This window comes from Ornithodoros turicata, chromosome 1, assembly GCF_037126465.1.
Source record: "Ornithodoros turicata isolate Travis chromosome 1, ASM3712646v1, whole genome shotgun sequence".
NCBI classification, from domain to species: Eukaryota; Metazoa; Arthropoda; class Arachnida; order Ixodida; family Argasidae; genus Ornithodoros; species Ornithodoros turicata.
Window position 1 is genome coordinate 159,969,853 of NC_088201.1, and position 72,089 is coordinate 160,041,941.

The 72,089-nt window shown below is 45.2% G+C and overlaps 3 protein-coding genes and 1 long non-coding RNA gene across 4 annotated transcripts; 3 read left to right on the top strand and 1 right to left on the bottom strand.

The window, feature by feature from the left end:
- Positions 1 to 6,619: 6,619 nt before the first annotated feature.
- Positions 6,620 to 27,093, bottom strand: LOC135378712 (uncharacterized). The gene is made up of 3 exons (XM_064611802.1): positions 26,989 to 27,093; positions 8,651 to 9,055; positions 6,620 to 6,934 (listed from the first exon to the last, which is right to left on the bottom strand). The coding sequence occupies exons 1-3, from the start codon at positions 27,080 to 27,082 to the stop codon at positions 6,729 to 6,731; spliced, it is 705 nt and encodes a 234-aa protein (XP_064467872.1). The 5' UTR covers positions 27,083 to 27,093; the 3' UTR covers positions 6,620 to 6,728.
- A 9,389-nt stretch (positions 27,094 to 36,482) lies between these two features.
- LOC135378714 (uncharacterized) lies at positions 36,483 to 39,309 on the top strand. The gene is made up of 3 exons (XR_010418550.1): positions 36,483 to 38,060; positions 38,130 to 38,302; positions 39,285 to 39,309. It is a non-coding gene; the product is annotated as an uncharacterized LOC135378714 (long non-coding RNA).
- Positions 39,310 to 51,573: 12,264 nt separating this feature from the next.
- On the top strand, positions 51,574 to 55,511 carry LOC135378713 (kunitz-type serine protease inhibitor 2-like). Its single transcript, XM_064611803.1, has 3 exons — positions 51,574 to 51,738; positions 52,762 to 52,950; positions 55,420 to 55,511. Exons 1-3 carry the CDS (start codon positions 51,693 to 51,695, stop codon positions 55,431 to 55,433), a joined length of 249 nt encoding a protein of 82 aa, XP_064467873.1. The 5' UTR covers positions 51,574 to 51,692; the 3' UTR covers positions 55,434 to 55,511.
- A 3,633-nt stretch (positions 55,512 to 59,144) lies between these two features.
- LOC135371941 (PI-actitoxin-Aeq3b-like) lies at positions 59,145 to 63,183 on the top strand. Its single transcript, XM_064605760.1, has 3 exons — positions 59,145 to 59,304; positions 60,305 to 60,493; positions 62,990 to 63,183. Exons 1-3 carry the CDS (start codon positions 59,259 to 59,261, stop codon positions 63,001 to 63,003), a joined length of 249 nt encoding a protein of 82 aa, XP_064461830.1. The 5' UTR covers positions 59,145 to 59,258; the 3' UTR covers positions 63,004 to 63,183.
- The last annotated feature ends 8,906 nt before the right edge of the window (positions 63,184 to 72,089 follow it).

Consider the following 72,089-nt stretch of genomic DNA (forward strand, 5'->3'; position numbering starts at 1 on the left):
TATTACGCAATTCCTTGAAAGCCTTAAAACTATCAGGATTTCTATGATTCAGAAATTTCCTAAATCACCTATCACGCTTTCGCATAGATTTTAGGATGCCCCGCGTTATCCATGGTTTCCTGGCTGACCTAGGTCTCACTTTGTGTACAAAAGGGAAACATTCCCTGTAGATGTCATGTATCGTGCTAAAGAAAATATCATAGGCTGCATCTGCGTTTTGGCACTGCAAAACATGGTTCCAATCTGTGGTACGTACTCTTTCCCTAAACTTCCGCAGATTGGCTTCATTTATAACGTGTTGTTTGAATGTCAAATTAGATCTACTTCCACGGGAATGACAGATAAAAAAATTTGACCGGCAATACTCGTTTCATGGTTTCGGCATGGCTCGTTTGTGGGTGCCGGATGAAACGCAATATCGCAGCGTGCTCACAGAATATTACTGGAGGTGCTTCAGGCAGAAGTTTTGGCATATTGCCTGACCCTGTATCTAACATACTGCCTGAGTATAATGAGCAAAAAAAAAATAAAAAATTAAAGTAAATAAAGAAATACACGAACAGACGGGAAGAGAGTGAAGTTCGTTCGTCCTATTCGTGTGTTCCCTGAACTCTCAGTGGAATTTAAAGCGGGTTGAATTCAGGTGTTGTAGAGGTAATAGTACCTCCCCTCGTTTCCAAGTCTTCTTTTCTTTGTGACGAAGACAATTTGAAAAGTAAGACTAATTTGTCAATATTTCACGAAACCAATACCCAGGTAGTTCAAACTCCCCGCGCTGGGAAGATTCACTTTCTTAGAGAACATTTTGACACTGTGCAATTGTTGGTGGGGTGCGTTTAATCGGAAGGGCAGCGTATAAGAAATGGGAGTGCCCTTAGTTGTTTGCATCGTAGAGCAGCAGCGAGGTGTCATGAGATTTTTTTTTGTCGGATAGTTTACAGACCTCGCAAAAGACATAATGGAATGCTGCAACATAATTGACGTGCCTGCATTGGGAACGAAACCTGGGTGCGTCATTATGAGCTTGAAAATAAGAGGCGAAGACGTATACGAAGACGTTGCAAAAGGATCTGAAGGCCTTCTTCACCTTCATCATAACACACGCCCTCTCACGGCTGCCGCCACGGCTGACACCATTCAGAGATTGAGATTTGAGACCTTACGCATCCTGTCCCCCTGTATTCAGGTACGGCCTTGCTCCTTCTGATTATCATGTGTTTCGATTCCTGAGGACGAAGACGTCAATCACATAGAAGTGGTACAATTGCAGGCTGGACGCACAACTAAAAACATTTTTAAATGTGATAGGGTATTTTAAATGCACTTTTGGGCCTTTGACACTTTTGGGAAAGTGTTTCAGACAGCAGTTGCTAAAACACGAGAAGCGAAACCCCCGATTCCTTTGAAGTGGCCGACATCATGTTGTGGATCTTTCGCTTGACAGTTTCCTTTATTGTTGGAACGTAATTCTTCTGAGGCAGGAACGCACAAACACACAAACACGAAACCAAAATATTTGTCGGTTTTTGTTCCCCAGTCTCGGGTTGTTAAGTTATGGATCTTTCATCTGTTCATTTATTGTATCGTTTTCGTAGAGCGCTTGGGATCTACTGAACCTCTAGTGTTCTTATGGGATATGCACGCATGCCCGCAAAAGGCTCCCGCACCGAGTGACGCGTACCCTAGCGACGCCACTGACTCAAATACACTAAATTTCGAAATACTACCGTATACTACTCGTTACCCACCTACTCGTATACTGCCAAACCGAGCCGCGGAACGCACACTCCACGTTGTCGAACATAAACGACTGCGCGCAGAAACTCAGTATGAGCGCCGAGCGGCGCAGGAGACGTTCAAATTGGACATTGTAGGTAGGGTGGCCCGGTCCAAATCCTGAAACGTCACCAACTTGCCCTGAGAAAGTAGCTAAAAGTAGCCAATATACTGTGTATGTAGCCAACTGTGCAACTGGTGTCGTGTAGGCATCATATCACATGGAATCAGCACAACCGCTCTGTTGTAATTGTACTGCGAAATATGTAAGTAGAACACTTGTGCGGTACACATTGATCAGTTATCAATTCGGGTCGATATCTTGAGGCACACGATATTTTGAGAATGAAAAAAAATTACCATGGCCGTGTCGACATGATTTATGTAATGTATGAAACATGACCAGGAGAACGAAACATAACTGGCGACTGCCTAATCAAGAAGAAAGCTTATCGTAATTCGCATAATCATAACTGGTGGCCTTACATTCGCGAGAGAACTATGATCATGAGAGACACCAAAGCGAAAAGACGGTTCCAAACCGGGCTGTTTGGTAATAGGTCATAAAAGCGATAAAATACCCCAGTTTTTCTGGTGTACTTTATCGTTTTTGTCGTCGACGTCACAGCGCACAGTTAGTGAACGGTGATGGTGATGTGATCAAGAAAAAAAATGGGTACGTGAGTTCCGACAAAGTCGAACTGGCTACCACAGCACGGTTACACACATAAAGTAGAAACAGATATGATGAACAGAGATGATGATGAAGTTCAACATGTAGCGAATAAAGTTCACCCAACCGACGATTCTTTAAGTACGTCTAAGACCCCAGCTCAGAAAGAAAGTAGCCTGAAGGGCATCGTGCCGGCGAAGAGACGGCCTATAATTATGAACGTACTTGGACATTGATGCGTTGCCAAGGTGCAACCTGTATTAGGTACACATAAGTCACAAATATAAGCGCCAAGGTGTATTCCCAGGTATTCGCAGTGTAGCCAGAAAAAGTCGTCATTGGCCAAAATATGATGCCACGGCTGCTAGAAAGTAGTCAATCTGGTAACTCTGGCCGTGGGTGATGTGAATGTGCCGATCACACGCCACGGCACAACGTTAGACATGCAGTGTGTTCAGGAGGAGTGTTTATGTGCGGTACATGAGCTGCATCTCCTACTACAGTGTTCACAAACCCATTCTCCGCGTCGCAAAAACTGAAGGTCAACAAGACGAAGAGGAATCGTACGAGCGATCGTGTACGGTGACACACAGGCGTTCAGGTTCTCGCAGCCGCTTATAGAAGAAATGTGTTTTGTCATTCGTACCTCCGAAAGTCGGCATCATCAGTGCATCGTAACAACATCATGTGGAACATTGAGAACGTAGCTGCTCCCATTTGCAACCTGGAAGTGCTCCGACATCGGCAGCTGCGGCTCCGGCGTGTCGTACTTTCGATTTTAGACGTGTAGATGCCGGCCTAAGTTGTGCCAGTCTGTCAGAACGCAGACGCAAGAAAGAAGGAAGCACACGAAGCTGAATGAAAGTTTCGGTGAGTGAAGTCCCTCCAACTACACAGCGTGTCCCAGCTAAATGCGAACTGCTTTTTAAAAGTATATATATCTATCACTTTTTTCAAGATGAAATCAATGGCAATATACCTAAGGCTGAAGGGCACTCCTTAACAGGGCACCAGCAAGCTCCTTAGGCATTGTCCAAATTAACTTTCAATAATTAACTTTTTAATTATAAAATCTACGAAGTTTTCGCAATGAGAACATCTGTCCCTTCGGTCACCCGATACCGTTGCCGTTTTCAGAACAAAAATTCATTCGATAGATCGTCCGCAAAAGAAATTGTGAAGGAACACCATTTCTTTTTTATTTTGTTCATTGGACATCTTCGGAGACGCGTCTTTTCGTCACCCCAAATGTGAGAGGCTGAAAGAGCACACTATCGCCTCATGTGTCCTGGAAAAAGATTAAAAGAAAACAAAAAAACGCAACCCAAGATAAGGGCAGCTCTGATAGCGTAACCCGTTACATTTGTTTTTTGTTTTGTTTCCGCAAGATAGAGCTCATCGTCGACACATGAGGCGGCGCTGTGCTCCTTCACCCTCTCACATTGGGAGTGAAGGGAAGACGTGTCTCTGCAGATACCGTCTAGTGACGCCCAAGAAGGCAAGTGTTAAGACTTGGATGGGGAGTTGGAAGTTCATCTGAGCTATAGTGACTAAGAAGATACAACGGCAAAAAAAAAAAAAGGGCGTTGTCAACTTGCCGTCGGTGAGTAAATCGAAGGGTGATATTAAACGATAGGCGCAACTTGTTTCCTTACACATGGTAAACAAGACTTTCGTGCACGAGACTGCACTTCTTCAGGTTACAAAAATACAAACATGGTGCAGGCACTCGTATACACTGTTGACGGGGAGTTTTGACATGAGAGAGAGAAAGAAAGAGAGAGAGAGAGAGGGTAACAGGGTGACGGAAAGGATGCAAGTACTGGAAATATCGAAAACATACATACAAAAGCACCGGTATCAGAAGCACGACATAACGCGAGCCCAAGGGGTTACACAGGAAGCGAGAACGCCCCTGTGTCCTCATTCCGTCGCCATAACCCCCTTTTTATCCTTAATTCCTCGAACGTCACCTACGCGCGTTCTCGCTTCCTGTGTAATCCCTTGGGCTCGCGTTATGTTGAGCTTCTGATACCCCTGCTTTTGTATTTATGTTCCTTTGATTTTTACCTGTAATTGCATCCTTTCCATCACCTAATTGTTACCCCCTCATGCCAAAACTCTTCCGCCAACTGTATAGAGGCTGTTTCACGAAAATCCCCGGGCTGAATAATTCGTGAACAGGTGGCACTATCGAAGAAATGCCTTTTTGGTAAAGATTCTTGGGACATCGGCCATGAATTGAGTAGTGAGTGGCGCATTTGCATACGCTCACTAATTAGCGAAGCATCTTAACTTTTAACTTTTGCTTCGCACGCTTATGGAACCTCTGTTTTATGCATCGGGATCTCCAGCGAAAAATATTGCAAGAAAAAAACTGCATCGGCACTTAGTGATTTTTTTCGAGTAATTAATCGGTTTCGGTATACATATTTCTTGCGCCGAGCAGTGCACCAATGCACTCTTTGGATCAGCTATCCGGTTGTCAATTTCATGTTCACCCGCCTGGTTGACACACGGGGTTGACGAAAGATTAGGAGCAGCCGCAAGAGACGCTTTGATATTCCTTCTCAAAGCGACTGGTAAACAGCACTTCCGGTTCTGTCGTTCCGTAGGTGAGATAGCGTGCTGTTATCATGAATGATGACGAACGCGCCGCGAGCTCTGTGAACTAGTGGGCACACTCTTAAAAATTAACTGCACGAAATAAGCACGCTCCTTGCCAACCGTCATCCCGAATGACAGCGTTCTCGTCCGATTTGTTGAAGACGGGAGGCGGAGCCTTCTTTCTGTCCTTATGTACGGCATCATCAGTACAAAAAAAGAAAAAAAGAAACAAACGAAAGAACGCGTACGCCACCCATACTTATCCAATCCAAGGAGAGAAACGTTGTCGTCCGGGGTGATGGTTGGCTAGGATAGCGACGTATGGTGAAGTTCATTTTAAGAGTGTAGGTAAGGAGACGGAACCCCAAAGCGTCTCCTGCGGTCTTGCGGCTGTTCCTTATCTTCCGTCACCCCCGTGTGTCAACCAGGCGGATGAACGCGAAATTGACAACCGGATAGCTGATCCAAAGAGCGCATTGGTGCACTGCTCTGCGCAAGAAATATGTAAACGAAACCGGTATTTTTCGCTGAAGGTCCCGATGTGTAAAACAGTGGTTCCGTAAGCGTGCGAAGTAAAAGTTAAAATGTTTATCTAATTAGTGAACGTATGCAAATGAGCCGCTCACTACTCAGTTCATGGTCGATGTCCCAAGGATATTTAGCGAAGAGAAATTTCTTCGATGGCGCCACCTGTTCACGAATTACTCAGCTGGGAGATTTTCGTGAAACAGCCAGTATACTATGTGCCTGAACCATGTTCATATTTTTGTAATCCGAAGAAGTCTCGTGCGGGAAAGCCTTGCTCAGCAGGTGTAAATAAATAAGTTGCTCCTACAGTTGAATATCACTCTTCAATAGCGACTAGTTCATTTTTCATATGAACATGCTATATAAAAGTGCGTTGCACTTGCAGATGACGTGTTAGCGTCATAATCGAGGCGCATCTTTTCATTTTTTGTATTTCTTTTTTGCAATTTAAATCATATCCTGAGGGAGGGATGTCGTGGGCATTGGAGCGGCCTGCCTGCCTAGATTGACGGCAGTTGCTCGGGGAAGGGATGAAAGAAGGTGCTGTCGTTTGAAAAACAGAAACAAAAGCATAAAAAAAGTAACAAAGAGATCTTGTATCATTTTTTCTGGCAACCCCTAATTTTCTGGCATATTAGACCTCCAACCGGTTCCGAACCTGTTTACAGCCTCTGAACCGGTTAATAGAACCGATATATGTGAACTCCGAAACTGAACCGGAACCGAACCTTTATGGCCGAACCCGAAAAAAAAAACGAAAAAAACGTTTCGGTTTGACGCTCTGGCCAGAACACTTACTACTTTCTCTGTGTTAGTAGCTAAAGAATGCTTAGCATTAAAAAAAAAAAAAAACTCCCTCAGTAACATAATCGTTACGTTTCTAAAATGCAACATTTCAAATACTGCACCAACATTGAAATAGAAACATCGCGGTAACATTATATTTGAGCATGAAACGTTGCCGCAACGTCTGAACATTTGATCATCAAGTGGCCTCATAGCAATTGGTGTCATTAATGCGCGTGGACATCAGGGGAAGGTCCAAAAATTTCATTTTAGAATGGACATTGTGTCCCATCCCTCCATCAAGACATGGGCGCTCGATTTTATTGAAAATACAACACCCTTTCCGGACCGATCCCTGTCAAGCAACAGGCATGAGCACACTTTGTAATGCTTCCTCCAGGGTCTTCCGGAATTTTCGAAACAGTACAGAAGAGAGCTTGCTTTGTAAGCTTCCTCTCAGTGTCTGCCTCACGTTGTCTGTCTGGGCGAAGTCGCTGAACCCTGTATCTTTGAGCTTCAGGTTCACCTTTGGAATCCTAAAGTTATTCAGCACTGGTGTGCCATCTGAAACAGCACAATTTAGAACAATTATGAAATTAAAACACTCAGAAAAGATGGGACTCGACATAGAAGGTGCTTACGGCAGAGTTATCATCTCTGCCAGATTTTGATGCTCGAGTCTGTCAAAGGGACGAGTAACGTAGAGTGCTGGACAACAGCTTACGGAACAAGCTCCGGCACATGCCTTCTTCAGAGTGACGCGCTATAGCAGCACATAGCACCGTACTGACTTGCAAACAGGTAACTGGGTTACCTAGGGACGTGTCCGTATGTCCGTACGGTCCCATTCGCTGCTAGCCCGTCACTCTGAGGAAGGCATGTGCCAGGGCGTGTTCCGCAAACTTTTGTCCAGCCCCGTACATGTGTGTAGGGTGCGCCTAACTGCGGTCTGTATTTTGTAGAGTAGGTACTTAAGTTGACCAACTTGTGACCGTACGCGCAACCTTCTAGGACGTTGTCCACAAACAAGTTTGTGCAATGGCAAATGAAAGCGGAAGTAGTATTGATGATGGAACGGCTTGCCGAAGTTAACTACGCTGAGGCGCGCAACGTGACGACTATTGCGGATGGAATATCGTGCGTCCTGGGCCCACTTCACGGGTAATGTACCGACATGACTTTAGACGTCGAAGGAAAACCCACGGGAAACACCCAGTACAGGAACCAGAACGACATCACGCCACATCAAGTGAGACTGAAGAATTTTTGAGCGATGACTCGCGTGCCTGAGGCTGGTAATGCCCCTTATAAAATTATAGCAAAAGCCACATCCTAGGTGCAGCCTGTGCGCAAAGGAGTGCAAAGAGGCTTGTGCAAAGCAGCTGCGCAATGTGTGCATTGTTCCACTCTCAGTGTAGTGGCCTGATCTCCACTCAAAGGGGCCTGAAGTGGGTCGTGGGACAGTCCCTGTCCCATTTCATTCCATAGGGCAAGTTAGTCCCACTTTTTTCTCGGCTGCAAAAAAGTTTCTCAGCGTTGGGCTTTGGTTTTTTTAGTATAAAAAGGCACCAGTAAAACAATGGGAGTCTTCCTGATGATGTGGAGTGGCACACTTTCTCGTGTCCAGCAAAGAGTAAGGATTGACGTAAACGCCACTGGAGCAACACCTCCTAGGTAGAGAAAGCCTGCTTACTCGTCGACGTGGCGCAACACCTAAGAGTCAGCTAATCAGGGCGAGCCCTATCACCATCACCACCACCACCAGCAGCTAATCAGGATCGCTTTTTCAACGGCGATAGCCAATCACGAACGCGCTTCCGGCGGTGGTAGCCATGGAGACGAACAGCCGTCTTTCTGCGACCACTGACTGAATGTCCCCGCGTGCTAAGTGGGAAATCTTCAAAAATAAAGCGCAAAACGGTCCCATATCTTTCTCAAGACTGATTTTCTGGAAAGCGTGTTGAACTTCTTGTCTACAAGTTCCAAGTTAATAATTTAATAATTTGCAAATTCTTGTATTCGTAGAACGGCGACACGCAGTACACACCGATTTTGACTTTTTATGTCAACGTAGCGAAGGGGGGAGGGGAGGAATTAAGCAGGCCTTCTATATCTAGGTGGCGTTGGCTGGAGGCTCTCCGGCAGCAGAGCTGATTTTTAAAAAAGTATCGTTTATGTAACATATGAGCACAGTTAGTCGTAGGCATCGGACGGTCGTATCTGTTTCACAGATGGATTTCTGGATACCACCGTCCCATTAATGGGTCCTCCAACACTTACCTTCTTTGCTGGTGACTTGTACGACAGCGTAAGTGTTCAGCACAATCAACTCCACGGAAATATTCTGCATCTTCCCGTCCTTCCCGGGAGCTCTGTAAGACCCGTTGTAGGTGACGGTGACGCCGTCTAAAGTCAGTTCGCACTTCAGAGTGACTCTCTCAGCTAGCAGCCTTGGACGTGTGCAGTGTCCATGTCGGCGAACCTTGGAGGCCAACCCGATAAGTCGTCCACCAGAGAATTCAACTGTGGTTCTGTGGGTGGGGACGTAATAGTTGACAACGTCAAAACGAATATCGGCAAGCGGGAGAGGATCTTGGGAGGCGTTTCTCACAAGGTCAGGAAGGAAAGCCTCCAGAACGATGTCCAGAAACAAGTTGGAGTCTTCGGTACTGCCGGCAGATACTCCTAATAACCGAAATATATTATGTTAACCTTTGCAACACAACGAGACATTTTTTACATAATTCGAAGCATTTATTGGCTGACGAACCAAGAGAAGTTAATAAGCATCAGGACAAACGCAAAAAAAAGTTATATGCAGCGGAATCAATAGCGTAAGGTAGTAATAGACGCCGCAGCATATATAATATTGTGTCCAGTCGTCTAGCGTCCACGAGCCGTCCTCATTCTCATCTTCGTGGTATCGACGCGGAAGTTTACCGCATGCACCGCTCTGGGTCTCAGGATGAGTGTGATGTGACGGCCCGTGGACGACGGCGACGCGTCTGTGCTGCCGCGCGCTATTGCGCCTGGCAGCCAGTTCTACCGGCTCCGTCCTAGATGTGCGTGAGGCCACGCACATCTGCCCGTTGGGACATTCCATCACCGCCGGTCAGGACTGAGGTAGAGGAACATCACCTTCTCTACATTTGGAAACAGTTGGTGCGAAAAGGAGGTACATGTGCACTTAATAGAAGTGTCTGGAGGTGCTGACAATATATCTTCTCAACTATTCAGTGAAATGATTGTTGTGCATCAGTTCAAAAGGCAGATAGTTCCAAAGCTTAGCACCGTAACAAACAATTAATCGTGTACCATATATGCTTTTTGGTCCATATAGCTTAAAATAATGAAAAGTGCCACTCCTAGTAAAATTATTACACTGTTGAAAGAGTGAGCTATCAAATGGTAGATTTTTTGTGACAATTGAGATTATAAGTAGGATACAACAACGCACGAACAATATCAGGGAAGGGTAGCTCATTCAATAGGCCACCGGTAATTTCGTGCGGAAATGACGTCGGTGTCCTCGCTTCCGTGACGAGCGCCTCGCAGGTTGCGATAGGCAAGGCGCTTTGTGATCGCTGCGTGTTTAAAATTGGTTTTCGATGCGCTTCTGTGGCAGTATGGGTGGCTGTTGTGCTGCTGTGAAGGGCTGACTATTCCTTTCAGGACTACAAGGCCAGGTATTCGCACAGCGACGGTAATGCTGCGTTCATCTCTTACGTATGAATGTATCGAAGAAAATGAAAGCCAGACCATCAAAAACCAATTTTTGAGATTTCGATTTTAAAAATCGGTTTGTCAGCTGCAGCTGAAAATCGCTGCTTACACTCCTGACGCTCGCTTGAAATTTGCTTGTTGTAGCCGTTACACTCAATGTTACATTACGTGCGTGCTTACCGTCGTTAAATTCGCTTATGTACACACACACAAAAACACAGACTATTAGACACAGACTTTCCGCTTTCTAAAGATGTTTTAGAGCCAGGCACATGCACATCCAGCACTGATAGTGTGCGTCATCTGCTAGCGTAAACACGGAAGTCGACCCTTTTCCCATTATTCTTAGAAAGTAGCGGTCACCTATTGGGTGAAGAGTTCGACAGAGGATGACCGGTGACTCGAAAAACTTGAACTTGAAACTCGAACTCGAGTCTCAGTGACTTTTCCGTAGTTTATAGACATTGTAAGTAGGAGGGATACGTACTGCTCCACGCTGCAACACAATAAATTAGATGTGACTGAATCAGTGAAAAACACAGCTGTCGTAAAATATATAGAGGAAAACATCGCCGGGCGAGGAACATTGCATGGCATGATCGCGATATCTTTTTACAAATGTATCGATGTGCGGCTTCAAAGATAAAGACGGATCGAGAGTTACACCTAAATACTTGATTTCTTATGTCTGTTTAAAAATATGACCGTTAAATGTGAACGCTGTGTCGCTCATAGATGGTTTGTCACAAACAACACATTTTGTTTGTTTTGGTCATATTCACCGACAGGTGTTTAACTGTAAACCAAAGTGCGAGTTTTTGAGTTTCACTACACATTATGTGCGCTGCCTCTGAAGGACTTTCTGAACCAATAAATAAACAAGTGGCATCGACATACATGTATGTTGCTATTTTATCAGAAACCAGTGGGAGGTCGTTAACGTAAAGTGAAAACAGTATTGGACCTAATACAGATACCTGAGGCACGCTAATACTTAACGAAAACTTCAGAGAAGGCACACCGTCAACACTTGTGTCAAAAATCGTGACGTCAACAAAACTTCGGAAAAACGCTAGGGACACCACAGCAAAACAATTTTTTTGCAGCAATACACCATAGCCAACTTTATAGAATGCTTTTCATAGGTCGAGAAAAAGTCTGATGGAGACGTGAGGTTTATCTAAAGTTAGATTAGTTTTATCAGTAAGAGGCACAGCGGCGGACGCTGTCGAGCAACTGGCTCGGAAACCGTGCTGGGCGCTACTGATAACATTATATTTCTGTAAGAATGATGAAAGTTGGTCGCAAATTATTTAATAATAATAATTGGGTGTTTACGTCGCGAGACAACTGAGATCCGCAAATTATTCTTAATAAGCTATTTATAACATTAAGCACTGATATTGCTCTATAGTTTTCTACGTTATGCAGGTCACCTGCATTAAAAATAGAGACTACACGCGCAACTTCCTTTTGATCAGGGTACAGCCCTGCAGAGCAAGTATGGTTGAAAATGCGATGCGAGGGCACAGCCATGATATCAATGCCGGATTTGATTACACGAATTGAGGTGGCATCTGGTCCAGCGGCTAAATTGTTGCTTATTTTATTAGCCGTTGAAACAACATATTGCATAGAAATTGGAGCCATCAAAATAATTTGGTAAAGGTGTCTTAGTAAACCTTTAGGGATCGACAGAACATCCATCTGTGAAACGAGAAGCAAGATTTTGACCAAATGAGGTGAAGTATCTAGTGAAGTCGTCGCATATGTGTTTAGTTGATGCCTTGACCGCAGGCACTATATTTTTCTGCTTGTTAGATCTAACAACATAATTTATGGCATCCCACAACTTACGTGGGTCTCCTTGGGATTGCAAAAGAAGATTAGAATAGTAGTTATGTTTCAACTGGCCTGTAAGTTTCGTCGTTCGTTTTCGTAACTGGCCTGGTTACGAAAACATCGAAAATTCGCCTCAAAGATAATACTGAAGGACGACGCTTGCGCCTTCTACACGAATACGTTTTCAATCTCAACCAGTCTAGTAGTTGTTTATTCATCCGTGGCCAAAGGGGCTGGTCGTATTGTCGACGAAAGGTGATATAAATTGAACTGCGAATAGACTTCTGAATAATTTCAATAGAACTGTCGTATTCACGATTTACCTCTCGATCCTAAACATGGGCCCTATCGATCGAGTTTAGAAGAAAGCGGAGAGTTGAGTAAATAACTCTGGTTACAACATCGCTTACAGTAGCGGAGACACCGGTTCGTCCTACGTGGACAGCAGAATAACAATGATGATCACTACTAATAGGAAAGTCGAAAACACGGCAGGTAGGTGCGGTATTCTCTCGTGTAAGAACATGATCAATGATTGATGAAGAATTCCTAGATGTTCTTGTTGGTGTTTTTATCATATCGCACAACCCAAAATGTTCCAGGAGGGAGGTATAATCACGGTTCGTAGACTTCATTAGATCTATATTAAAATCGCCCACGTTCATGAATACATCACGGAATTCATGCGCGAAAGGACATCCTCAAAGTATTCCTAGCTATTCAAAGCTATTGAGTGCAACAATCGATTACAACTCCGACTGGGTGCCACCTTCGAAAGCAGCGATTTGATCTGTTCATTTGGCTCATACGAATGTTATGGAAGCAATGCACAACTTGTTTCACACGCAGCCGAAGATGTCTTGTCCGGGATGCTGTGCCAACCTTATCTGCGGCAGGAGATTGCAGGGGCAGGACTAGGCAGCAGATAAAGGTAAGACGCGTAATGTTAGATAAGTCAGTCATGCGGTGCCATCACATAGAAAAGAAAAATATGACCTGTCAGTTAATGCTTCATCCTTTAGAGATCAGGCCCCAGCGGGTGTATTCTCAGTACAGATTTGGAATTGACTTATTTGTTAAATGATTTCGCAGGCACTCCCCAGGCAAAAATCTGGAGTGGGACCACTTCGAAGTGGATTATCGGACAGGAACCACTTGGAATGTGGAACCATTCACTGGCTGGGACCAGTTAAAAGTGGAACCAGTTTCACGGTGGTGCCACTTGAAGTGGAACCAATTGAATTTATCCAGTGGTCCCCTCTGCTAAGTGGTCTCGGATCCGACCACTTAGCAGATGGGACCACTAAATGCATGACCGAAAGTAATGCGTAGAAAAGCACATACAGTTCAAGTAACTATTGTTTATTCTGCTATGAGCATACACTAAGGATAAAGAAATAATCGATACATCTCTCACGTACTTTTTCGCACACGGGTAATCACTCACTGCGTTCAGACGAGGCATGTGTTGAATTTGCGATGCACTCACGGACAACATGAACAACAGGGAACATGGCGTTTTGTTGACCACCTCACACCTGTATTTTCTCAGAGAAGACGACACCTCCGTCCATGTAGGTCGCGGCATGTACCATTTTCCACTTCACCAAACGATCCTAATCTTTATACTCGTCTTAACCATGTTTCTCAGGTTCCTCTAGCTCCTGAAATAAAACATATAATCAGTAGTAATCGAAGCACCACGGTAAGCACTTATACCTCTTAACATCGGAAGAAGCATTCTGTGCAGTCCGTTTGGCGTTTCATCGTCCGGTTCTTCTGCGGACGCCGTGTCTTCCTAGCGTCGAAACTTCTCCGAGATATCGCCAATATGTTTCACATGACTCATTGTCATCACGTTGTCTTAGAAAACGCACTAAAACCACGTAAATAGTGCACAGGAGATGCCCGATCTCTGCCACGGCAACCGAAGAGAAAAAACGACCTCACAACGACGCATTCAAGTTCAAACTGCTGACGCCTGCGCGCGCTCTCCAGTCTCCACGCTCTCTCTGCTCCCTCTCGCCTCTCGCGGCCCGCCGTTAGAATTTGAATTGAAAGCCTCCCGCCGCACCGGAGCCGGAGCGCCCTGCTTTGGGTCAGGCCGTGCAATTACCTCTTTGTTTTTAGTTTTTCTAATTATTTGGCGGAGTGTGTCATCTTTTGATTGTGCCTTTTGGCATTTTGCTGGTACATCTTATGACATTTGCCTTTAGATGAGAATATGAGCACGAATTGAAGTTACAGCATATATTTTATCGAAGACGTAAACGGATAAAAAACAAGAAATATAGATCATACGTTTGCTAAAATACATCAAAATAATGGCTAAAAAAGCAAAAAACAAAAAAACAAAAAAAAAAACCACAGAAGGGTATATGGCAAGAGTGGGCTCTTCTTCCCCTAACGGATCTCAAAGGGGGAAGCTGCCCAGCTTGGAAACTGAAGTGGTTCAATTGACCATTGTGGGAACAAAATGGTACCTGTGAGGCTCCCACTGTAAGTTCTGGAACCATTTGAGGCCAGAGTGGCACCACTGATTTCACCAATGTGGAACCAGCCACCCCACTTGCGAATCCAGCTGGGACCATCAAGATTCAACTGGAACCATTCCGGGACCATCCACATTCAAATGGAACCATTCTGGAACCAGTCCAGATTTTTGCCTGGGTCTGGCACCACCGAAAAGCTTGCACTCCACGTCTCAACTATCACAGTCGGGGTTTCAAGCTGAAGGCTGTCACCAGTGCCAACCAGGGGCCCCTTCAAAGTTCATCTGTTTTTGTTGACGGAACAGTGACGCCTGGTACTGAGACGTTTCATTTTCTCATGAATCAAGTGCATTGCATCACTTGTGCTTGACTTCTTTTATTCGTGTACCCTTGCTGTTGCTCGCTAGCTTAGAGCAACCATGCCTGAGGTGTTTGTGTTCTTACTCCAGCGCTTTCAGAGTAAATTTAAGCAGTATCATCGCATCTTATTCACGGCAGCACGTCTTGTGTGTTTTGAGTAAGGTATGAATTAAAATGTTGGCTCAGCTGTTGTATTTTGGTCACAAATAAGGTGTTCTTCCAGAGCGCTCAAAGGCAGTTCAAGCAGTTTCATGCGTGCAACAGCACATACCTTTTCTCAGTTTTGAGTAAGGTAAATTGAAATATTTCAGTTGATGTGTTTCGGTCATAAATTATGTTTTTCGAGACGTTTCAGGATTACATTCAAACAGCATCATGTGTGCAACAGTACATTCTTTTTCTCAGGTGAAGTAAGGTAAATCTGTCCGCTGTTATGTTCTGGCAATGCAGCAGAAGCTTGTGTTGCATTCAAGTGGTATCATGTATACAAAAACTTGTTTTATGCATTTCTGTAGCTGCTGTACTAATATTACGAGCACAGAGACATTCCTGCAGAACATATCGGAGCATCGTGTGTGCTATTGTTGATATGATCTGCAGCAGTATATTGATAATGTTAATTACTCAATGACTTTAGCTAACATTTACATTCTTACTTCCAGGTAAACCTGTCACGCAGGTGCCCTACCCTTTGGTATGGTTAGTTCAAGATTGTACCGAAACAATCAACCTGGAGCATCATTTTTCAATAGGCAGTGGCATTACTATCACAACACACTACACACTGCATGTCTGAGGTGCGTGTACAATGCATCAAACCTATTCTCAAGTACAGGCGAGCTGGTACGCAATTACAACATGAAACAACTGACACAGAGATCGTAAAGCCATGCCTTTTCCTCCGCGCTTCGGGTTTCATGTTGTTATCATCAGTTGCAGCTCATTTCGCATGTGCTGTGCAGCATGAGCTGAAGCACATATTGTTTTGGTCACATGACACGGGACATAAATAGCAGAGTTCGAGGTAACTCGTTACTGTAACTAAGTTCCTTTTTTTGGTAACTTGTAACGTAACTCGGTACTTTTGCGCCGTGGTAACCTTCAGAGGAACTCGTTCCTTTTTTTGGTAACTTTGCCAAAGTAACTTAAGTTCCAAGTTACTTTTAACTCGCTTTTCACTCGCTTTTCACTCACGTTCACACATTTTCTTGCTTTCTCTCCGGTTCCTTCATGGCATATTTTGCCATAAAACGTGATATTCAATGAGTGACAGTATTTTATTCAGGAAATAAGAATTGATGCCATTGAAATAAAGCTGAACCATTGTGCGCCCACAGGGGGTAAGATGCAAAGTGTTCGAATAAACCTCTACCAGAGAAACGTCATCATGACATATTGGGTAGACAGACTGAAACCGAAACAAAGCGGAAGGACGGCTGGGTTCCACGAATGGACACTTGTTCGCTGTCTCCCATTGAAAGAAAAGTAGGACCGAGGGTCTCGTCCATTCAAGGGGTCATGTCGTAATCCCCTCAAGACTGTGGCTTTCGGGCGCGACCTTGTTCACCTCTAGCTTCGAGCGTAGTTCTACCAAATTTTGGCGCTGTGGAACACTATGACGTCATTTATTTACAAACAGTGAGAGGTCTATTGTTGGGCATAAAGGAAAACGATCTAAGCGTGTTGCACTCCTCCGCAGGCAACTCAAGGTCTAACTCTGCGTAATGCTATTTTGTGTCCGGAGTAACTTGGAAGTAACTCGTTCTTTTCGTTAAGTAAATCAGTAACTGCGAGTTAGATTTCATGCTGAAGAACTTCGTTATTAACTTAGTTACATTAGCACGCGGTAACTTAACTTGTAACGAGTTATTTTTGACGGGTAACTTCTCAATCTATGATAAATAGTACTATACAGCATTCTACATCATGTAATCTAACAGTTGTTCACGTTAGAATATCTTAACCATGAAATTTACCCTCCATGAACCATACTATGTCCAAATACAAACAACTGCTAGACAGCAGCTGTACTGTTGCCGTATAGCATTTATGGCTGCGTCCTGTGATCGGAAACAGCGGTGTCTTTTTCTTTTACTACCGGTAAACTACAGTAAAGATTTAGAAATACTGTGTCATACCATAAAGCACTGTGGGAAATGGCAGTTTGAACAACTGGAGAAGACTGTCATTAGAACGGGGGACATGTTCTACGGTGAAATTTTTTACAGTGTGTGCTGTACCATGTAATGCACTGCAGGCCCACCACAGTATGGTAACGCTTTGAATACTGATTTGCTCAAAAAAGGAATGGGTACGTTTCTTCTGCTAACTTCACCTTATGCAATGTAGTAGAAAAATGTTTTGAGCCAATGGGGAGGAGGACATCATTCTGGAGGGACATCATTCTACAGTCTCGTTGACCTACAATGTGTCATGTGTGAAGGTAATTTTGAAGAGTGTAGGCGGTACAAGACTGTGTTCCCACATTCTTGGCAGTGTTGACTAATAATCATAATAAAGTAGAGAGTACATTTGTTGCTTGATATATTTGTGTCACGGCAAAGTATGTAGAGATACATCTGTCTCAACATGCAGGTGCCAAAACTGCTTTTTTGTGCCTAAAATATGACAAATAGTTGTCTGTTCAACAAAACTAATCATGTGCCGGCCTCCATGACATGTCTGTGACATTCCAAAGTGATTAACATGTCCCATAGATGTGTGCAATGCTGAAGATGACTGTGTACCTTCTATGGATTTTGTTTCAAGAAAAGTACAGTGTGATTTGCTAACAGCGCCTGGTTGTACCTTCATAATTTTACATAAAAATATGTAAAGTTTCCGGAAGGAAACATCATGAAGGTCCATAGCGAAAAACCCTGAGACGAGGTAGAGGAAGGGACATACAGAATGTCTCAGCATAGTCTGTGTATGTCCCTTCTTGTATCTCCTCTTCAGGTATCGCCATCATGGACACTATCATCAGCTCGCTTACTGCTGAACCGTTCTTTCAACGATAAAGGTCACTTTCATGATCTGGATGGCAGCCGACATGCTGTCAATAAAAAGAATAATGGAAGGAGTTCAATATGATCCTTAGGCTGTGTGTGGTCATTGCCTTCTGAAAAACGGTGACTTGGAATTTCAGGACAGTGCCCGCAGTGGTAGTATTCTTGTGTTCTCACCCTTGACGCCCATTGTGTGTCATCGGTCACCTGTAATCTGGTAACATGCACATAGCTAAAACAAAGTATATTTGTATTTCTTTGAATACAGTTGGTACAGCACATTGTTTTTTACGTGTTCTTTGGAAAATATCAATAAAAAAATTCTCTACTCTGCAAGTCTCCTGTCAGCTCAACAGAGCAGCTTCGAATTTCACTAGAAGCCACGTGTGAAACATAGAGCAAACTAGTGTTGAAGGTCCATATAGGTCATAGATAGATACTATTATTATTATTAGATCATAGGTCAGGCTTAGGCCCTGGTTGGTAGCAACGCAATTGAACCTTATTAAAAACTGGTGCAGGAGGTGGCCAACATAACTAAATACACCAACTGACTCTCACAAATTTTGTGGTATTATACTTTTGAAACAACATTAATACGCCGCAGTGGTCTTTTCTCCTTTGTTCCTTTTAACCTAGAAATATTAGGTCTTCGGCATCACCAGCCTTAGTTGCTCAGCATGCAGTTATTTACGTTGAACGCTGCAGTTTCATTTTTGTTTCTCTGGACAAGCAAGCCCGGGCTTCCCCATTTTGATAAGGGTCTTTCAACTTTGACAGGGCATTTGTGGACAAGGAAAACATTTGGACTCTGTGTATTTTGCTACGAAGTGCACCGTAAAAGGCAGAGGACAGCATCAACCATTTCCACCAAGATTATTAAATTTGTGATAAAGTACATATACCGTTTGTCACTGACTAATTTGGTGGCAAAGTTACTGGAGTAGCAGTTGTGCAATTTAAACACATGTTAAAAAAAATTCGGGTATGGGAAGTGCTGCCTAATTGAATATATGGAGTACACAATATAATAAATGGTGGGTTTACATCGCGAGACAACTGAGTGTGGAATACACAGCACAGCGTAATGTTCCTTGTTCTGGCAATGTTAGCATGGTTCAAGAAGTGGGAAATGCTGCACTACCCTTAATTGCATCTGTTCGGCCCAGCAAACAGGATACATATATCCTGATTTGAAGACACTATGCCTAACTCAAAAGCACTATGAGATCGACCCGTACGTGTTTATTTGCGAAACTATTATGAATGAAATATGGCCTGTGTGGTATATAGCAATGCGCACACTCAAGTAAACATGCAAAAAATACGTATAAGGGCTCTCGATCTACATCCCGCGATGCGCTCTACGAGATAAACAACACACTACAAAACTACATCCTACGAGTTGCGTGGGGCAACTCTAATGACCACTTTCATATAACCGACGAATGGTTGAACGAATGCAGTTCGAATCTTTGTTTGTTTGATTATTCAAATTCAAATTCAAAATACAAATGCAAGTAAAAAACAGACACCACAATAGGGATTCCATAGCATAGCTAGTTAAGAACACCCATTATATGTAGTGTGCTAAGAATCGGCAATTAAAGAACGAAACATAGAATATTCAGGTGCCCTGATATCAACCGAGATACAACGATGTGGAAACAATATAACGTCTCAAGTCTTTAACTCAATATTTGGGTGTTTACGTCGTGAGACAACTGAGATCCAAGTCTTTAACAAAAAATCTACTATTTTTGAGCTCAATTGGCAGTTGATTCCAAATCCTAGGACCAAAAGACGCAATTAATCTCGTATCGTACACATTATTTGGACGAAATAGCGTATATTGAATCAATACCACACTTCTATTGTTTCTAGTGGAAACACGGAACATATCATTTTGGAATGGTGTTTCCCTAGTTATGACTGAATGGATTAAAAGAGCGCATCGTTCACGCACAAGGTCCGGAAGTGGCACAATGCTAAGCTGAGAGAAGAGCCCAGCAGAGTGTGTCCGAAGGTCAGAATAAGTTATTATTCTCAAGACCCGCTTCTGTAATTTGAATGAACAATCAAGGTAGGTCACCCAGGTGTTGCTGCAGGTCGTAATAGAGTATAGTAAATGGGACTGGAAAAGGGCAAAATATAACTGTCTCAGGATATACAAGGGAAAGCACTGTCTTGCCAAGAACAGCGCATGGCAGGACTTTCTCAATTTTCGAGCCACACTGTCGATTTGTAACCTCCACGACAAACTACAATCGAGGATAACACCGAGATAACTTATGTGGTCAGATCACTCGATTTTCTGACCAGAGATGTGGTCAGAATGGTCGCGAAACATTCCTACGTCGTTCATTGCGGTCACGCTATGATGCTGCACAATATATGTATCTCGTGTAACAAGCCTGCCAAACGCACGATGTGCACACGGGAAGAAATACGGTCGTCTTTCTTTGAAGACCAGTCCTCTGCAAGTATATGCTCAAACGACCACCAAGTCTCACGTTGTTGCAGGGCTTATGCAAGAAGAAGCGCAACGAAGACGTGGATAAACATACCCCCCCCCCCCCTGACAAAGGCAGATCGGCGAGCACTCCTGAAAGGCCGTACTTCATATTTATTTGCGCTGCATTATAAAAAAGGAAAAGCTCGCGTTTCCGCATCCATTAATTATATTATTATCCCCTTAATTACAATTATGATGTCTTTCTTCCTTTCTTTCTTCAATATTGTCATTTTTAGCGTGTATCTTTCCTGCTCCATTCGTCGTTCTTGGTGACAGTGAATCACGGCGGGCAACATTGTTTGCTTTCAAATCCAAGCCGAGCCACTCCTTCCTCGCCTGTTCTTTGCCATATTTACTTGATAGCGTCGTGGCGCCATTTACAGGTTCTCTGGTAAGTTAGTTTTTTTTTTTAGCGTTTCAAGTGGATTTTTGTTTGTGTGAAGTGGCAGGATGTGGGCATGCTGGACGTCTATCTGATCGAAAACCTCCGGCACGTTGATGAGAGTTTACGAATACTGCAAAGCGTAGCTGATTTTTGAGGACAGAAATTCGTCGTCAAGTGGATTTCCGACAAGGTGCATTGACGCTTATATTGTTGCTACATGTGAGTCTTCTAATGTTTTATTTATTTCAACATATAAAAGTATAAAAACTATAAGATAAAAAAAGTATTTGTAGCTGCTGCATGCAGGGAGCTGCAGTGCACGTAGTTCTGAGTTAGCGCTCAGCTCAACATTTTATTTTCCGAGCATGTACAAAGGATTTCAATCGCGCACTTAATGGTTGACACCGGCCGTATTTTTAGAGAGGACGCATAATACAGTTGGAGGACTTGTTTATTCCACTATTTGTCACAATGATGGAGTAGCATAACTGGTGCATAATTAATTTATGGAAGTGTTTGTAAGTGTCAAGTATTTAGCACTGTAATGGTCATCTTTGTCCCCATACGGGGGTAGGAACAGACTTGAATATACTCAGGGATTATATTCTATGTTTTCAAACAAATTGTGAAAATTGTGCTTTCCTTGTAGGAACACGGTGAAGGTAGACAAGCACCAGCCTACGGGAGACCAAAGAAAGCCTCGCGTCAATGCTTGCGAAAATGCAGTGACTCAATACAGTACACCTGTTCACATGTTATTTTACGTTCCTGACCCTCAATACTTCACAGCGAATTGAATTAAATTTGTGGCCAAGTCAAGCAGAGACAACGTAGTATGTGCATGGGGGAGGAAGTAGTCAAAAGAAAAGTAAATGACTTTCAATAGCTGTTCAAAGCAAAGCACGCTGACTTTCAAAATGAAGTCTAAAGGAAGTCCAGAGCAGAAATGTCCTTTGAAATGTTTTGGAGAAATGTCAAAAGGAAGTCTGTCGCAAATGACAATTAGTTGTCCAAAGCAGTTCCAAAGAATTTTTCATATAAAATCTGTAGAAATTCCAGTATAATCTCTATTGACTCTTTTGACATATTTCTACAGAAATGGAATAGAATTTCTATAGCATGAACAAATATTTTGTCATAAGGACTATCTGTGGGGCTGTATAGTAAATGAAAGTCATGAGCATTCTAGATTATACATTTATTTGGTTTCGTTATTATGTGCTGCAGATTCGACAGATATACAGGGAGTTTAACGAAAATTTCCCGGCTGAATAATTCAAAAACTGTAATTATATCGGGAAATTTATTTGTCTGTTAGCATCCTTTATGCGTCGGCCACAAATTGACCACTCAGCCTTTGGGTTTCATGCGCTCGTGAATTGAATAAATTTCCAGCTTTATTTTGCTTCGCTGGGCTTTCGCGCCCGAGCCGTAGCGATGGGAACCCCGAGAAAGTGCCAAACCCGTAAAAAAATGCATCGACTTTCAATTATCTTTGGAGTAATTAACTAGTTTCAAATTTTACAAACAGTTTACAAATTTGCGCGAAGCAGTGCAAGGATGCGCTCTGTCGCCCAACTTCCTTGCGCTCAAATTCCTGTTCATCCGCTTGCATTGGTCGCGGGGGTGCCACAAGATAAGGAACAGCCACGAGCGAGAGTGTCTACCGAATTCGTAATCAGGATCACAGTCGTGTCATTGGAAGGGCAAGATTGTGCGCGTTTATCGCCATAATGACAAGCACTTGTCAGTCGCGATAAAAATAGTTATCACGGGACAAAAGTGGGTTGCTGTTAACGTGAGAAGCATTGTCGTTGAATGAGACCTTGTGCACAATTTGTGGGGAAATAGCATGGAAATACATGGATTAGACTTTATAGTGCGACTTACTTCGCCCCCTTTCCTCCTTCCGCGGAACCCAAGAGCCCCCAAGGAGGAAGTTCTGAGTAAACTACTGAGCGAATGCATGGCCATTCTACCGAGATGGGGAAGATACATGTGACGTGAACGTTTGAGGCACTGCTTTGTCTCGCTGTAACGACGCTGTGCAGAAAGCGCTGAACCGTTAAAAGTTATTCACCCATGACATTGTCGAAATATTTCATTATTTCTCCCTGGTTTTCTTTTAAATAATCAATCAGTCAATCAATCGAAATATTTCACTCATTCTTTCTTGGAAGCGTACGCGCGGTACTAGGAAACACCGCGAGTAATGGGTGGTGATAGGAGTACGAGATGCAGTAACTGAATCCGAATCATTCAAAATGTCTAAGCAAACCATGTGCGTGCAGGATCCGCCGAGAGTAATTGGTGCTTTGGATAATGCGACTTGTAACCGATACAAATCTTTCAAGAGGTTTATGAATTAAGAGTGGAGTGAAAGTTGGGTAAAAGTCATTTACCGTGGAGTCCAAGTTGAAATTCCCCATTAGAACGATAGCAGTATCACGTTATCCCGCACTAGCTAGGTACGGATTAAACTGGGCAATGCTCCGAATATGTACAGTGGGGTAATCGGAGGCAAAGCACTGTGTCCTTGGGAGCGGTGAGCCCGTATTTTACAAGACTGCAATGAGAAGATACCTCATGTAGCCAATGGTAATCTAATCCGCACAGACCATCTAAATGTCCAAACATATATGTTCCAGATTTCTGTACTAAAGAAGTTTTGACTCCCATATTCGTAGCTTCGGAAACCATCATGGATATGTGACGGGTGGCCATAGTGCTGGCTCCACTTATTACATAAATCGCTACTCCACCGACTCCGATACCCTCCCGATTAAACTGAGTGATCTATTTGAAACCGGAAATATCGTACCCATCACTTTCGGGAACTAAAGGGACAACTAAACATATATTGAGTGTGTTATACGGCGAAGTTCTGTTGACTGCTCATCGGATGCCGCATTGCTTAAAAGTCGCAGTTCTGTCTGGGAATTCTTGTAGAAAAATATGCGTTGCTAGTGCTAAGGCTCCACGTTTAACCCACTGACTTCCCAGACTGAACTGCGACTTTTAAGCAATGCGGCATCCGATGAGCAGTCAACAGAACTTCGCCGTATCACACACTCAATATATGTTGCAGCGCGCGGCATCCATCTTTCTGGTAACGCGAGCGCGCAGAGTGAGCATGATTTTTAATCTAATGCTTTGGCGAGGTTGAACCAACCCTGTTTTTCTCAATCCTCCGCTGGTTACACGCGGAACAATCGACCGGTCGCGTTGCTACAACGCTGTAGTAGCCGACACTATTGGGCCAATAAAGGTGCTTGAATGATCTAACGTCACGACATCCCAGAGGACGCCGGGAGGTTTTACTGCGGATGAGCACAATCTGATAAACAAACTTTGCCAGAAAATGCGCGCCTTTTCAACACTGAGCCCTTGTGTATCGCTTGTGTGCTACCCAACATCACCCAACATGCATAATCTGACCTCTAAGGGGTCTGCGTGCGAATATCAGCACTTGAGGTGGAACACGTGAGGCATTTGGCCGCCCGTTTCGTTCATAACGACACTCTCTCTATTGTGAAGAAGAACAGCTACGGAAGTCTGGGGGGGGGGGGGAGAGGCAGACGAAACGACCTCTTTTCATTATCTCGAGGCTCTCAAGTAACAATTACTTTGCTGGCTGAAGCTGTAGCAGCTTCCTTACAGTTGCGTGCTAGCACAATTTCTTATTCGGTCAGAGGATCCCAGAGCACGAGGGTAGAATCTGAACAAATCGGCTGTTATCTCTCAGTCACGAATACCACGATACGCCACATAGTTGAGTTAAACCTGTCGATGGCACTACCCAAATAACCAAATGTGTTTCATTTTCGCATTTGGAATAATGGCTTTTAAGATAGTAGCTTCCCATTTTCATACAGCCAGGGGCTGATTAGAGGGAAGGGAGGGGGGCACCCCCCCCCCTCCCATGAAACCAAGGCCGCTCTCGCCACATCAAAATGCAATGGTTTTCACGACCCATGTCGTCTGGGCTTTGTACACGTTAGGTTCAGCGGAAAAATAGAGGTTCAATTGCTCCTGTGCAACAGTGAAATGTGTCATCTTCAGTAGACATTTTTCTTTCATTTTATTTGAAGTTAATTCAATTCCTTCAATTCAGATTCGAAATTTCGCTAGTCAACCCCGCATCTTCTCGACAGAAATGAACAATCGATGTCAAACTGGCCAGGGACATCGCTCGTAATGAAGTAATGCAGTCGTTTTTGTATGAAGTCCAAATGACATGATGCGTAAAACCCACTGTAGTGTGACTATTTCGCAATATGCTCGGGAACTTAGCGTTCTACGAATCAGGTCCCCCCTCAGTCAGGTCCCCCCAGGTCCCCCTGGGAGATCAGGTCCCCCCTCAAGTCCTCCGAGCCCATTTTCATGCTCTGGTAGACGAGAAGTTTTCTACGTTTACGGCAGCATATACTGATGGCGCATCCCGAAACAACAAGTCCGCCTCAGCCTTCGTCATTCCATCCGAAGGCGTCGTGCACGGAAGACGCCTTTCACATCCAACCTCCTCCACAGCTGCGGAACTCTATGCCATCCTTTTCTTTCTACAACACATCGCTGATTTTCCGCCCCGCGAATGGGCAGTCTTTACAGACTCCAAATCTGCACTTCAAGCAATTGAAACTTCCGGCATACGAGGCCCATCCGCACCCCTAGTCACAGACGTGTTAATGGCTTACCACACTATCTACGCCGCAGGCCACAGGCTAGTTCTCCAGTGGGTTCCAGCCCATTGTGGTGTCGTGGGGAACGAGCAGGCCGACAGCGCCGCAGAAGCAGCACTCTCGTCTCGGAACCGGACCCGTATTGTTCTGCTTAGAGGAGACCGCCGTTCAATTCTGCGACGTCTAGTGACACCCCTGGCTTCCCGCCAACGGACAACCGACATTCTTCCCCCCTCTATGTTGAACAGAGTTGATCCCACGCTCGCTTTCCGCATGCCACGAAACACATCTCGTCAGGATGCTGCATTAATCCACCGCATGCGCCTCGATGTGGCCTTTACAGCTCAGTGGCGTTACCGCTTGAGACAAATTGATTCTACCACCTGCTGCCACTGTGGTGCTCTTGAGGATCTGGAGCACATTCTTCTTCATTGCCCTCACTACGAACCTTCCCGAACCACACTCTCCGAGTCTCTTCGTCAGCTGGACTCTCGCCCTTTCTCCCTACCGAAATTGCTTGGTCCCTGGCCCAATCCAGCCCAGCAACGCTCTGCGCTCAAAGGTCTTCTGACATTTCTGGACACCATCGGACTTCGATCGTTATTGTAAAGGGGCACGTTATTTTATTCCCCCCATTCCACCAAGCACTGGGGTAGAGTATCGCCTGTTGCGATGAAACTCCCCACTCTCCAAGGCCGAAAATAAAGTTGTTGTTGTTGTTAGCGTTCTACCAGTCGATGTGCTTGGCGACTCACCAAGACTTCTCCTCGCTTTGCGAGCACTAACCGACCAGTGAGTGCTCTCGAGGCTGCTTCTTCAGGTTATGAAAACGGATTGTGCATATGCGCGTAAATCGCATCTCTGCTGGCTATGTTTTTGTGGGTTCCACGATTTCTTGAACCATTGTGAATGCGACGCACCTAACTGTCCGCACAAGACCTGTCACTAGTCGGCACCCAAAGAACCGAGAATCGCAATCGCACGACACAACACGAGAAGGTCATTTGCGGGGTACCGAATGTACGCTTAGCAGGGCCACCAGGTAATAACACACAACTGAAGCGTCCATTCGAAAAGAGCGAACACCTGACAAGAGGCACCATTCAATTTTATTTGGTTCATCCCTGCGGCTAATACCCTCTGCAGCCTGCTTATTCAGCCGTTTGGTCATAGCTGCACTTCTCTCGGGCTGGGGTGTCTAAACGAGCAAAAGTTTTGAAGGCACACGAAGGAGACATGCCACCACGCTGCTTTGATCGGCCTTTAGTTTCTAGTCGCATGCGCCATCTGTCCTAGTGACGCGGAACAAACAATTTGTATTTTTAATTTAAATTTTCTCTTTTGTAACGTCATTTCTACATTTTCTCTTGTCTGCTAAGAGTTACGAAATGCAAATAAAAATGTTCGCGCTGAAAGGCGTTACCAAGCAGTCCTGTTGCATAGTATACCCTCTTGCCTGTGGTTGCTGGTCCCGCCTGATATGAATTATGCGTATATATGGTCAGTCCGAACATTGAGTGTCCCCCCCCCCCACACACACGGAAGTGTTAAATCCGCTCCTGCTTACCGCCGGCATAATATTCGAACAATATGATTTGTATGAAATGCACTAGCCTGTAAGGAGCAGCGCCGCGATGACCAGTCGGATAGAATCCATGAAATCCTTCCTTCCTGATGCAGTTTTGATCCCTTCTAGCCGAAACCGCATTCCTAAACGACATCGATAAAAGAATCATAATCATAGGGTGTGGGAACGACAAGGGTTGAATTGGCTCTCTGGAGATTACACTGTTTTCTGCGAACCAGGTCTGCGTTATCAGGAACAGAGGTATATCTATAGGTATATTGCCGAGAGGGAACCTGACTGGCTAATTTAATGCCACATATATCTCACAGACAATTGTCCCATTATCCCAACGTCCATTTCATAAGCATATCGGTATCAAGGCGACAAATAAAAGATAACAAAATTCGTTGGAAGGTGTTTTAGCCTTTCATCGATTGATTACCACATAGAGGCGTACACCAGCGTGATTTCTTCAGTTGCTTGGGAAGTCTAGTACACGTGATGCATCCTGGTATTGTGCATTTACAGGTGGCACTCAACGAGCTGCTGCATCGCTTCAGGAAAAATGTTTGGAGTACTGACCTTCGGTTCCGTCACATTGCCATCCACCAGAAGTACACACTAAGAAAAAAGAAGTAAATGGGGAGTAACTGCGGCTTTTTCTCCTCTAGACTGCAGTTACTCCCCATTTATTCCCCTAACCCCGACATGTATTCCCCAGTACTGCAAATTGTCACTAAACTTCGCGAATGGTCTTCGGCATGCAACGACAACAAAAACAACGACATGAATGTTTATGGGATGAGGTCAACAGTCGCATGCAACAGTCTACGTAAGTATGTGCTCTTGGTCAATTTGATGTCATAAGGCTCTATAACTCAGCCAACATAGAATTTAATGTTTCCGCCCATACAAAGTAAGAAAGAGTTAGAGTTTCTTTCTTCGCAAATGGTTCCCTATTTATGTCGCAAGGTTCTGATATCACTCGATATATCACTGTTGTCGGTTTGATTCAAAGTATTTTCATGCATGCACACGAATTTTGCACGTGGGACTCTTAGAACAGAACGTGAAATGCAGTCTCAACTCTGTAACATTCATTTACTCCCGTGGATTTACTTCTGAAACGGACTATTTTCAGTGGCAACGCACTTAGTCCCCAAGAGGAGTAAAATCACTCTTTTTTTTTAGAATGTACCTTTTCTCTGAAAGAGCTGATGCCGATGCACATCAATATGATTATGGCTGACAGCTGCATATGTGAATGCGCGCCTTTGCAGTGCTGATCACCCTCTCTTTGCCGGCGTCTCCTAGGTGAAACGATAAGGCCGGCCCGCATGGTGCGTGTTTCTGAGAATATCGCGCTGCATAGCAGTCTACATGGCCACGCACCGTGAAAAAGTACGCCTGTCAAACCGCATGGGGCGCAAATCCCGCTGCTGCGTCCACAGCGGGTTTGGAGTATGTGCTTTACGAAGTCCTTCCTCTACCATCCTGAAATTGTTGTTTTTGTGTGCGTTCCTTTGTAATTGAAGTTGTTGTACTTGGAGATGGCCTTCAGCTTCTTCGTCAGAGCGGCCATTGCTAAAGAACGAAGTAGAATGCTAGATCAGAACCAGAAGAGACTTGCTGCGCCCTGGCTGGTTGCTCTGGACGCCTGTGAGCTGACTGGTGGTGGTGGTGGTCGTATGATGTTCTAAGAAAGAGGAGTGAGGAACGTGAACTGACTGCTGCGTGAAATATGAAACCTGCTCTGATGCAGTGAACCACGCGATACGAGCAGTTGCGATGTACACAATTTCGCACTGGGCGTGGAAACTCAGCATTTACGCAAGAAAAACGCACCATTGGGGCCGGCCTATAGTCAAGGGCACGTAGTCTATCTAAAATGGCGTCGAAACGTGTCACCCCCCTAATTACTGTGCCTTCAACTGCATTTTACTGTACAATACGATATGCGAGCAGGTCAGAAGTCTGCGCAGCTTCCCAATGTCCCAGTTTCCCCTATATCCCATGGAGGGAGCTCATTGAACCCTCTCCCAAAAAAGGGGTTACAGCAAACGGCTCTAGGTTACGAAGCGCCCCGTTTCTTTTGTGGATCCATGCGGGGAGCCATAACGAACAACGAATACCCTTTTATCTCAGCCCTGTGATTGGACAGACACTATGTCACATGCTGCCTCCAAACTTCACCCTCCAACCCTGCCGCAGAGTCAAGGTGTCGTAGCATATTCATGTGACATAATGTTCCCTAGCAGAATGCATGCTGAAAAGTGAGGACATCTGCAACGTAACATTTTAGTCGTGCATATATTTTCCTAGAGATGCCGTAACCGCTATAGTGAGCATTAAGTTCTCAGAAACGATTTATAAACATAGACACGAGACAGAAAGTGAGAAAATAATCTGTTCATCTGAAAACGAGAATATGAACTGAATTTCTCATGCAGGGTGTTTCACGAAAAATGAGCCAGAGTTCTAAAAAAATGGTTCATCGGACACCAAAAAGACGGACTGTATAGTGTTACCAGTGGTGCGAGGAAACTCAGATTATTTTTCTTTTGTAATTAATTAGTTAATTAAGTGAAATTGATTAGTTCATTTTTTAATTATAATGATTGGAGCCAAAATGTCAATAAGAAACTTGTAGCGGGCGATAAAACAACACGAAACCTGTTCATTGGGCGAGAATCATGCCAGTGCAACTCTCAACTCGGAGGCCAAGGCCGTGGCAGCTTTTGTGGAAGGAGGGAAATGGCTGGCATGCACGCACAAGAATTGCAATAACAACGCCCGACATGCACAGGCACACTATATGAAACTCGGTATTGTTTCAAGGTTTGTTGCAGCGTACAGATACCGTGGAAAAACCCAAGTGCACGAGACACTCACACAACTGATATCCGGAGTTAAACGCTTCGAAGCCATCGTGTGACAATGAACCTATTCGTTCTCGTGGCTCTTACTATTTGCCTGGTTTCAGGTGAGTCACGCTATCATTATTTTATAGCTTTGGGAAGAATCGGATTTTTCGAATTCCGAATCGAATGCGTAGTTCTGTATTCCAACTTCGCATCGAAGTAATGTATCTTCCAAACCGAATGGATTCGAATCATACGGAAGCTCCACTTCTAAGCACAAAAGCGTCGGAATAGAGACATGGAACAAAGTGAGCGCTGCATCGCATGATGATCCGCTCGCATCTATTGTGTATGCACCCGAATATCCGTATGCTGTATTACATAACTGATTCGATTATATATCCATTCACTTCGTATACGCTTCGTCTTTTACGGCTACTATTCCCACATGTCTAGTTTTTTATCGGCCTCTCTCTCTCTCTCTCTCTAGGTAACAGTCTGCGAAGCTCTCTTAAAAATCACGTCAAAGAAGTGGTTGTAAAAGAAAGAACATTATTCCGTCAATAAAAAGATTACGCACGGTGTAGACGAAAGAGCAATTTTAATCTGTTACTTGCATCCCTCCGTTGGTGGTAACCAAGGTCGTAGTGAAGACTGAGAGGTGGCGGGTTCAAATCCTCCCACCCGGTTTGCTGTCCGAGGGTTTCCCTGGCTTTTCCGGCAAACTTTTCAGGCGAATGTCGGCACAGTTCCCCTTGAGGTCGGCCAGGTTGTTTCAGAAAACGCAAACGCTCAAGAAACGCCAAATGCAAAACGCTTCGTCTCACTTTTTTTTTTTCTTTCTAAGTGTGGTCCGACTTCGTTGTGACAACCCGTAGAGGGACGTGCGCTTCTCCAGGCGGCGCGCCGAACACTGTGGCGGCAGCACCACATGTGCGAGAATTTACACTGTCCGCTCCACTGATCTCTATGTATAAAGGCTGGATAGCGGATGGGTGAGGGTATCGCGGGAAAGGGTACGCCAACCGTCCGCCATATTGCGGTGCTCAAAAGAGCCATTGCAGCCCATTGGAATGCATGTAAGCTGTGACAAGTTTTGCTGTTTGTGAGCGCTTCCCTTGCTGCTTCGCTAATATTTTGCCACGGATCGCTGCAGAAATCCCTCGTGATTGGATTCCTTACGTTTTTTGTGTGAAATCTCGTCACATACATGTTATTTCCTGCCTATTTTGTACTCGTGTGAGGTCGTGTCGTTCCAATTTTGTACTTTGAACTTCGATAATGTGATTTGCTGGTTTTGTGTGCTGTTGTATTTGTTGTGCTACGTTTCCTTTGTCGTCTGTCAGCGTGTTGCTTCTCGTGTTTCTCCCATTTCCTTTCTGCTCGGGGGTGTGGAATGCCAGGGAATGTTAGATACATTTGTTTATGTAACCACCTTAATATGCATGGGTATAAACATCATGCTTTGCACAGGAAGTTTAGATATGTCTAGTTATGACACGGAATGCCGAACGGCACTAAAGCACTTCCAAAGGACTAGAATGATATTATGTGATATAAAGGCTACATGACGGTAAAAACATATCGACTAGAAATATGTGCACTGGGGAAGCAAATGGCGGTAAAGACAGTTCAAAATGACTAGAGGTAGAGTGAATAAGTCATAAAAAGGCTAAGTAGCAAGGTCTTGTGGTGAAAGCTCCAATATCAACGTATCACAAGTCCAGTTGCAACAGCAAGTTTGAAGTAGTCAACCAGGTAAGTGGGCAGAGTGCATTACTGGTTGTTGAATATGATCAACCTTGACAATTTCTTTCGCAGATGAGGCCTGGCTGTCACCTTCTCTGTACATTCCTTGGCAAGGTGGTACAGTCCAATACTGCTGTAGCACTGGGAAACTTCTTTGACCAGACGGATCACATTGTTTTCCTTTGGGCTGCATTCAAACATATATTGTCGCAAACTTAAGCAGGGAGAATAAAGAGTAGACATTCGAGGTTGAAAAATTATTTATTGTCTCTAAGTAAGTAAACATGCTGGAACGCACCAAAGAGACATGTGGCTGGTGTGTTTGTATGTCCCACTAATGCGAGTTTCTACGTTAGGCAAAATTTTCGTGCAATACTTTTTCCTTTATATGCTTTTACCCATCTTAGTACTGTCCTATCCAATATGATAGTGGCTTTTAACTGCATATGAATGCATAATTCAGAGTGTTTTCATATATTGGACTAGTTGCAGCTTTAAGGTGCACTTCATGCAGTACTGATTCCAATAATCAACCATCGCTTGAAACTCTTAACTAGGGAACATGATTCATAGAGGCTAGACTTTCATGCAAATACACACTTACAACCAGAGTTCGATGCAACTCATTACTGTAACCTAAGTTCCTTTTTTTGGTAACTTATAACTTAACTCTCTACTTTTGTGCCGTGATAACTTTCAGAGGAACTCATTTCTTTTTCAGGTAACTTTGCCAAAGTAACTTAAGCTAAGTTCCACGTTACTTTTAATTCGCTTTTCACTCACGTCCACTTCTTTTCTTGCTTTCTCTCCGGTTCTTCCATGGCATTTTATGTCATAAAACGTGATGTTCAGTCAATGACAGTATTCTGTTCAAGAAGTAAGAACCGCTGCTATTGAATGAAGCTGGACCATTGTGTGCCCACAGGGAATAAGATGCAAAGCGTTCGCATTGTTGGACATCAGCGAAAACTCAACGCAGGCAACTCAGGGTCGAACTCAACTGCTCACACGAGCTGCACCTGTGTAGTGTAGCTGCACTGCTATTTTGTGTCCGAAGTAACGTGGGAGTAACTCGTTCTTTTTCTTAAGTAACTCCGTAACTGCGAGTTACGTTTCAGGCTGAATAACTTCGTTGTTAACTTAGTCACATTTTTCACATGGTAACTTCGTAGGGAGTTCATTTTGACTGGTAACTTCTCGATCTATGCTTTCAACTGTGCATGCTTTTTGTACGCTGCATAAAGTAATATACTTTTGCCCCAGTGAATTTGTTGCGTGTTTTAAATGCATGCAAGTGAATTTCTAGAGGTGCATATTTTGAGCAAGATTAATGAATTTTTCGTGCATGTGTGTTCAACCAGCTTTTAGTGCATATAAATCCGGCCTCTACATATGACGTATGCATTATTACTTTCTTTAGGTGTTCTGGGAAGTCGAACTTGTTGGGCACAGCGTCAGGCCTCAGTCGAACGGTTTGCCCTGTTCTGTCGAAGCACCTGTCTTTAAAATGTTTGCTGCAGACCAGTGATGTCTTCGACGGCGTCCAGTCCTTTCGCCTGACATTCACCACACACTTTTTTAAATGTTGTGGGCGGCTGTGAGGGAACCTGCATTGTACAATTTATGCCATCAGTTACGGCAGGGATGACAAGGCTGATCCAAGCAAGCAATCGTCGATACCGTGAGAAACAAACTAAGCCGTAGATCCCACCTGACACGCCCACTTCAACGCCTGCTACGTGCCGAGACCATACCCGCGAACTGCAGGAAGTCTGGACTATCACAATGACTCTATCCAGATAACGTACCTGCTTAAAGTTTAACGTTTAGATCTTGAGACACGAGTCACAAAGTGCCGCACACATGCTTCAACAGCAACGTTTCGTCGCCCCGCTCGTGGACTAATAAATCACATTTATTAGTAAAACTAAGTTACTTACTTGTGAAATGTCGTCCCCGGTATCTTGCCAGTACGGGCAGTACACCCATAACCACAGCAGGCGGGCATGACACCGCAAAAATGCTACGCAAAGGCGCATGCAGATTATGCAGCTGAGTCGCGGACGGCAATGTTTTGAGCTTCGCAAGATGGCGGCGGTGACCGTACGGTTGCACCCTCAATCCGCTATCCAGACTATTACTATAGAGATCAGTGGTCCGCTCGCTCTCTATGTGTCCTTTTTCTTACTGCCGACTTCCCTGCCACTCAGGTAAAAGCAGATAAGGGAAGCAAACGAAATGTGGACGATTGTCCCGAACAAAACACGGCCGCTGCTCGTTTGGCGGCGTTCCTGTGCGGCTTCTTTCTCTCCTCCGAAACTTTACTGCACGGTCCCTATATAGCTATTGCTGCTTCCATTATTTGACCCCTCATTTTCTTTGTACCAATAGCGGATCGTCCCAATGCCTGCTACATGGCTCCTGCTAAAGGCCCGTGCAAGGCAAAAATCACGAGGTTCTACTTCAATCCAAGATCTCTGGATTGCCTGAAATTTATCTACGGAGGATGTGGGGGAAACGGCAATAATTTTGCCACATATCAAGCGTGCATGAAAACGTGTAAATGTAAGTCAATCTTACTGTGCTATAAAATGATAGCTTTTTTTCTTGTTGTTGTTAATTTTGTAATTGACTGGGCATCGTTCGTTTTCAGATTCTGCAGCTCCTTCTAGTAACATCACCTGACCTTGATCTTGTGTTTGGAGAACCTGATACGCATTCCGGTGACAGTCTCGTAACTTTTTCAGCTACAGATACAGGGTGTTTCACCTAAGGTGATAAAAAATGATAACTGGCGACGTACTCGCCGGAGGATTGTGGAACTTTGGGCAATTGCCTTCTGGGAACTTTTTCCGCTATTTAGGAAGGCTTTTGACACGTTTTTACTTGACGGAAATTTATTTGTTTCAATCGGACTTTGAAAATTCCCAAGTGAACCTCACTTTTTTACACAAATATGAAGTCCTCCACGGACAGCCAGAGACCCAACAAAAACTATGCACAGCATCGCAACAGAAATCGACTAAAAAATAATAAAGTTTCGCTTTTGGCCACGCCTGCTTGATTGTCGCAAAGAAGAGCGCACGGAAAATGCTGGGAGAGGAGGAAGTGTTCCCGCCTCTTGTTTTTCCTTTCGTACCTATGCGTTGACCTTGATGCTGGTGATAACCGTCTTATCAAAAAGAAATCTAAATAACCGTCTTATCACAAAGATCACGCCCGATTCTTTGCGAAAATCAAGCAGGCGGCGCTAAAGCGTAATTATTACTAATTTTTTTCGACTATTCCTGTCGCGATACCGTGCATAGTTTTGGTTGAGTCTGCGCTTATCCGTGGTGGACTTCATAGTTCTGTAAAAAAAGTGAGGTTCGCCACTCATAGCCACAGTTGCTTCGCGGCCATATCTAGCGGAATGTCATTCATGGGGCCTGTGTTTATTTTACCGTAATGTATACAAAGACAAAATAACAATTATTGTTCAGATGCTTACGTCATCAAAGAACAGAACGTCGTGCAGAAATATTAACTGCAAAAAAGAAAGCTATTGTGCTATTGTCTTTAAAAAAATATGACGCGTCACTGTGTGGATTGCGCGTCCCATAACCTTCGTTGTAATTGATTGTTATTGATTTTGTTTTTGTTTTTCTTTTGATCTACGTAAACTGATTCGATAAGGGCAACAGATTTTTTCCCAGCACCGCCCAATAACCTCCCGAAGAACTTGCAATATCTCCCAAGACATGGTTAAAAAAGGCCAGATAATCTAAAAAAAAAGAGCGAAAAAAAAAAAAAACAGCAGGCGGCTACGAGTGTCACACTGCGTCACAAAATTCAAACGCCCCTCCCCCTCATCATTGCGCGTCCTTGAAAGCGGTCCAGATGCTACAAGGCATGCGTCGGTCATTATCAATACCCGTTCGCGTGGCGCAGTGGTTAGCGTGCTGGCTGTGTCACGTCGAGGCTGGGACGTAACCGGGTTCGAATCTCGGTGCCGGCTGTACTGTCTGGGGTTTTCCCTGGGTTTTCCTGAGACGCTTTCAGACATATGTCGGCACAGTTCCCTTAGAAGATCAGAACATTCCCCAAGGGCGAGAGTCGTGACATTTCCCACCGCTTTGAGGCCGACAATGGCGAGCACTTTCCCCACCACCGGTCTGTATCAAGATGCACAAAGTAATGATTTGCCTTCCGGGATGCAGATGTCGTATCGCTAACAAATTTCCCTTCTGCTCAGCACTTCTGATTGCATCTGGATTCTTCTTTAGCTCCCAATAGGAATACACATGAAAAGTGTTGCTGAAATACTTTCATGGTCGTTTTGATTATATTACCTGTCTACCTTCTCGTTTCTCAAGCCCATTTGATGACCAGCTAATCTGCATACATGTCATTTCATTATTGTCATCATTGTCATTCATGCCATTGGATTATTATAAAGTGTTTTGGCTTGCGCGAGACACGTGCAAGGGCCCTCTCTTCGGTAACGCCGGTTTATCCCCCGACTTGCATCATCGTCACTTGCAACAGATAACTATCAGTGATGAGTGACAAAGGTTCGTGCCCTAGTCAAGCAGCTTTTTTGCTGCTTTTTGGCCACCCTCTGTTGTACAGGTTCCTACAGATGTTTCCAATAAAATGAAAATTAAATGAAAAAATGAAATGAAACGATGAATTTAGGAAAACGAGCACGTCAAGCTTAGCGGAATGAAGCAGCCAACGGAAGGCAACTCCTTCCATGACCAACGGATGGCAGCTCCCTTGAGCTAACGCTTTTTCGAGCGAGCTCGACACCCCTGCTTCATCCATTGTGCCTCGTTGTTGCTCTCGTAGGTGGTTCATCAGTGTGAGAAGGCGGTAAAAGGCGCTTCGAGATTCAAACGGAGGCCTCCTCTAAAGGTACGGTTTTCGTTGTCGGAACAGATAGGGTCCATACCGTAGCGCATGGCTACAGGGTACAGCGAGTTTAGTATCGCACAGGTGGCAGCTGTTAAAAGAAAACTGCTGTTGGGAGTCCGTAGGTTTGCGGTAGAGGTCAGTGGAGATGACCCCGTCGGTTAATGTCACCTGAACGTCGAGAAAGATAACTGTTACAGTGTAATATGAATGAGTAAATTTGATGGAAGGGTGAACTTGGTTGATGTCGTTAATAAATTCATTTAGGTCGTCCTCTGAATGCGGCCGTATCATGAAAATGGCATCAAGGAAGCGGTTGTAGAAGGTTGGCTTTTTCTCACGTTTGGACAAAAAAGTTTCTTCTAGGAATCCCATAAAAATGTTGGCGTAACTCGGCGCCATCTTGATGCCCATGGTCGTTCCGTTAACTTGTAAGTAGTGCTTGCCATCGAATTCAAAGTCATTGTTTTTGAAAATTAGATTGAGAAAAGTGGAAAGAACAATGGGGTCAAATGCATGGCCTGAGTATTTTTGGAATGCCTCCTCTGCTGCGAGGATACGGTCGTCGTGCGGGATGTTGGTGTAGAGAGAGGACACGTCTAGCGTAACTAATATGCTCGAAGGGGAAGGTTCACACTCCGTTTGTAATTCGAGAAAATGGGTTGTGTTCTTAAAGGTCAGATATGCAGATTTTGAAGTGCCGCAGAACTGAGCGATACTCGCGCTGTGTGTTCATTACCGAACACTGAATATGTGTGCAAAATATCTTGCTCCAACTGTTCGTAGTTTTTTAGAAAACAGTTTTTTTAGTTCCCACACCCGGCCGTCAGACCGTCGGTAAACCCTGCGCACGGGCGCACCGACGTCACTGCTCTCGGTTTATCTGTCTTTGGCTTGGGATGGACTCTTGGCTTGGCCGCTTGGCTTCTTTCGTTTCGTCCTTTGTGCATCGTACATAAGCGAACAGCTGGTATGTTGTTGCTAAGCCGGAAACAAAGCATGTGAATATTTTTTTGGCACGGCGTCGTTTGGAAAGTGCACTTCCTTGTTCTGACCTTGCCTTTTATGGGCTGGAGCGATATGATACGTAATATGCCACGGCGAAGTTGTCGAAGATACGACGGTTCTACGGTGTTAGAACAATTAATCGGAGCATTCAAGTGTTACCTATTATAAGCTGCCAGAAGTGCGAAGCTCTTGGCTGACAGTGGTGCCTGCTAATGTCCACTGCAAGGATTTCGTCCACGAACGTTATCATAGGTTACGCGCGTCTCCAGAGGCACTTTGGAATCTCGGCACGAAATCGTCTGATGAAAATCTCAGGTGCCCCACGCACAACGTTTTGAACGTGTCACGGAGGATCAAGGCAAAAAACGAGAGCAAAAAAGGTAAGTCGAGGTTCAGATATAAAAAATAGCAAGCTTAATGAATCGATTGTGCAGCTGTCCGACTGCGCTTACTCTGATATAACCACGATTAGCAACACAATAGTATTGATAATCTAACTTCTGAATTACCAGGTGCACGCTGAAGGCGGAAATGAAGCATGATCTGGCTTGTATCTGGTGCATGAAGAAATGGCTGACACGTTAGTTGCAGTCTACCTCCACCAATAGGTATGACAATGTGATGTTATAATTTGAGTATTCACCTATGTTCAACTTTTCATGTGCGGTCGCATGCAGACATCTTGACACCACTTTTAAATCTGCCCTCAAAGTTACAACCTGCGCTTTCAGGGTGGAAAACAAAGGTCGCCATCCAGATTAGCTGCTATCTCCCAGTTCAAGCACTTTTGCTGTCTGGACACTGGTTCCTGTGGACGGGGTGTTACAAGCTTCACTGTCTGATATAGAAGGTACGTTACATTAGTTCAGTTAATTTGTCTTTTGCACATTTTTGTTACTGTTAGCTGGATTACTGTTGGACATACAATCCTTTGGCACACCGAAGCTGATGTCGCCTCTGATAACGTTTTAGAATTTTCAGTGTCATCAACGTCCATTGAGGAAGGTGCCTTTACTATCCGTGAACCTTTAATTGAAGAATAGCCCAGAATTCATGTTAACATTGTCTACTCTTATTAATTCACTGTCTGTGTTCTGAGAGCTTAGAAAAATCGAAACTATTTATTTTTCACAACTTCACACTGGGTGGTACTGGCTTGACATGTAAGCTAAAATACCTGGATTCTACAATAATTGTGTTGAACTTGGTGCATTACCGTGGGCAACGCCACATTCACTACATTTTTACTGGGTCCGGTGCACAAATACTGTGTGCATACTGCATACATACATAGTGTTCGATAGGCAAAAATACCTGAGCAGTGCTGTGTAGTCTTTTTACCCAAAGTCCATACTCTTACTGCAAAGTCACAGTACGTAGAACAGCAATGTGCAGGTATGCTGCGATAGAGATTCACAACAGAAAGAAGACTGTTGAGAGCATCTAAATTTTAATGAGACGAGACGTTCGTGCACAAGGCTGCTCTTGTTAATGTCTAACATGAAGTTACAAAATCCCAGAATATATAAAACATGTTGTAATGTAGAGAGCGAGGGTTGGTACAGACATAAAAATAATTATACGATCATATATAATAAAATAAAAGGGGGTACAACTCCCCCCTCAACTCGACTCGACAACTCAATAACTCTACTTATTCTCTACCTTACAACATGTCATATATTCTGGAATTTTGTAACTTGATGTTAGACCTGAAGAAGCACAGCCTTCTGTGCGAAAGTCTTCTTTCTGTTGTGCACAATCATTATACAGTAAATACGAATATCCATTTCTTGTCATTAAATGCTTTTTCTTTTTTTTTTTTTCTGCAGTGATGAGCATCCATAAGGACACATGTCAGAAAGGGAGTCTCTTCGGGATGACAAACCCTCATCACCTCATGAGGATACAATGGTTGCCGAATGGTTCTCAAGCACATCGAAACTTCAACAAATAATTCATGAAAAAGCCAGTCAGTGCTAGCACCAGGAATTGAACGTGGACCGTCCTGCTACCAGTCAGAGATGTTACATTTCAGGCGTTCATTGACTTTTGGTGAATTACTTGTTGACTTTGTCCCAAGGTGGAGCTCGCCACAGCTCATTTGCTTATCTGTTAATGTTGTGGCGTGTGTTGCGTTTTTCTCTTTATGTGTTCCAGACTCAGAACGGTTAATTTGGATCAGGTCAGGTACGTTTCATTTAGACATGAAAAACATAAAGTGGTGTTTCTCAACACAACTTAGCAGTGGCCTTCATGCATTACTGCTACGGCCATTAAGCGTGAATGGAAAGCTGCACATTAAGCATGATGTAAAACCCCCAAGACTAGGGAACACGAAGGGACAGACACAGACACGTCCCTTTGTGTTCCCTAGTCTCGGGGGTTTTACATATGCATCATCTTCACCAGCTCGCTTGCTTCCTAGCCATTTTTTCTGCATATTATGTTCACTATACTTTTATCGTGTGCTATATAATCTTGTTCAAGTTCTGTGAAACGACGTGTAATGCTATAAAAAAAATCAGTACACTGCTTATGTGGGTTGAATGGTAGCGCATGAATGCAGGAAGGAAACTGTCATGTTATGGCAAGTGCTTACGTATTGTACATTTAACTACTAATTTTATTGGTTAGCTTTTGCCGGCGTATCATGTCAAGCCATGTTATATTAATCTGGAATATGTTCTTCTTAGTAGCCAGAGCAGCTTTTACACAGTGAGAACACAACCCATGTGTGTTTGTCTTTTCCACCGCAGCCCTTGGGTTTCCTCCCTGATGGCTACACATGTCAGGGATAGGTTTCAGAACCGGTAGTTCCCGCCAAGTGTGAATTGCTTTTCAGGGGATCATCTCGCTGGCAGATGAACCATATGGTTTAAATTATTTGCAGGACAGGAATTGCGTAGCTTCACACAAATAGTACTACTACGACGTAAGAGTGGTTTCAAATCTAGCTTTTTTGTGTTCCTGACATTCTCGCACAAGATGTAGTATCCACTATGATCCTTTATATGGGGGGTATGTACAGTGCAATCAACAGATGCTATTTACAAATCTGTGTTTTCTACTGTGTTGAAATGGGGTAGTTTGTATCTGAGAGCCATAGTGAAACACAGGCAGCCAAGGACAGACTTTTGATGCCCTCGAGAAACATGGCAACACATTGCAGGAACTCTGGATGCTGCCTAAATTTCCAGAACACACAGCTCAAGGCAGCGGTTAAATAACAAATGGTTTGAGAAATCCAAGACAGTTGCATGTGTCAGCAGTCCACTCTTGGATTAGCTTCTCTCCGAGATACGTTATCTCAAAGGGAACGCACGGGCACACTCAGAATGATACTAGGGCTGCCTGTAAAATAGAATGAGGAGAGTGGGAGATATATATAACCTTTTTTCTTGTCTGTTATTCTATTGGTTAAATTGTCATTTGCTTAACAGCATATATGTGTATATTCCAGAGTCTGCTAATAAATATATCAGTTTAGAGCTAGCAGTCGCACTGTAGATGTCTCATCCTGCCCTTGGCTGCTTGTGTTTCACTTTGTCCATGCTTGCTATTGCAAAAACAGAAAACGAAAAAGACAATAGAAAAACACGAAAAGAACGACCTAAAAAGCTGCCTGTTCTAGTGCTCACATGGAGGCAATGCAATGAGGTAACACGTTCCATTCATGAACTGTGCATAGTAGTACATATCACAACGGCGACCGATTATTCAGATTTTTCTTGAAGTACTTTTTTTTTTAGCTTTGTTTGCACAGTCTATTATTGGAGCTTTATGTGATTCCCCACTTGAGATACTTTAAGATTGCTGATGCTGTGTAGTTTGTTAATTTTGAAACTGTGCTGTGCTGAGGTACAAAAATCTAATTGTCATATCTACATTTGAGCACATAGGAATAATTTGTAAGTACTTTCCTTGTTGACATTAATATTTGCACCAGGTCACAACATTGTTGATTGATGGAAAATGTAAATAAATATATTTATTTGCTTGCCAAACAATGCACAAATGTCTTCTTTTCTAGTGAGATATTCCCTGTTTACCAGACATAAATGCGGAAAAGTTAAAGGTGCACAATGATGGTAGAGTCTAGCGTTGCTTTTTGCCACTTCACATATATTCACTGTTAATCGTGTGCACATGTAGGAATAGGAAGGTAGAGCACGTGCTTAAAACATTTCGTATGCAGCCACACATATGGTTCAGAAGATTAATTAGATGATGTCCAAGCATATGTAATTGCACTTTATGTGCAATGGGTATGCTAACGGATTGCTTCCATGAAGCCTTTTCATTTATTTTTATAAATTTTATTTTTTATTTCATATAAATTTTATATTACTTATTGTATACTTATTTTTTTATAAATCTTATAACTAAAAAAATCAAGTTACGCGGACCCTGTAGGAGTACCCTTTGCAAATGGTTTGGTAACGTGTCTCTAACTGTAAAGGTAAGCGGCAATCGAGAATGCTGCAGACGAGGTTGCAACTTACGTATTGCTTATCATGTCCTACATACAAAGCGATTTGTACAATAATTCCTGAGCACGGAATTAATTCCAAGGCTGGCCAGTGATGTCACCCAGGACGACAAGTCACATAATTGCCTCTACACTTTTACACCCCATGGGCTGCATTGTGAATTGAAAGAGCACTCTACAGAAGGATAAGGTGCACCTGATTTCTAGGATTTATGCTATGCCCTAACTCTTCAGACACCACATTTCTAAAAACACAATTTCTAAGAGGCAATATGTGTTCTGGTACTTCTTTTGCGTCTGTATAATGTGCAACCACATGGCTACTGGAGCTTTCGTGTGCATGTTTTTGTGCGACGGTGCTCATTAAAAACAATATACAGATGTTAGACATAAAATGCAGTAGTTTGTAGTGTGCCACACAACGCAGCGTGACATGGGAGTGTGTGATTCAAAAAAAGCTTCTGGAAAATGCACAGAATCTCACAAAAAGTTTAAAATGTGATTTGTATTTCGTTTTACGTCTCTCATGGTTACATGCCAAAACTTGCGCCATAGCAGTATGCGGTTTCTCAAATACATAGCACATTTTTTTCCTGCAGGAATAAAACGCTGTCGGCATTTTCTTGCTAACACGGCTGTCGAAACGTCAGTCTCTACAATGGGCAAGTGCTGTAAAGGGGCTAACGCAGACGCGACTTGATACAAATTGTACGTGCTCACAAAACACAAACGACGAATTCCAGTCACAACATCGCACAGAGGTTGGTTCGCGAATGAGTTCGCAGCTGCTGCACTGTTTACTTATCGCGGAACGGTAGAACCCGGCTGTCCGCCATCTTCAAGCACAGATACGTGAAGCCGTGAGAAGCCGTAGCTGAAATCCACTGACAAGTACAAAGGCGCGTACACGTCACAATGCCCGTTCGGGTGCATCTACGTCATAAAAATGTCTGCGCCCATGTGTGTTTCGGAATGAATTATCTATTTTTTTGACATGGTACTGTACCGAACTGAGAGAATGAAGGTGCATTTTGGGGAGAGCTGGATGTGGGCTTTCAGAATATCACAACCGTTTCGACTATTTGGGATATCGGCATAGCTGACCTTTAATGTAAGAAGGCAGTTGCGGCGGTATATCCTTCAGTAGGTAGTCAACAAAGTTAGAGAGTTTCTCTGTAGCAGTCCCATTGCATGACACTATTGGGCGGCCTGGGTTTCCGGGTTTGTGAATTTTTGGAAGCATGTAGAACCTGCCTTGTCTGGTACCCTTAGGAAGCAAGTAATCGTATACGGTGCCGTCTATGATTTTCTTAGCTTTAAGATCTTTTAAGTGCTTAACAATATCGGCGGTAGTTTGCGCAGTAGGATCAACATCGAGGGCTTTGTAAAATTCTGTCCAAGCTAGGCGTAGGCCTTCCTCTATATAGTCTTTCTTGTCGATTACTACAATTGCACCGCCTTTATCTATATATATATATATAGTAAGGATCAGAGGTGGAGACAGTGCTTCTACAGGACAAAATAAAAAAGGGGGACTTTATTAAAAACTAAGGGGGGTATTTGACGTTTCCACAGCGGCGCTGTCTTCTACAGGAGCTCCTCTTGAAGACAGCGCCGCTGTCGAAACGTCGAATATACCCCGACGGGAGGAATCACGTGCTACGTAACCTTCTGGCGACATCTGCGCAAACGTTGACTGCCTGCGTACGCTGACGATGGCCCAATAAGGCCGAAACAGCTGTCCAGTACTGGCGTGGCGACGTTTGAGCACTTACAAACGTATGCTATGCGTGCAGCCAAAGAGCTCTGACTATTTTTTTACAATATACTTCACTGGCTTTGCACTGGGCTTTAAGTCGTAAGTTAGCTCACCATGACGGGAGGAATCACGGGCTACGTAACCTTCTGGCGACATCTGCGCAAACGTTGACTGCCTGCGTACGCTGACGATGGCCCAATAAGGCCGAAACAGCTGTCCAGTACTGGCGTGGCGACGTTTGAGCACTTACAAACGTATGCTATGCGTGCAGCCAAAGAGCTCTGACTATTTTTTTACAATATACTTCACTGGCTTTGCACTGGGCTTTAAGTCGTAAGTTAGCTCACCATGACGGGAGGAATCACGGGCTACGTAACCTTCTGGCGACATCTGCGCAAACGTTGACTGCCTGAGTACGCTGACGATGGCCCAATAAGGCCGAAACAGCTGTCCAGTACTGGCGTGGCGACGTTTGAGCACTTACAAACGTATGCTATGCGTGCAGCCAAAGAGCTCTGACTATTTTTTTACAATATACTTCACTGGCTTTGCACTGGGCTTTAAGTCGTGAGTTAGCTCACCATGACGGGAGGAATCACGGGCTACGTAACCTTCTGGTGACATCTGCGCAAACGTTGACTGCCTGCGTACGCTGACGATGGCCCAATAAGGCCGAAACAGCTGTCCAGTACTGGCGTGGCGACGTTTGAGCACTTACAAACGTATGCTATGCGTGCAGCCAAAGAGCTCTGACTATTTTTTTACAATATACTTCACTGGCTTTGCACTGGGCTTTAAGTCGTGAGTTAGCTCACCATGACGGGAGGAATCACGGGCTACGTAACCTTCTGGCGACATCTGCGCAAACGTTGACTGCCTGCGTACGCTGACGATGGCCCAATAAGGCCGAAACAGCTGTCCAGTACTGGCGTGGCGACGTTTGAGCACTTACAAACGTATGCTATGCGTGCAGCCAAAGAGCTCTGACTATTTTTTTACAATATACTTCACTGGCTTTGCACTGGGCTTTAAGTCGTGAGTTAGCTCACCATGACGGGAGGAATCACGGGCTACGTAACCTTCTGGCGACGTCTGCGCAAACGTTGACTGCCTGCGTACGCTGACGATGGCCCAATAAGGCCGAAACAGCTGTCCAGTACTGGCGTGGCGACGTTTGAGCACTTACAAACGTATGCTATGCGTGCAGCCAAAGAGCTCTGACTATTTTTTTACAATATACTTCACTGGCTTTGCACTGGGCTTTAAGTCGTGAGTTAGCTCACCATGACGGGAGGAATCACGGGCTACGTAACCTTCTGGCGACATCTGCGCAAACGTTGACTGCCTGCGTACGCTGACGATGGCCCAATAAGGCCGAAACAGCTGTCCAGTACTGGCGTGGCGACGTTTGAGCACTTACAAACGTATGCTATGCGTGCAGCCAAAGAGGTCTGACTATTTTTTTACAATATGCTTCACTGGCTTTGCACTGGGCTTTAAGTCGTGAGTTAGCTCACCATGACGGGAGGAATCACGGGCTACGTAACCTTCTGGCGACATCTGCGCAAACGTTGACTGCCTGCGTACGCTGACGATGGCCCAATAAGGCCGAAACATCTGTCCAGTACTGGCGTGGCGACGTTTGAGAACTTACAAACGTATGCTATGCGTGCAGCCAAAGAGCTCTGACTATTTTTTTTACAATATACTTCACTGGCTTTGCACTGGGCTTTAAGTCGTGAGTTAGCTCACCATGACGGGAGGAATCACGGGCTACGTAACCTTCTGGCGACAGCTGCGCAAACGTTGACTGCCTGCGTACGCTGACGATGGCCAAATAAGGCCGAAACAGCTGTCCAGTACTGGCGTGGCGACGTTTGAGCACATACAAACGTATGCTATGCGTGCAGCCAAAGAGCTCTGACTATTTTTTTCAGGGTGTCGAACCGAACCCGAACCCGAACCGAAAACCGTACCCGAACCGTTATTTTTGCCGGAACCGAACCCGAACCCGAACCGCAATTTTCATGACACTGTTGAACCCGAACCGGAGCAGAACCGTAAAAAATAATAGCGGTAACCGGTTTGCAACCAAACGGTTCGGACATAAAAGAGGTCAGCATTAGAGTTCCTCTCTATCCCCGAACGAAGACACATTGGTATCATGATCACGCGCCTATATCATGGATTTCAGAAATTTTCACCTAGCAGTGAGACGACGACGTATAATAAGTATACTTTCAGCGTCTTTTTAACATGTTGAAGCGCAGTTGTCCTTGTGAGCGCCGCGGCTAGCGCCCCACGCACGCGGTGCGGAGACAAGGTGACACGCGGACGAATGAAACAGGAATGGAGTAGGTCAGTTATGTAGCTCTACAGTACGAATATGTGATCAAATAAGCGCCCAAGATTTCCGTTTACACGTGAGCAGTACAAATTAAACACGTCAGAAACACGAGAAGTGGAGAAGGAGCGTGCGCAGAACGGTGCCTGTTTGATTGGTCGTGGTCTGAAAAGTAAATGTGGTTCTGCTTATTCGTAGTGCAGTTGTGTCGTGACACATTGACTTTGTGTTGTGGATTAACTAGTACACTGCTGTGAGCTCGGACAGAGTAACGCTGGCAGGCTTATTTTCGACATGCTTCAGTACGGTTTCAGATCGATTCACGCTGCGAAGGCAGTGTGCCGGCAAGTACTGTCGTCTATGTTACGTTGTCCATCTCATTAGGCTTTCTTTAAGTGTATCTTGCTGTCACTTAGCGTGTGAAAAAAGATTTTGGGAACAGAAAGTAGTAGGACTACACCGCTTCAACAGCGTGGACTCTATTTGCAATAAGTGTTCATCGATTTCTCATTTCTCTCGCTAAAGGGCTACCTCACCGCTAGAGACGTCAATGCAGACAACAGCAGTAAGCTATTAGCCACGCATTTCCTGATAAAAGCAGCTTTATGGAACATATAAAACGGAAGCGTTGAACCGGTTCGCGAACCGGTTCGGGGCTGCGAAGCGGTTTGCGAACCGGTTCGATTCTTGGCGTGGCCGAACCGGAACTGAACCGGAACGAAATCAAAACAACGCGAACCCGAACCCGAACCGAACCCGTATTTTTTGTGGTTCGACACCCTGATTTTTTTACAATATACTTCACTGGCTTTGCACTGGGCTTTAAGTCGTGAGTTAGCTCACCATGACGGGAGGAATCACGGGCTACGTAACCTTCTGGCGACATCTGCGCAAACGTTGACTGCCTGCGTACGCTGACGATGGCCCAATAAGGCCGAAACAGCTGTCCAGTACTGGCGTGGCGACGTTTGAGCACTTACAAACGTATGCCATGCGTGCAGCCAAAGAGCTCCAGCAAATGTTTTCTGCAAATTATATATATACAGGGTGCCCCAGAAAACGTGTAATTGAATTTTAATAAAAGAACTCTGCCCCATCGAGTCATGCGGTCAACGGCATTTGTTCTTACTAGGCTTTTGCCACCTCCTGATGTGCATGCCATGTAACCTAAGTTTAATCATGTAAATTTTTGCGAACTGAACTCGGAAATTTGCCAAGTAAAGGTCACTTTTATACACCACCAATGTGAAATCGTGCCGAATTCCCGCTTTCAACGTAGACACCGAAAACTACAAAGAACTACACGGTCCAGACGCCAAACAACGCCGTCTCGATGGGATGGTGGCATGGGACTCAGGAAGTCCTTGCCTCTCAAGTCAGCAATAGACAAGTTTTGCTTGCTCCCCAGTGGGCAACTTGGCCTCTACTCCGCATCACGAAGGTAACCGAGTGCGTTGAGGTAACGTTCAAGGTGACGCGGACAGAGAAGGGGCGAAATAGGTGAGGAAGTGTTTCTCTGGGCGTGCGTAGTTCGCTCGCATTAAGTAGCCGCTGAAACACCAGTTTTGTTCGACTCCCGTCTGGAGATCACGTGGACTATTCGACGGCCAATTTTACAGCGACAGCTTTTCAGGGCTCAATTTCGTGAAGATCCTGCCCGTACGTCGCATCGCCGAAACTGCTGGCGCGAAATAAAGCGAAGGAAGGGGAAAAAGGCGGGTGATGCAGATTGGTCGTTTCGGAGAGTCATCTCGGCTGCGACCACTGATCTCGATCGTAAAAGGCTGGATCGCGGATGGGGAGCGCGAGCGTGCGGCAACCGGCCGCCATCTTACTGTACCCAAAACAGTCGCCGCAGCGATCATGGCAACTTCTTGCAATTACGGTCGTATCAACCGTACCGGCAGGAATACGCGGCCTAAATTTCTACAGGTGAGTCATTCTTTATCAAGGAATAAATAGGCATCCATTCTGTACATTTATTTGACAATTTGAAGTTTTTTTTTTGCCCAAAACCAGCACTGGATGCAAGTTGTTTGGATGCAAGCAGATGGCTCTTCCGAGGTTCCATCGAACACACGTGCATATTGCCCAGCGGTAAATGCAGTTTGAGTGCATAATATGGTAGAGAGAACATGTTACACTACACTGGTAGCGTTGTCATCAATATATGTGCGAGCACTCGAGCGCTTTTCTGCATGCATAGGTAGCACGGTACACGGTGTTCTCTACGGAAGCAAGTGCACAGTCATTTCTTTGAATTACCTTCGCGCATAAGTTCAGTATTACGTCGTAATGAGACCAAGATTGTCACCCTTTTCATGTATTGGTATTGCTTTGTGCCTTGGTTTGATTTGTGACAAAGAATCCTACATAACGGTGGTGTGGTGCCACTTGGATAGCGCCTTTGTGTCTGAGCTATGTCGTCAGCTTGTTGCGATAATAATAATTTGTAGCGTGTCGTGTTATTTGTAGCAGTTTTTAAGGCAAAAGTGGTCTCTCAATACAGGTTTCCTCATGGGGGCTACCCAGAGGATCGTCTGTGCAGTGTGATGTGATCGAGTTTACAGATAAGTATCATGTTCCCCATCCACGTGTTTCTACTTTACGGGAAGGAACCACCTCAGCGCACGCACTGTGGTTAGCCACTCTCAATTTTGCACATTTCAATGTTCACATTATGAAACACACCTTACACACCTTAGGCTCCTTCACCCGGCATTATTGTTTGGTGATGAAGCTATAATTCTTTTAAGAAGCGTTTTTAAATTTTTAATTTTTTAAAAGATATCGGGATTGTAAACCCGGTTTTAAACTGATGTTTTAAACATTTGTTCAATGCATTTATTAAACAACATATTTATTTTTAGCTACTTGCATCCTAACCAATGTTCTGACGTATTATGACCTTTGTTGTCGATGCACCATAAAAATTGGAATAATCATCATCAATACAGGTTCTTTCACAGCTGCCTCGACATACTCAATAAATTGGTGCAGATCCCGTGCAGTGCCCACAAACTTTGCTTACCACAGCACCTCCAAAAAGTAAAAGCATATGTGTCATGGGATTTTTAAAGGTATTCACAGTATATACTACCCTGTATTAACTGTTGTAGATCTAACCCGCCTCTACAGTACACTCTCAGAAATTAAAACGTGTCAGGGAACTGTGATCATTGTTTCAGATAATAGGCATGCACATATGCTATAAGAAGAACATTATTTCTTGAGAATGGATTTCTCTGGCTAGTGATGTTGTTTACATCTACTGTTGATCACATTCATTTATCACATATTATATTCTTATATATTATTCTTATATATATATATATATATATTATATTATCACATATTTCATCACATTCAATTGAAAGTTCGGCATATATGAGAAAAAAAGAGGGCAGTTGCTATTCATTGCTCATTCCAACCTAAAATTGAGTGCTACAAATTTAGAGAGTGTACCTGTACATTGTCATTCCTGAAATATATATTGTCATTGCAGGGAGGTCAAAAAACAATAAACGTAGTCTTTTGTGACCTCCCAGCATGTTCATTGTATCTTGAAACGCGTAAGTGCAAGAAATAAATGTTGAACTTGAAAAATGTATATTCTCTTTACTTATCATCACTGGTCTTCCTTACAAAGGCAAATCGTGTTACACCGTTTTGTTTACGTTTCACATGATTCAGTTGATATAATTTCACAGACAGGGTACACCAGGGCCAAAATCACAACTGTTTCAAGCTCCAAATCGTCCTGTTGCAATTTGCAGACCATACGTGTGTAGTGCAAAAGAGCCCTCGCACATCAAAATGTAAAATGGGAGTCACAGTAAATGCAAAGTGGTTTCTATGAGAGGCTTCGAGGCTGAAGAAAACTGTGCGATCTGCGGAAGGTGTCATAGAAGATCTTCGCAAACCGTGTCTAGTCTCACGGCGGTGCTACGACGCTCCCTTTTAGATGACGATGATAAAGATTGGAGTTTCAGATGTGCAGCTACATTTTGTGGAGCGTGCTCCACATACACACACGACAAAATCAGCACTGGATGGCAGGCCCCCGTCCCTAGGCAGCTTTGCTCACGCTGCAGTTCTATTCAGCAAAAGCATGTGAGTACGCCAGAAGGACATTCAATCAGGCTCAACCGCGCCTGCAAATAATCAGAACAAATGAAGGAAGAATCAAACAAAAATAGAAGAGCTGTACTTCAAAAAGAGATAAGACTTGTGTCTCAAGGAGGTGTTACCACTTTCTAAGTAACTTGAATAAGGTTACATATCACTACCTGATTAACTGTCCTAACGAGCGTGATCTAATTGCGTGAAGTAATTATTTGGGCTGCTTCGGTGTCCATATTTGCGAGGCATTACGTCGAAAACACCACTGTCGTTCACTAAAAAGATTCCTTCTCCGGTGATGGTTGATATAAATCATACTAAACGCATACACCTATCTAAAACAACGGCTGTGATTCTACGGAACGATCTCTTTCTGCCATGCCAGTATATCTTTTGCAGGACCATTCTTTCTGGAACAATTTTTGTCCAGAACGCAGCACGGGAGATTATATACATGATTGTTGTTAATCTCACATCGTTTCTTATTGAAATGTTGGCTGTGAAACGTGCTCTAGCACAATCCCCAGCGCTGCATTGCAGTGACGGTCTAAGTTTCGGAATACAAAACATAACGTAATTAAGAATCGAACGGCAGGACACCTGTGAAACACTGTTAGGATACATCAGTGTACTGGCACCTTACAAAATTGTGTGACGACTGATGACAAACAACGATCTACGCTTGCAGCGCAATAAGTACTCGTAATCTCTGTTGCCTCCCATTGTTTTCTATTGGCACACACATCGCTTTAGGGCCCACCAACATGGCGGCCCGATTGCGTGCCTCTCCCCCACGAGCCCCTCTCCCATGCGCGATCCAGCCTTTATACATAGAGATCAGTGGCTGCGACGCTGGCGTCACGTGCTCCAGAGGAAAAGTGGCACGTTCACATGTCAGCGCATGTGAAGAATTCCGCGGCGCGTGTACCGGCTTCCCGTCGCCCGAAGCAGCAGTGGAGACGGTACCGAACAGCGACATCATGGGCCGTCCTAGGGAGTACATGTACCGAAGAAAATCTTGCTGCGAACCACAATCAACAGAGCGAACCATGCACTAGGGACAAGTGTGGTCCAATAAACAGCTCTGTCGTTGTTGTTGATTTCATACCACTATAACTTGTAGCATATCTGCCTAGTCTTTTGTCTTTTTCCTGGCAAACTGTCAAGGTCAGATCTCCCAGTCACTCGTGACAGGCTATACCTGGAACGCGCTCCCTGATATAGCAGTGCTTCAAGTGCGCAGAGGAATTCTATGAATATCGTTTCGTTTCTTCGTAATCGATTTCGTCAGTCACTGCGTGCTGGCCAGAAATTTGAAACACGTGTATCGAAACTACGTTCCTATTGTTGCTTATCACGACTACAAGGACGGCGACACTTGAAAGCACATAACACTGATATGAGCGAACGATGAAATGAGACGCACACATATATGAGAATCTCAGGTATCCCGTAGTGACAGACCGATCGTCGTTCTCTGAAACTACACTCCCTTTCACGGACATCTCCGCAAGACTCCTGCCATGAAGGCTATCCTGGTGATCGCTCTGATCGTTTGCCTCGTTGCAGGTATGTCCACGCCGAGTTTTACGTGCTATCCCCGTGCACTTCTCTGATTCTAGTTGTCTAATATGACAGCGTTGATGACGATAATGTCATGCGTTCGGTCCATGACTGTGGGCGTTGACTGCGCAGCCCATGGTATAGCCCAGTCATAGTATGTGGTAGAGTAGAACAGCACAGGCGGCACCGACTGTGTTGACTGGGTTTTTTCGTGGTGTTTTGCTCAGACCATGTAATGCGACTGTCAGCATAGTTTCCTACGAAGTCAGCAGAGACGCACTAGATCGTCGAACATGGTGCCTCATCGGAAGGCAGGTCACCCAGCAATAGAACGCCATGGCCAACACAATAACCGCAGTACGGAACAAACGTCGACAAGCGCGGTACCCGGACCAAAGCATTTTAGTGGGAAAGATGAGTGCGAATTTTCCATAGTTTACACAAACGCATAAGTAGTAAAGCCAAGTGATGGAAATCTCTCATAATCTCTTAGTTTCCCATACTGTGAAACTGCAAGCGTGGAAAGCATTGACAACGTAAAAATGTTATGAAGGAGTTTTACTGCATCGTACGCTATCGCTCTCTGCGTACGTGAGGGATAGCGTGGTGGTTCTGCGCACGCGTAAAACCTAAAGAGGGCTTCGCGCATTGCGCAGAACCACCGCGCTATCCCTTACGTATGCAAAGGCGATAGTCTGTACGGTGCACTAAAATTGACTACTGTTACTGACGTCCCTCGTGCGAAGTCAGACAAGTAAAGGTTACTTGCGTGCCGCTGCTTTTCGCTTTAACGTTGGTACTCTGTCGTTCTGCTTCAATATTCATGCAGCTGCCTGCAAATCAATACAATTGCCTGAATAATAGGTTTTACAAATTTCCCGTAGAGCGAAGATACACAGCGCGCTTCTCAAATGTGTGAGGAAAGGGCGCACCTTCTTTCTTGCCCTTCTCTACTCTCTTCTCCCCACGGTGCTTGGCGTAGTGAACAACGATTTCTCCCAGTGTAACAATCGCTCTCAATCTGCCCAGAATCATACGCGGCAATTCCACTACGGCAAGCCTGCCTGCTTCCACCAGAGACTGGACTGTGTAAGGCTCGCATCCCGAGGTACCACTACAGTCGGGCTGCTGGCACTTGCCAAGAGTTCATATACGGTGGTTGTGGTGGCAACGCAAACAACTTCAGGTCACTCAGGGAGTGTTTGGCTGCTTGCTCAGGTAAGTACAGCACCTGCCACCGATCGTCAATCACAATCACGACGTAATCAGCGCACATTTAACATGAACCAAGACACCAGTCCATCTAAGTCATTGTTATATTTGCACTGACGACGCATTTATTAAAGACAGCGACTACCCCGGTTCTCGGTATTACGTTAATGGCATACCGCGATGGAAGAGGACTCGGATGGAGAGACTTTCATTTCCATTTTGATTCATTTCATTGATTGAACTTCAATTGCCCAAAAATGCGCTGCAAAGTGTGAATTGAAGTGAACTAAAAGGACTGCGGCGAGCTGGTGAACGTTCATAGTGTAAAACAAACCTTGAGGAACACCCGGGATTGACCATACGATACAAAGCGCTCAAAACCTGCAATGAATATTTAATGATGACATCAAGAAAACTCACAAAGTTGCGGATCGCCCTCGGAAGGGATGTGGAGGGATTGCTGAGTCCTTCGTTGTCGTCTCGTTATTCTCTGGCTGTGTTCCTCAAGCTTTATGCATTATGGAGACTCGAATGAGCAAGGCAACGGGAATGCATTGATGGTGACAGTGATAGGGGTAGTCCTACTGAGAGCAGTTCAAAGGGACGGCCATGCCCGAAAGCCAGAGCCCGGCCTGGCCCGCGGGCCGAAATCGGGCCTCAAAGCCGTTTTTGACTGCGGACTCGGGACGGGCTTGGGTTCAGTCCGAGAGTTCTCGGGTCGCAGTCGGGCGAAGTTTTCGTGAGTCAGTTTTTCGCATTATATAATCCTCAACGTGCGTTTTGAAAACAAAGACACCATGGAGCTGGGTGCTCCCGCCGTCTTTCTTCTAAAACGCTGCAAGATAGGCGTCGATTTATTCTCGACTTCGCCATGCTGGGGATCTCGCCTGCGTCATGCACCGTGGACTAGAGTATTGCACGGGTTCGAACTTACCTGAAAGCCAGAGCCCGGCCCGTGGTCCGGACCAAGCCGGGTAAAGCTTCTTTTTTGTGCGCTTCGGCTGGGCTCGGGTTTGACCATTTTGGGCCAGGGTCGGGCCCGGGACCGGACATTGCCGGGCCCATATCGGTCTCGAGCCTGTGTTACCACTCTGTTAGATGGCCAAGGCCAAATTTCACAGCCTCATGCACTGGGCCGGGTATCCTCTCAATTTCTCGGGCTCGAGCCGGGCTTGGGCCGAGAAACTTGGGATCCTTGGGGCTTGGGCCGGGCCCGGGCGGGTAAATCAACGTAAGGACGAGTTCGGGTCGGGCCTGGGCCTAGAAATGCGTCCAGTGCAGTGCTCTACCGCGGACAGGCGTGATAGACTCCACGCCCGCATGTTGCTACAAGTACAAACAGTATGAAAAGCTGCGCTTGCGCTTTCCAAATATGTGCAGTTTACACTGATTGGTGTGTACAGTGTCCGCCCCATTGCACCTGCGATGCGGGCCTCGGCCGGACTTTCGGCATCCGGGTCGGACTTCGCTCGGGTAAGCCTCCGTGGCGTCGGATACGGACCGGGTCGGGCCGATAGATTGAGGCCGATGCAGTGCTCTTGTCATATTTAAACCCATTGCTCGCGGTAATTTGCGGTGCTGATTTGGGAAGTCCGGAGCACACACCCCATCTTCATTGCCCGCGCCATCGAATTTTCTGGACCACGTTGTCTCTGTCGCACGGCCCGTCTTAATGTAGCGCCACCAAGCGTGTAACGTAGCAACTTCGCAAACAGCATTCGATGAAATGCTCTTTGTTAAGATGAATAGCTAAAGCGAGCGTGCGAGTAATTTGAAACAAATGTGAGCAATTAAATTATTTTTTAGTTCCGTGTTAGCGCCACGAAGCAACTGCGGTTATGAGCGGCGTACAGACGTGGACAGATGGAGAGAGGACAGCAGGAAGCAGTGTGGGGGTGGCTAATGTGCGTCATGGGCCGACTTCAAGGGAACTGTGTCGAATTCACCTGAAAATCCAAGGAAGACCTCAGACAGCACAGTCCATCTTAGGATTCGAACGCATCAGCCCGCAGTCTTCAGCACCACCTTGGTTACCACAAACGATCGGGACGTCTTGACCAACCCGGCCATGCCGTCTGTACAAGTAGATGTGAGAACGAAGAATTGATGAGTGGCTAAAGTTCACTACCACGTGGGGCGCGCAACTTTTTGAATTCACTGAAAAATTCTACTGAGAATGCCACTTAGCAAAGACCTTCTTCAACCCCTTTGCATGTAGTCGAAGAAAATATCACGTTACCTAAATATGAAGCAGAAATACTTACATCCTGCTGAACCATTATATAACAAGAACCCAAATATCAGCGAGCACAGTAACAAACACGACACCCCAGTGTTCCGCAAACGTTTCTCCCAGGTTGTACGGCAATTCCCAAATGTCTGCAGCATTTCATATCGCCTGCGCGTATCAGTTGTCATGTAAAGTACGTCATTTTACATCGATGTAAACGTGCTTATTCTTTTTTCCTCTTTTAGGCACCAGAGGTTGAAGCGACAAACCCTCGTTCGTCAACCGAAGTTGCCAGGATTGCTGATTTTTGAGATGCAATAAACGAGTGAAACCTTAATCCATCCCTTTTGGGACAATGTTGTATCTAACTCAGTTTGGCGGTGCATAAGTTTTACTTGAGATATCAGTTGTCCTGTAAATAAAGTTAGTAGGGGATGACCTGGAATAACCTGATAATCGGGGAATGTTGAAACTGAGCCTGGTACGGTCAACACCAGTGACAAAAATATTTAAAGAACACCGAAACTACGGTTTATTATCGCTTTCGTACAAAGGACTGCGTTCCATTAGGTACAAAATTTATTTATTGTTTATTTATTTAAAATTTGTATTGAATTTGTAAAATTTATAATTATGGAAAATATTTTTGTACCGGATGAAATGCAGTTTACTGCATAAAAGCTTGTAGGACCTGTATGATAATAAACAATAGTTTGTGTTTTTTATCTTTTTATCATCAGCCGGTGTAAAGGTGAGTCCTCCAACACTTGTGGGGCGACATCGTACACGCGCCGCATTTAGGACAGCGGATAATTTTCACAATTGGAGTTATTTAACGTGCCGTGGAAATCGCAAGCGCACGTGTCTGAAAGCAATGTCACTGCTCCCATATTCCTACCGTGCTCAACTTCGATAATGAGCTTAGCCAGTCGATAAACGGCATCTTAACTGTGCAGTTCAATTTACGCAATTCAAAACACCCAATGAAGCCGTCCTTCGGCGGACAGACGTCACCTAGGAAGCTCGTCACGATATTCTGCAGTGACGTAGCGTGCCCTGGAGCAGAGTAGCGAACAACCACCAACTCTCACAGTCACCGGAAATTCGTCAGCTACAACCACGGCGTCCTCCCTAAGAATTCCGTCAAAACATTGCGTTGGGCTAGCTGACAACAGAGCGTGAGCAGGTCCACAGTCGAAGAGCTTCTCGTCTCTTCCTTATCCTGTGTTTTCTACCGCGCTATTTGGTCTTACATCTCGGAGCCAAGTCGCACCTTCGGATTTCCGCTATTCAGTATGTTTCTGTACTGCTCTGCAACGGGTCGCTCAACGCCAGTTCGACTTGACCTAAATTATCGGGCCACGGTCAGACACCTCACATCAGATGCAAAGCCTACGGGTTGTTGCAGAGATCCTCTCCAGCACTCGATTAATTGACGAACTCTAAAAAGACACCTTTCCATCATCATTACTTTCACCTCCCTTCCACAAGCGCAATGGGGCATTGTACAGCCCAAACGGCGATGAATGACCCACCACACTATCATCTCATTTGTGTGTGTGGACGTGGATAGAGAAGTTTATAAAGCCTTGGTGTGGACTGACGCTGCTTTACAACCTTCCAGGTCTGCAAACAACTTCCACGTCCTCACCGAATACCCCTCGGGGCATCATTGCAGATAGCCTTCTTCGTCGCCTTGGGGCTGCTAGAGCGGTTGAGACACCCCGAAGTGATTGAAACGGGGGCGTTGAACCACGTTCTGGAGGAAACCGGAGAACTCCCGGCTGAGCAGTGACGTGAAAGCGAAGCAGCTCGGCAGTTGCTCTGCTTGCCTGCACACCATAGCCGTTACCCTCTCCTGAGGAAAATCAGTGTCCGCCCCAAATGTGACTTTTATCGTATGGCGCGTGTGACACGCCCCAGCCTCATTGACTTCTTACATAAAGATTCAATGCGTGGTCTGTACCCAGTCGTCTGACGCGCGTTTCGGTGATTCTTCTGGACCTTCTGGAACCAGGAGACGAAATTGCACTTCACGTCCATCGAGAGCCCGCCTGCAAGCACGCAAGGTATACAGGGATCGTCCGCCGTCATGGCGACGGACGTAGCGATACATGCAAAAGAAGGAAGCAACCCACAGGCTAGTTAGTTAGTGGAGAATTCCACGTCATTGTGGGCTCGTGAGGAATGAGCAGCTCTCCCTTCTAGCAGACTGACGAATATGGCACTCCTGAAAGGTGACTGTAGGTGAGTATATAGACTATGGTCTATATGGTGACTATAGGTGACAAAAGTTGGTCCAACGCTCGCTCTGTGGATGCCGTTACATGCCTCTCGTAAGGACAGTGCATTAATTCACTGGACGCGATTCAATGTCGCTTTTATACTATAGTGGCGTTACCGTTTGCGGCAAGCCTCATTCCGTGAGTTATAGGACCTGGAAAATCCGAAACACATCCTTCGCCATTGCTCGCGCTACCAACCTTTTAGTATCACGCGGTATCTCGAACTTAAATTTCATCACGTTAGTCTATAAACTAAAATCGACTTTCGCACACTCACTACGCTCAGTTGCTTGTTACATCCTCAAGCCCATCCCACAAACGCTCTGCGCCATCAATACAATTGGCAACTTTGGACAACGAAGGGCTTCGACCCTCACTCTGAGGACCATTATATTTTTATCAATGACTAGAATGACGATGAATGATGCGTAGGCGATGTACACGAGTACACGATGAATCATGTGTACGCGAGGTCCCTTCTTCATTTTCCTCAACAAGGCTGATGTGTCTGGGGAACATGTAGGTATCAAGCCATTAAGGTGCTGGCCTCCTCGGCAGCGCCTCAACCCAAAACTTGCTTGATGCTTGATATAAATCGTACTAAACGCATACACCTATCTAAAACAACGTCTGTGATTCTACGGAACGATCTCTTTCTGCCATGCGAGTATATCTTTTCCGGGACCATTCTTTCTGGAACAGATTTTGTCCAGAACGCAGCACGGGAGATTATATACATGGTTGTTGTTAATCTCACATCGTTTCTTATTGAAACGTTGGCTGTGAAACGTGCTGTAGCACAATCCCCAGCGCTGCACTGCAGTGGCGGTCTAAGTTTCGGAATAAAAAACATAACGTAATTAAGAATCGAATGGCAGGACAGCTGTGAAAGACTGTTAGGATACATCAGTGTACTGGCACCTTACAAAATTGTGTGACGACAAACAACGATCAACGCTTGCAGCGCAATAAATACTCACAATCTCTGTTGCCTACCATTGTTTTCTATGGGCACACACGTCGCTTTAGGTCCCACCAACATGGGGGCCCAAATGCGTGCCTCTCCCCCACGAGCCCCTTTCCCATGCGCGATCCAGCCTTTACACATAGAGATCAGTGGCTGCGACGCTGGCGTCACGTGCTCAAGACGAAAAGTGGCATGTTCACATGAAAGCGCATGTGAAGAGTACCGCGGCGCATGTACCGGCTTCCCGCCGCCCGAAGCAGCTGTGGAGACGGTACCGAACAGCGACATTATGCGCCGTCCTAGGGAGTATATGTACCGAAGAAGATCTTTCTGCGAACCACAATCAACAGAGCGAACCATGCACTAGGGAAAAGCGTGGTCCAATAAACAGCTCTGTCGTTGTTGTTGATTTCATACCACTATAACTTGTATCATATCTGCCTAGTCTTTTGTCTTTTTCCTGGCAAACTGTGAAGGTCAGATCTCGCAGCCACTCGTGACAGGCTATACCTGGAACGCGCTCCCTGATATAGCGGTGCTTCAAGTGCGCCGGGGAATTGTATGAATATTGTTTCGTTTCTTCGTAATCAATTTCGTCAGGCACTCTGTGTTGGCCAAAAGTTTGAAACACTTGTATCTAAACTACGTTCCTATTGTTGCTTATCACGACTACAAGGACGGCGACACTTGAAAGCACATAACACTGATATGAGCGAATGATGAAATGAGACGCACACATATATGAGAATCTCAGGTATCCCGTAGTGACAGACCGATCGTCGTTCTCTGAAACTACACTCCCTTTCAAGGACATCTCCGCAAGACTCCTGCCATGAAGGCTATCCTGGTGATCGCTCTGATCGTTTGCCTGGTTGCAGGTATGTCCATGCCGAGTTTTACATGCTGTCCCCGGGCACTTCTCTGATTCTAGTTGTCTAATATGACAGCGTTGATGACGATAATGTCATGCGTTCGGTCCGTGACTGTGGGCATTGACTGCGCAGCCCATGGTAGTATGTGGTACAGTAGAACAGCACAGGCGGCACCGACTGTGGTGACTAGGTTTTTTCCCGGTGTTTCGCTCAGACCTTGTAATGCGACTGTCAGCATAGTTCCCTACGAAGTCAGCAGAGACGCACTACATCGACGAACATGGTGCTTCATCGGAAGGCAGGTCACCAAGAAATAGAACGCCATGGCCAACACAATAACCGCAGTACGGAACAAACGTCGATAAGCGCGGTACCCGCACCAAAGCATTTTAGTGTGAAAGATGAGTGCAAATTTCCCATAGTTTACACAAACGCATAACAAGTAAAGCCAATTATGGAAATCTCTCATAATCTCTTAGTTTCCCATATTGTGAAACTGGCAGCATGGAAAGCATTGGCCACGCAAAAATGTTATGAGGGAGTTTTACTGCATCGTACGCTAACGCTCTTTGCGTACGTCAGGGATAGCGTGCTGATTCTGCGCACGCGCAAAACCTAAAGAGGGTTTCGCGCATTGCGCAGAACCACAGCTCAATCCCTTACGTATGCAAAGGCCATAGCGTATACGATGAACTACAATCGACTACTGTTACTGACGTCCCTCGTGCGAAGTCAGACAAGTAAAGGTTACTAGCGTGTCGCTGTTTTTTGCTTTAACGTCGGTACTCTGACGCAGCCTGTGTGCAGCTGCCTGCAAATCAATGCAATTGCAAGAATAAGAGTTTTACAAATTTCTCAAATAGCGAAGATACACAGCGCGCTTCTCAAATGTGTGAAGAAAGGGCGCACATCCTTTCTTGCCCTTCTCTACTCTACTCTCCCCACGGTGCTTGGTGTACCGAACGACGATTTCTCCCAGTGTAACAATCGCTCTCAATCTGCCCAGAATCATACGCGGCAATTCTACAACGGCAAGCCTGCCTGCTTCCACCAGAACCTGGACGGTGTATGGCTTACATCCCAAGGTTCCACTACAGTCGGGCTGCTGGCACTTGCCGAGAGTTCATATACGGTGGTTGTGGTGGCAACAGAAACAACTTCAGGTCGTTCAACGAGTGTATCGCTGCCTGTTCGAGTGAGTACTGCACCTGCCACCGATCGTCAATGACAATCATGATGTATTCAGCGCACATATAACATGGAGCGAAATAGACAGAGCTCAGCGTTGCCCCCGGCTGTCTAAGTCATTGTTATGTTTGCACTGACGACGCCATGATTCATAGACACCGACTATCCCGGTTCTCGGTATTGCGTCAGAGGCATATCGGGATGGAACAAGACTCAAATGGAGATAATTTCATTTTCATTTTAATTCATTTCATTTACTAAACTTGAATTGCATAAAACGCGCTGCAAAGTGTGAATTGAAGTGAACTGAAACGATTGCGGCCAGCTGGTGAACGTTCATAGTGCAGAACAAACCTTGAGGAACACCCGGGAATGACCAGACGATACAATGCGCTCAAAACCTGCAATGAATATTTAATGAGGACACCAAGAAAACTCACAAAGTTGCGCATTACCCTCGGAAGGCATGTTGAGGGATTGCTGAGTCCTTCGTTGTCGTCTCGTCATTCCCCGGCTGTGTTGCTCAAGCTTTATTATGCACTATGAAGACTCCAATGAGCAAGGCAACGGGAATGCATTGTAGGTGACGATGATAGGGGTAGTCGTACTTAGAGCGCTACAAAGGGACGGCCATGCACGAAAGCCAGAGCCCGGCCCGGCCCGCTGCCGAAAACGGGCCTCAAAGCCGCTTTGACTGCGGGCTCGGGTCGGGCTTGGGTTCAGTCCGAGTGTTCTCGGGTCGCAGTCGGGCCGAGCTTTTGTGAGTCAGTCTTTCACATTATATAATACTCAACATACGTTTTGAAAACAAAGAAACCATGGAGCTGGGTGCTCCCGCCGTCTTTCTTCTAAAACGCTACAACGTAGACGTCAACTTATTCTCGACTTCGCCATGCTGTGGATCTCGCCTGCGTCATGCACCCTGGACTAGAGCACTGCATTTGCTCGGGCATACCCGAAAACCCGAGCCCGGCCAGGCCCGGCCCGTGGGCAGGACCGTGCTGGGTAAAGCTTCTTCTTTGTGGGCTTGAGCTGGGCTCGGGTTTGACCATTATGGGCCGGCCCGTACATAGCCGGGCTTATGTCGGTCTCGAGCCTGTGCTACCACTGTGCTAGATAGCCACGGCCTTTTTACACTTTTACAGCCTGATACACTGGGCCGGGTATCCTACCAATTTCTCGGGCTCCAGCAGGGCTTGGGCCGAGAAACTCGGGATCCTTCGGGCTTGGGCCGGGCTCGGGCGGGTAAATCAAGGAAAGGCCGGGTTCGGACCGGGCCTGGGCCTAAAAATGCGGCCAGTCCGTGGACAGGCGCGTTAGACTCGGCGCCCGCGTGTTGCTACAAGTACAAACCGCATCAAAAGCTGCGCTTGCGCGTTCCAAGTATGTGCAGTTTACGCTGTTTGGTGTGTACATTGTCCGCCCCATTGCAACTGCGATGCTGCCTCGGCCGGACTTACGGCGTCCGGGTCGGGCTCCGGTCGGATAAGCCTCCGTGGCGTCGGGTACGGGCCGGGTCGGACCGATAGATTGAGGCCCGTGCAGTGCTGTAGTCGTATTTAAACTCATTGCTCGAGGTAATTTGCGGTGCTGATTTGGGAAGTCCGGAGCACGCTTCCCATCTCCATTGCCCGCGCTATCGAATTTTCTGGACCACGCTGCCTCTGTCGCACGGCCAGTCTTAGTGTAGCGCCACCAAGCTTGTAACGTAGCAACTTCTCAAACAGCATTCGATGCAATGCTCTTTGTTAAGATGAATAGCTAAAGGGGAACGTGCGAGTAATTTGAAACAAATGTGAGCAATTAAATGATATTTTAGTTCCGTGTTAGCGCCGCGAAGCAACTGTGGAAATGGGCGGCGTACAGACTTGGACAGATGGAGAGAGGACAGCGGGAAGGAGGGGGGGGGGCTAATGCGCGTCATGAGCCGACTTCAATGGAACTGTGCCGAGTTCACCTGGAACGTATTCGGAAAATCCAGGGAAGACCTCAGACAGCACCGTCCGTCTTAGGATTCGAACGCATCACCCTGCAGTCTTCAGCACGACCTTGGTTACCACCAACGATCGGGACGCCTTGACCAACCCGGCCATGCCGCTTGTACAATTAGATGTGAGAACTAAGAATTGATGAGTGGCTAAAGTTCGGTATCACGTGGGTCGCGCAACTTTTTGAATTCACTGAAAAATTATACTAAGAATGCCACTTAGCAAAGACCTTCTTCAACCCTTTTGCATGTAGTCGAATAAAATATCACGATACAGCAGAAATACTTACCAGAAATACTTACATCCTGTTGCACCATTGTATAACAATAATTTTAAAAAAATCATTGAACAGAGCAACAAATACGACACCACAGTGTTCCGTGAACTTTTGTCCCAAGCTGTACTGCAACTCCATAATGTCTGCAGCATTTCATATCGGCTGCGCATATCAGTTGTCATGTAACGTACGTCATTTTGCACGATGTAAACGTGCTTATTCTTTTTTCCTCTTTCAGGCACCAGAGGGTGAAGTGAGTTGCCAAGCGAAGTGGCCAGGATTGCTGCTTTTTGAGATGCAATAAACGAGTGAAACCTCAATCCATCCCTTTGAGGACAATGTTGTATCTAACTAAGTTTGCTGGTGCATAATTTTAAGTCTACTGCTTCGGATACCAGTCGACGTGTAAATAAAGTTTCCATTGGAATTTCAGTTGTGGTGTCTTTTCTCAACTGACTTTTCGGCGCGGGGGGGGGGGGGGGGTGCATAAGTACTTAGTTTGTTTTCCTCTTGATCATGGAGGCTTTAAACGGGCAACGGAATGACATTTAGGGAATGACCTGGGATAACCTGATAATCGGGGAATGTTGAAACTGAGCCTGGTACGGTCAACGCAAGTGACAAAAAGATTTAAAGAATACCGAAACTACGGTTTATTATCGTTCAAGTTTTCATACAGAGGACTGCATTCCATTAGCTAGAAAATGTATTTATTGTTTATGTATTTATAATTTCTATTGAATCTGTAAAATTTATAATTATGGAAAATATTTTTGTACCCGATGAAATGTAGTCCACTGCGTGAAAGCTTGTAGGATCTGTATGATAATAAACAATAGTTTCAGTGCTTTTTATCTTTTTATCATCAGCCGATGTAAAGGTGAGTCCTCCAACACTTGTGGGGCGACATCGTACACGCGCCGCAGTTAGGACAGCGGCTAATTTTCACAACTGGAGTTATTTAGCGTGCGGCGGAAATCGCAAGCGCAATTGTCTGAAAGCAATGTCACCGCTCCCATATTGCTACCGTGCTCGACTTCGATCATGAGCTCAGCCAGTCGATAAACGGCATCTTGCAACTGTGCAGTTCAATTTACGCAATTCAAAACACCCAATGAAGCCGTCCTTCGGAGGACAGACGTCACCTAGGAAGCTCGTCACGATATTCTGCAGTGACGTAGCGTGCCCTGGAGCAGAGTAGCGAACAACCATGAACTCTCACAGGTCACCGGAAATTCGTCAGCTACAACCACTGCGTCCTCCCAAAGAATTCCATCAAAACATCGCTCAGCGCCAGTTCGACTTTGCCTAAATTATCGGGCCACGGTCAGACACCTCACATCAGATGCAAGGCCTACGGGTTGTTGCAGAGATCCTCTCCAGCACTCGATTAATTGACGAACTCTAAATGGACACCTTTCCATCATCATCACTTTCACCTCCCTTCCACAAGCGCAATGGGGCATTGTACCGCCCAAACGGCGATGAATGACCCAGCACATCTCATTTGTGTGTGTGTAGCAGTGTTGCGGATTTGAATCCACGGATTTGATTTAAATCCGGATTTAAATCCACCGGAGGGCTGGCGGATTTGATTTGCGATTTGATTTGAGCAAAAAAATATGGGCAGGATTTGGATTTGGATTGAATCGTATTTTCCACTAATGATTTGGATTTGGATTCAATCCCATATTCCATGTATGATTTGGATTTGGATTCAATCGCATTTTCCACGAATGATTTGGATTTGGATTGAATCGCCCCCTTTTCAGCGGATTTGCGCGTAGATTTTGCCAAGCTCCCTCACAAGATGCATGGATTTGAAATTGAGCGAAGCGCCGTTTCGCATTCTAAGCGAATTGATGTGACCGGCGGAGTGGCCAGCTGTCGGCTACGCGCCGGCGAGGACAGCCGTCTGAGCCAACGGGGAATTAAATGACGGAGGACGAGTTCTTTTCGTGAGGAGGAATCTAATGCTATCACACTGCAGGCCGACGCAGCTCTGCGCTCGGGCAATGCTCGGGACTGCCTAGCTCTGGGGGAAGTACACATGCGCTCCAAAACGCGACTGGTGTTAGCATCCAGCTAATCGTACGGCGGCTGGTCGCGCGTGAAATACAACATTCACATTCAACGATCCCAACGATCCGCATTGGCTGCGCGTCTTCAACCTTCAAGAGGGATCACGCTCGGCATGCATGTTGCCCGCGCGGGCGTGCGAACGCTAGAGGTGACACAGTGAGGTCGCCTTCTGTCCACTCTTGGGTAGTTCCATTTTAAATCGACAAGGGTGGGAAATTGACAATTTTTAATTTCCATGAAAAAAAAATATGTTAGATAGCATCTCGATTGATGACAAATGCAACAATTTCGAGCTCCATCCGATGAACCGTTTCCGATATGGAGAGGCGGAAGGTTGCGGCGGCGAATGTTGGTTCGAATTTTTTCCCAACTTTGACCTCATAGCAACGCGCTTCTTGTTTTACCACATCCTTCAAATTTGGCTGATAAAAACCATAGGTTCAAGACAGCACGCGGAAAAAGTCCCGTGACTCCTACTTTAAAGGGGTGCTACGAAAAAATTCCCGAACACAGAGCTTCCGGCGAAAAATGTACGATTTCGAACTTTTATTGTTCATAAGCGGGTACACGCATTCCCTTGAAGGTAGATTCATTAGAACCGCTAACTCATTCTTTATCGAATGGTATAGATATCATTTATAGAGCTCCTGTGGTAGAGCGAGCAGACGGCTGTAAGTAGAAGCAACTCGCCAAATTGCTCCCCCAATCGCCCCCCCAAAACGTCAGTTTATACATTGAATTTCCCTCTCCCCCCTCCCCCACTACGCGCCCCGAAAAAAAAACCACCCCCTCCCCAAACCGAGCGTCTGGATCCGCCCCTGACACAGGCTGATACGTGGTGACTGATAGTCTGGTACACGCCGAGCAGGCGTAACCGAAAATGTCTTTCTAAACTCAAAAATTTATGTCCTAAAACATGAATAAAATTTCGGCCACCGGATTGATAGGTTTGTCCTTTCTATCCTCGTCAATCAGACGAAATTTATTGCTCTTTGTGCCACGTCACGCTGTTATTTAAGCGTTGTTTAGTGAATACGTGCAGTATTAGTAATTTGTAGACACGGTTATAGGTCTAGTAATGCTACTGCACGAATTTCGGCTCCCGGATTTGTCAAAAGATTCGATAAATCCGGATTTAAAAGCGGATTTGATTTAGGCCCGGAAAAATAAATCCGGATTTAAAAGGATTTGATTTAACGTGTCATAATTAAATCCGGACTTGATTTGGATTTGATTTACTACCTTCAGAAAAAAATGCGGATTTGATTTAAATCCGATTTGAGCGGCCAAATCCGCAACACTGGTGTGTAGACCTGGATAGAGAAGTTTATAAAGCATTGGTGTGGACGACGCTGCTTTACAACCTTCCAAGTCTGCAAACAACATCCACGTCCTCACCGAATACCCTTCGGGGCATCTTTGCAGATAGCCTTCTTCGTCGCCTTGGGGCTGCTAAGGCGGTTGAGACACCCCGAAGTGATTGAAACGCGTTGAACCACGTTCTGGAGGAAACCGCAGAACTCCCGATTGAGGTGCTATGTGAAAGAGAAGCAGCTGGGCGGTTGCTCTGCTTGCCTGCACACCATAGCCGTTACCCTCTCCTGAGGAAAATATGTGTCCGCCCATCTGTGCACGCTCCAGCCTCATTGACTTCTTACGTAAAGATGCAATGCGTGGATCCAGTCGTCTGTCGCGCGTTTCCGTGATTCTTCTGGACCTTCTGGAACCAGGAGACGAAATTCCCCCTCACATCCATCGAGAGCCCGCCTGGAAGCACGCAAGGTATACAGGGATCGTCCGCCGTCATGGCGACGGACGTAGCGATAGCACATGCAAAAGAAGGAAGCAACCCACAGGCTAGTTAGTTAGTGGAGAATTCCACGTCATTGTGGGCTCGTGAGGAATGAGCAGCTCTCCCTTCTAGCAGACGGATGAATATTGCACTCCTGAAAGGTGACTATATAGACTATGGTCTATATGGTGACTATAGGTGACAAGATTTGGTTCAACGCTCGCTCTGTGGATGCCGTTACATGCCTCTCGTAAGGATAGTGCATTAATTCACTGGACGCGATTCAATGTCGCTTTTACAGCTCAGTGGCGTTACCGTTTGCTGCAAGCGTCATTCCGTGATTTATAGGACCTGGAAAATCCGAAACACATCCTTCGCTATTGCCCGCGCTACCAACCTTTTAGGATCCCGCGGTGTCTCGAACTTAAACTTCATCACGTTAGTCTATAAATTAAAATCGGCTTTCGCACTCTCACTACGCTCAGTTGCTTGTTACATGGTCAAGCCCATCCCACAAACGCTCTGCTCTATAAATACAATTGACAACTTTGGACAACGAAGGGCTTCGGCCCTCACTCTGAGGGCCATTATATTTTTATCAATGGCTAGAATGACGATGAATGATGCGTACACGATGTACACAAGTACACGATGAATGATGCGTACGCGAGATCCCTTCTTCCTTTTCCTTAACAAGGACGATCTGTCTGGGGAACATGTAGTTATCAAGCCATCAAGGTGCTGGCCTCCTCGGCAGCGCCTCAACCCAAAACCTTTGAATTAATAGAGAGACACGTAGTCAACTCACACACCAAGACTTCTATGAGGAGTCCGCGTCAAAGTGAAGAGGATTTTGCTTTTCATCAAAGTGTATGAACGTCACCCAGGAATGACAAGACGTCACGTTTCTATCTCAAGTACTTCCGTTTGGACAATTACATAAACGCCACACTTACGCCCTCTATTAGTCATTGATAGCCAGGCCATGGTATATCTAAAGAGGTAGTGCAACTCCCATAGGCCCCTGTGTCTTCAGAATGATGCCATGATAGAGACGGTCAGCGCCATCCATCCGTTGCGCGGACTACTACGATTGTAAATAAATGGCGTCAGAGGTGACGTGAGCAGTATGAATAATAAGTAGTGCATAATTGGCCATGGCACGTTTTCGTTCGCGCACTTCGTTTGCGTTGTATTCCTTTTTCCTCACCCTTGCAGCAGTACCAGACGAGAACACAGAAAAAATAAATCGTATCAGGTTTAATGAAACATATCAATTCGAAATACATGTAGTTATCACATATCTTGACAACTCTAAACAGAAGGGCACCGTGATATCACACAGAAACGAGGAAGGTTCACTTAAGGTCCATTTCTCACCTAGAGCAATACGCACACGCAGTAACTAGACGTTTGTATTTATTCAATGAGTGGTCATTGCAACAAAACATGACATCGTTGGTGCACAGCTGATTCCTGCTAACACTCACGCTATCACGGCCGCTCGTCGCATGAAATTTTTTTTCGCGGGGCCAGCAACAGGGGATGCATTGTATTCATCAGTTCACACGTGTTAATCTTGGCCTACAGCTCCGAGATGTCAACGTCGCTACCTGTTTAACCCAAAAAGTATACGAACTCCGCATTACAATGCACGGACACACAGCACGGAGACACAGATGCACGGATAAACACGCCCACTGTGACACATGCGCAAAGGAGCAGGATACGGAAACGTACTCGGGTGGTAGATGATTTCGTATATGTGCACGAGTGGGGCAACAGAAAGTTTTTTTCTACATTGAAATTATGAATAACCTATTAGTACACGCACAACCCATGCCAACGTTCTAAAGTTTTTGTGTTTACGATCGTACATCTACTGTCAACACCCAGGACCGCTCGCGCCTCATGATGGTAGCTTTGCCGATGGGTCTGATTTAGTATTTTCGCTTGTTTTCGCTACCAGGCCACCAGAATCATTTTCAGAATGCCATTTTACTTTCATGTTTCTCGTAAAGATTTTCACATTCTTAGCATTAATTAAATTATGAAATACAGCACTTTAAGTGTGACTTACCTTATCATTATGGGCAACCTCACAATACCATCTATTATTTCGAGTAGTATTAATGTCAATAAATGTACCAGAGCAGGAATGGCTGGTATCTTGAATACACCAAACACTAAAACAAACTATGGCAAATTTTCATTAACGTCATATGACACACGCTCATACAATCAGTTACCTTTAGAAATGAAACGCATGAAGCACTTAACTCCCTTTAAACGGAGACTTCTGAAGAAAATCGGTTGCAGGCTTCTGTTACTGTTACGATTATTGACATGTTTCGAACGCAGTTACGGAATATCTCGGCTGAAAAAACGGCGCAAACGTCACAAAAATTGTTTTTGAAACGTGAGGAGCGGTCGCTCTGAACCGCAGCTGGAAGGATGTATTGCAAGCAACACTCGGGAGCCATCCGGCATCACTGGCTGTGCGTCCGCTTCATCCGCCCTGCATTCCTGCATCCGCTGTGTGCATTCAACGCCCCTTCCTCGCTTTCCCATTTTTTTCTTTGTTCTAATAAATATATTCCCCCTCGTAGCTTTCTCTTTTTTTGCGTGTGCAACAACGCGTGGTAACAGAGGTAGTGCGAGGTGTTGCATCAAAACTTGCGGCAACAAGTTGACTTCTACGCCGGGTGTTGCTTATTTTCGCTTCCCATGCGATGAAAAGTGCGTCGCCGTGGGGGGGAGGCAGCGCTCCGAAAGACTGGAACGAGTGGAATGACTCGACACAGAGTAGAAGATGTTCCGCCCATTTCGAATCTGAGATGTTCGGCATCGGAACACGTCTCATGCACGAGCTAGGAATCCTCCGAGAACGCAAAGCGTCGCCGAACCACGCTATTCCTGCGCTGTTTCCGGATGTTCCTATAGCAACTCAACGGCGCGTACGCAAAAAGAGGGAGGAATGCAATATACAAGATGACGCTGATATTAGCTCCTTTGGTAAGCCGCAGAAGTCTGACAGAAAAAAAAATGCAGATTGTAGATGAGGCTCTGAAGGAAGACTCGTCATACTCGTCATATAGCGAACATGCCATGCAACACGGAGGTTGCTATTCGCATACACGTGGGACTCTGAAGAAACTTCGTCACACTCCTCCGAGTCAGAAGAAAAAGACACAGGCTTGTTATCGGCTGAACCCATGACGGAATACTGTTCCTAACCGCTATGACTGGCCGCGACACACGCGTACTTTTGCTGATTTTACCCACCCGGTGACGTCATGCGTCGGTTTCGTGCGGGCACTCTGGGAAAGGGCAGTTTTTACCGTTTCCTCCCTCGACTGTGGTTTTGGTTTAGCTTAACTGATATTCCCGATTAATACATTGCGTAAGAGGGAAACCATCGCAATATCTGGTATTTGGGGGTCAACATGTACAAAAGCGTCCTGCATTTTTTTTTTCAAAGATCGTTTCGAAGTCTCCCTTTAAGAAAACCAGTAAGGCGTCACTTACTTACTTCTGGTCTTACCAATTTCTCGTCACCAATATTAACACTGGATTATAAAATACATCGCACATGAAACATGTAACCTTCCTTGTTATCAATTATTGGGAGGAGCATTTAACCTGGAATTCTTCCCTCTGGCTCCTCCATCTTTGCATAGCACTCTCTATTATATTAATATTCTGATATAATAAAACTGGAACTTGATATAGAATCATACGATAATTATTTTTGGAGGTCATCTTCGCAAGCAATTACTACAGTGCCAGCTACTAGAAATAACCTGCACAAAAGGATGGTTGGACGCCCTTTCCAGTGCTGGCTATTCCGCTCCGGAGTGCTTGATATGTTGATAAGTAAATTAACAAATATATCAAGAAATTGGAGTGCTTCATTCCTTTGTATACGTAGTGTTTTTCAATACCAACCGAATGAACTGTGTATACTCATTTGCATTCATCGCCCAAGTGTTTACCGATCTAAGTTCTTACCTAGGGTCGAATGTTCCTCAAGTTGAACAACAATGGGCACCGGAAACAATGAACGAATTTTAATCGTTTATTCCTCATAAACTGCGTCACGTGCAAGAAAAAAATCGTGTACTCTAACATAGAGAACGTTCCTTCATTGGGGCTATATGTTTGTTTGCAAATAAAAAGAAAAGGGCAAGGAGGGGAGGGAGAGGGGAGGAGAGGAGGGCTACTTGTCACGTTGAATACAGCTCGCTGGTTGGTGGAAGCTACAAGGTCATGCTGAAAACTGGGAGGTGGTGGAGGATTTTCCCCTGGGTTCCCGCTCTCCAGAGGTGAATCAACTATTGTCATAGTCACGATTTGTTTGTTGATGTTCTTGTTCCTTGGGTCTTCAGACAGACCTTCCAGAGTCGGATATCAGTACCGTTCCCTATGAAGAACCTTGGTGCATGCTAACGCTTGTCTTCCACTTCCTTCCTGCACGTCCTTCCTGGCCCCCTCCCTTCCACTCAAACTTTCCTCGTATGTACAAAGCTTCTAGCCATGGCTGTCTGGTTTTGCTGACACACAATAAAAATTTTCCTTCGCTGGAACACTCTCTTATGATCCCTCATTCGCCGTCCAACGACGGATCAGCTCTGCCGCGTTCTCTCGATTCAAGTCATTTCCACAATGCACTTGAGCGGCTGTTCTGCCCTCTCCATCTTCAGCGTGGATATTCGAATGAGGAAGCAGTAATTTCATTTCATCCACAGAGCCAACTTTAGCAGATCGATGCAAGGCGGTTAAGCCCTCTTCGTCCGTGGACGAGGCGTCGAAGAGGAAAAGCAAGTGTTTCAGGACAACTAGTCTTCTGTGAGGGTTCCACCGTAAGAGGCTCACAACTGGGTTCCCTCCATGGCTGTAATTCAAATAAGGTAGTAATGCTTGAAAAGAGCGCGCTTCACTAATCGCTTTGGATACCATCTGGCACAGCTTTTCGGGATAGTAGTAAAGGCTGACCGCCAAGGAACTAGCAGGACCGAGTGTCCACTTTAATAGTGTACGATCCAGATCCGCACCCTGGGTAGGGAGATAAGACATAACGCCAGGATCGTAGATAGACGCGTGAGGGAGAAGCAAGTTTATGATATCAGGCTGATTCGTCCCATACGCGCATCGCAATACTGCAACACCCCTTCTATCCGCGCGATTCGTCCGTGATCGAAGAAGCAACACCTTTGCGTACTCCGCCTTTCGTGCAGAAACAATCTTGCGCAGAGGAGTTTCTCCACGGTTGTTTGGGATGTCTACATGAAGATGGATGCAAAGAAACTTCAATATCGCTAGCCGACTCATTTTCCTTTCGTGGGGCAACTCCCTGTATAAATTTCCTTCAAGTCTGTAACTGAGCGTTATGTGGCCATCTGCGTCCGTGACTCGACTATCGCAGTAAGCAAGGAGGAGTTGCAGAGCATTCAACGATTCCGCA

Bases quoted from the DNA above. Each gene is read 5' to 3' on its own strand.
- LOC135371941 (XM_064605760.1), top strand. From the start codon at position 59,259: ATGAAGGCTATCCTGGTGATCGCTCTGATCGTTTGCCTGGTTGCAG. The intron at 59,305-60,304 runs GTATGTCCATGC...CAATCTGCCCAG, and splicing joins GATCGTTTGCCTGGTTGCAG to AATCATACGCGGCAATTCTA.
- LOC135378712 (XM_064611802.1), bottom strand. From the start codon at position 27,082: ATGCGGTTTCGGCTAGAAGGGATCAAAACTGCATCAGGAAGGAAGGAT. The intron at 9,056-26,988 runs GCTAGTGCATTT...TTCGGTTATTAG, and splicing joins CGCGGCGCTGCTCCTTACAG to GAGTATCTGCCGGCAGTACC. The intron at 6,935-8,650 runs GTAAGTGTTGGA...GTGCTGTTTCAG, and splicing joins ACAAGTCACCAGCAAAGAAG to ATGGCACACCAGTGCTGAAT.
- LOC135378713 (XM_064611803.1), top strand. From the start codon at position 51,693: ATGAAGGCTATCCTGGTGATCGCTCTGATCGTTTGCCTCGTTGCAG. The intron at 51,739-52,761 runs GTATGTCCACGC...CAATCTGCCCAG, and splicing joins GATCGTTTGCCTCGTTGCAG to AATCATACGCGGCAATTCCA.